This window comes from Oncorhynchus masou, chromosome 3 (assembly GCF_036934945.1).
Source record: "Oncorhynchus masou masou isolate Uvic2021 chromosome 3, UVic_Omas_1.1, whole genome shotgun sequence".
NCBI classification, from domain to species: domain Eukaryota; kingdom Metazoa; phylum Chordata; class Actinopteri; order Salmoniformes; family Salmonidae; genus Oncorhynchus; species Oncorhynchus masou.
Genome location: NC_088214.1, coordinates 48,719,318 through 48,791,406, shown reverse-complemented (window position 1 = coordinate 48,791,406; position 72,089 = coordinate 48,719,318). Strand labels below are relative to the sequence as shown.

Here is a 72,089-nt window from a genome sequence, read left to right as displayed (position 1 = left end):
CTAAAGAATTTCTGCACAACTGCCTCAGGGAAGCTCATCTGCGTGCTTGTCGTCCTCACCAGGGTTTTGACCTGACTGCAATTCGATGTCGTAATCGACTTCAGTGGGCAAATGCTCACCTTCGATGGCAACTGGCACGCTACCGGGCAGATCGCGCGTGCTGTGTGGATGAGCGGTTTGCTGATATCAACATTGTGAACAGTGCCCCATGTTGGTGGTGGGGTTATGGTATTGGCAGACAATGAACACAATTGCATTTTATCAATAGCAATTTGAATATACAGGGATACCTTGACGAGATCCTGAGGCCCATTATCGTGCCATTCATCTGCCGCCATCACCTCATGTTTCAGCATGATAATGCACCAGTGGAGGCTAGCCAGAGGAGGACCATCCTCAGTGAATTTCATTTAAAAAAAAATTATTAAACATTAAAAAAGCAAATTGGTATTCCTCACCAGACATCACCGGCAACAACGTCGCCTATGGGCACAAACGGTGGGTTTTGTGCCCATAGGCGACGTTGTTGCCCTTGATGCCTGGTGAGGACCTGCCTTACAACAGGCCTACAAGCCCTCAGTCCAGCCTCTCTCAGCCTATTGTGGACAGTTTGAGCACTAATGGAGGGATTGTGCGTTCCTGGTGTAAATCGGGGCAGTTGTTGTTGCCATCCTGTACCTGTCCCGCAGGTGTGATTTTCGGATGTACCGATACTGTGCAGGTGTTGTAACACGTGGTCTGCCACTGCGAGGACATTCACCTGTCCGTCCTGTCTCCCTGTAGCGCCGTCTTAGGCGTCTCTCAGTACAGACATTGCAATTTATTGCCCTGGCCACATCTGCAGTCCTCATGCCTCCTTGCAGCATGGCTAAAGCACGTTCACGCAGATGAGCAGGAACCCTGGGCATCTTTCTTTTGGTGTTTTTCAGAGTATGTAGAAAGGCCCCTTTAGTGTCCTAAGTTTTCATAACTTAATTGCCTACCGTCTGTAAGCTGTTAGTGTCTTAACGACTGTTCCACAGGTGCATGTTCATTAATTGTTTATCGTTCATTGAACAAGCATGGGAAACAGTGTATAAACCCTTTACAATGAAGATCTGAAGTTTTTTGGATTTTTATGAATTATATTTGATAGACAGGGTCCTGAAAAAGGGACATTTCTTGTTTTGCTGCATTTATACACAATACCCCATAATGAACTAATTTGCCAGAATTGTACATAATTATGGCATAACATTGAAGGTTGTGCAATGTAATAGCAATATTTAGACTTAGGGTTGCCACCCGTTCGATAAAGTACAGAACAGTTCTGTATTTCACTGAAAGAATAAACGTTTTGTTTTCGAAAATGATAGGTCATTAATGTGGTCAAATCCAGAAACTAAGGCATGTATTTCTGAGTTCATTATATTATAATTCTGATTTGATAGAGCAGTCTGAGCAGTGGTAGGCAGCAGCAGGCTTGTAAGCATTCATTCAAACTTTACTGCGTTTGCCAGCAGCTGTTAGCAATGCTTGAATCACAGCGCTGTTTATGACTTCAAGCCTATGGCACATATTGCACTTTTACGTTCTTCTCCAACACTGTGTTTTGCATTAGTTAAAACAAATTGAGCATGTTTCATTATTTATGTATTATATTAAGTTAAATTCAGTGTAATTGTAATATATTATATATATTTTTTTTTAAACGGCCGATTAATTGGTATCGGCTTTTTTTGGTGCTCCAATAATTAGTATCGGCGTTGAAAAAAACAACAAAAAAAACAATTCGGTCGACTTCTATTGGAGAGACCTGAAAATAGCTGTGCAGCGACGCTCCCCATCAAACCTGACAGAGCTTGAGGGGATATGGAGAGAAGAATGGGAGAAACTCCCAAATTACAGGTGTGTCACGCTTGTAGCATCATATCCAAGACTTGAGGCTGTAATCGCTGCCAAAGGTGCTTCAATGCTGTACTGAGTGAAGGGTCTGAATACTTATGCAAATGTGATATTTCAGTTGTATATTTTTTACATTTGCAAAAATAATCTAAAAACCTGTTTTTGTCCTTATGGAGAATTGATGGTAGATTGCTAAGGATTATTATTATTTTTTAATCTATTTTAGAATAAGGCTGTAACGTAACAAAATGTGGAAAAAGTCAAGGGGTCTGAATACTTTCCGAATGCACTGTATCCCCATGAAACTGATTTACACCAAATCGTCGGTATGCAGATGCCGCATGGACGTTTCACCTGTAAAATGTTAAGAATTATCATTCATGATTGACAGTGCGAAATGTGAAGGGGAGGTTATCAACGAGTTGAGCAGAAATTGTGGGCAAAGTACACTATCCCCCACATGCGCACAAGCCACGGGACCCCAGCCGCTGGAAAGCGGGGTCCAGAAAAGTCGGGAAAAAAACTAAGTCATCTTAGTTGAAACAAAGGGAAAACAATACAATTACTGATTTGGCATTTTACTCTTGAAGCTGACAGTTAAGTCCCATGTCACCTTCAAGTCTGTATGAAATTATTGTGTTGTATACACATAAATTGTACATGTCTTACACAGTTTTATTTATAGTCATTCACATGACTTGCCATTCTCCTAAGATGCCATTATTCAGGCTGGGATTCAATCAAAAGCGGATTGTCAACAAATTGCATTTTCCCCGACGTTCGTAAAGAGATCGCATTCATGATAAACGCTGCGGATGTTGTCTCAAGCGTAAATATAAAGGAGCAACAATTTAAAAGTAAATGTGCAATACGCTTGTCGAACAACATACCTTTGACTGAATTCCGGCTTTGTCTTACTTATTTTAGCTCAGAGTCTTTCCCCTTACATCTTGAGCCAATCTGACAACAAAAGAATACCTCATTGGAGAGAGATTTCACACAATACAGACAACACATTACAGCGTTTCACAGATGAGATTGTTGCATGCCCATAGAAAGATAAACTGTTGTCTTAAACAGTGTGATTGTGTTATTGCATTTCTCCTTCTCCTCCTCCTGAGCTACTGTATAAGCCATGTGCTCCGTATCTTGTGCATACATGACCCATCTAATTTCAGTCCCTTCAGATTTGCAAACAGAAATGTTCAGAGATGGCTTGGGGTTGTGTTAATATTTGTTTGGTTGATCCAACTGGTCAGTCGGTCTCAGTCTTGGGGGCTTCTGTTTCCGCCTTCTTTGCTTTCCTCCTGTTGCCCACCTCTTTCAGCCCCTCCCGGATCTGCTCTACTGCTTCTTCATCTCCTGCAGACTGGGCCAGAGCCAGGGCCTCCTTGTACAGCTTCACTGACTCCTCAAACAGACCTGGACCAGGAGGAGCACACAGATTGTGTTCATTTGACATGAAATTAATGAAAACGGACTGAATTAGGAATTGGGTTTCTCCAATAAGAAACTCAGTTTTATTTTCTATTACAAATAGTTAAACGTTTTCTGTTGCATGCCGTAATGAACACGACAGAGATATTCTCTGATATTAACAGCGATAAGACTTCGCAGTACCTCCTTGAACAAAATGTTATCCATTAATGTTAATGCCTGTACAGTTACTTATGGAGCAGCACCGAATTATAAAACTGACCTGTGCCAGAAGGATAACGTGCATAGAGAAATATAACATGCCATTTAGACACTTTTATCCAAAGTGACTTAGTCATACATGCCACATTTTTACGTACGGGTGGTCCTGGGAATCGAACCCGGGAATCGAACCCACGAACTGACGTTGCAGAAGTCATGCTCTACCAACTGAGCTACATTCATTTAGTAATTCTCAATAAAAGTTAATGTTTTGACATTGAAAACTGACTTGTGTTGAGGGAAGAGGAAACCAAGGCACTCCTAGAATTTCAGTCCTCATTTTTAGCCCTTCTTACCATTGTGCAGTAGGACGCCTGCCATGTTTCCCAACAACACGTGCTGGTCAGGGTGCCCGGCTTCTCTGCTCAGCTCCACGGCCTGCTTTACCAGGGGCAGGGCCTCATCGTGGCGGCCCTGCAGGTCCAGGATGGTGGCCAGGTCACTCAGCAGCACCAGCGACTGTAGAAGACCAAGAAAGACAATTGACAAGAAAGTAATATTGTTAACACCACAGTAGAGGTGACGGTAAGTCTTTAGGTCCCAACCCACTACGTTCCAATAGGTTGTATAATCATTGTTTCTTAATTTCCTCGACGTTGCAATAAACAAAGAAAACATTTGAACTCAGATATATACTTTAAAATAATCCATTAAACTTTGTGGAGAGAACAAAAACAGGCGTTCTATCTAAAATGCCTAAACATTTAACAACTGGTACCTGTGGGTGGGTCTCTCCCTGCTCTTCCTGGCAGATCAGTAGGGCTCGCTTGTAGTCCAGTGCCGCCCGGCTCAGGTGGTGTGTGGCGGCCATGTAGCGAGCGTGGGAGTCCAAGGTCAGGCCCAGCAGCAGCCGGGTCTCCATCCGCAACTCCTCTGAAAAGACAAACACGAGGAGGGGATGCAGTCAGCAAGCAAGCTCAATATCAAAAGGAAGGGTCACGAAAGTTGAATACAAAAGCAAGGTTTCACAACTTTTCAGAAGATCACGTCACATGAAGCAGACCAAATTCTTTGGTCCTTTAAAAATCTGCTGATACATTCAAGTATTGTATTGTAAAGTATTGTGTGCTATAGCTTGGAAAATAACCACGTGACTGTGGATGTTTTCCTAAAGGTGTTAAATGGGCATCGTGTTGTTTCCTTGCAACGACACTAACGAGTATCGCGATACTGGCCCTACAACCTACACCTGCCTGAGGCAGGTGGCTATTTGTAGAATCTCAAATATATTTTGATTTGTTTAACACTTTTTTGGTTACTATGTGATTCCATGTGTGTGATTTCATAGTTTTTGATGTCTTCACTATTATTCTACCATGTAGAAAAAAGTAAAAATAAAGAAATCCTGGAAAGAGTAGATGTGTCCAAACTTTTGAATGGTATTGTATATATGTATGTATGTACACAGTTGAAGTCGGAACTTTACATACACCTTAGCCAAATACATGTAAATTCAGTTTCACAATCTGACATTTAATCCTAGTAAAAATTCCCTGTCGTAGGTAGCACCATTTTATTTTAAGAATGTGAAATGCCAGAATAATAGTAGAAAGAATGATTTATTTCAGCTTTTATTTCTTTCATCACATTCCCAGTGGGTCAGAAGTTCACATAGACCTAATTAGTAGCATTGCCTTTAAATTGTTTAACTTGGGTCAAACGTTTCAGGTAGCCTTCCACAAGCTTCCCACAATAAGTGGCGTGAGATGTTGCTTCAATGTATTCACTTAATTGTCCTTCCTCATGATGCCCTTTATTTTGTGAAGTGCACCAGTCCCTCCTGCAGCAAAGCACCCCCATGATGCTGCCACCCCCGTGCTTCACGGTTGGGATGGTGTTCTTGGGCTTGCAAGCCTCCCCTTTTTTCCTCTAAATATAACAATGGTCATTATGGCAAAACAGTTCTATTATTGTTTCATCAGACCAGAGGACATTTCTCCAAAAAGTATGATTTGTACCAGTGTCCTCCAGCATCTTCAGCAGGTCCTTTTGTTATGGGATTGAGTTGCACTTTTCTCACCAAAGTACATTCAGCTCTTGGAGACAGAACGCGCTCCTTCCTGAGCGGATGACGGCTGCGTGGTCCCATGGTGTTTATACCGGATTACTATTGTTTGTACAGATGAACGTGGTACCTTTAGGCATTTGGAAATTGCTCCCAAGGATGAACCAGACTTGTGGAGGTTTAAAAAATGTTTTTCCTTGGCTGATTTCCCCATGATGTTAAGCAAAGAGGCACGGAGTTTGAAGTTGTACCTGTGGATGTATTTCAAGGCCTATCTCCAATTGACTCAAATGATGTCAATTAGCCTATCAAAAGCTTCTAAAGCCATGAAGTAATTTTCTGGAATTTTCCAAGCTGTTTAAAAGGCACAGTCAACTCAGTGTATGTAAACTGCTGACCCACTGGAATTTGGCGGCAGGGTTGCCTAATGGTTAGAGCGTTGGACTAGTAACCGAAAGGTTGCAAGATCGACTCCCCGAGCTGACAAGGTACAAATCTGTCCTTCTGCCCCTGAACAAGGCAGTTAACTCACTGTTCCTAGGCCGGCATTTAAAATAATAATTTGTTCTTAACTGACTTGCCTAGCTAAATAAAAAGGTAAAATGCATTTTTTTAAAATTGTGAAACAGTGAATTATTAGTGAAATAATCTGTCTGTGAAAAAGTACTCGTGCAGAAAGTAGATGTCCTAACAGACTTGCCAAAACTATAGTTTGGTTACAAGAAATTTGTGGAGTGGTTGAAAAATAAGTTAATGACTCCAACCTAAGTGTATGTAAATTTCAACTGTATGTATAGTTATTCAGACCTCTTAACTTTTTCCACATGTTGTTACAGCCTTATTGTAAAATGTATTAAATAATAATGTCCTCAATCTCCACACAATGTCCGGAATAACATAGCAAAAACAGGTTTAGACATTTGTGTATTCAGACCCTTTGCGATGAGCCTCGAAATTGAGCTCAGGTGCATCCTGTTTCATTAATTATCCTTGAGCTATGTCTACGACTTGGAGTCCACCTGTGGTAAATTCAATTGATTGGACATGATTTGGAAAGGCACAAACCTGTCTATACAAGGTCCCACAGTTGACAGTGCATGTCAGAGCAAAAACCAAGCTGTGAGGTCGAAGGAATTGGCTGTCGAGCCCCGAGATAGGATTGTGTCAAAGCACAGATCTGGGGATGGGTCCCAAAACATTTCTGCAGCATTGAAGTTCCCCAAGAACACAGTGGCCTTCAATCTTAAATGGAAGATGTTTGGTACCACCAAGACTCTTCCTATATGTTACGGATACAAGTATTCTGTGAGTATCCTGTGTGTGTATTTATTTTCTCCTTCTCCCCTCACAGGTGGCAATCATCATTCCCCAATCAGTCGCTAATCAGAAGACACACCTCCTCCTGTTTCCATTACCCAATCACATCCCCTTTCCCTTGGTTTAAAAACCCTGTCAGTTGTTTTCTCAAAAGCTCAACCTCTCTGTCATGCAATCTCTGTAGATCTGTCTTTTGTTTTAGCACCTGCATATCACTTTGTCCCCACCTGTGAGTATTGTTATTTTGTTGTGGTGTTTGTTTGATGGTGGGAAAAGGGGGAACGAAGTTGCCCATGGGCATACACTACCCGTAGGACTACTTTGTCTAAGAACACTAGGTAGAACTGGGTGGACCACCCACTGTATTTTTGGTTAGTTAGTTAGCTGTATAGTAGTAGGCTAGTCTAGCTTAGGGGTGTTTTTGGAAATGTTTCTTTCCTTGGGTCCAGCTCCTTTTCCTGCTCCCCTCCTTACCGTGTGTTTTCAAATAAACCCTGAGTGTTTGACGGTAATTAAGTTGTCTTTTTTTTGTTTGTACCGTTACTGTCACTAACTTTGCATGAGTTATGTTACGGGTCTCGTTACCATCCCCTCTTTGGCCGAGCCAAAGGGACACTAGAGCTGGCTGCCCAGCCAAACTAAGCAATTGGGGGAGAAGGGCATTGGTCAGGGAGGTGACCAAGAACCTGGTCACTCTGACAGAGCTCCTCTGTGGAGATGGGAGAACCTTCCAGAAGGACAACCATCTCTGCAGCTTGCCACCAATCAGGCCTTTATGGTAGAGTGGGCAGACAAATCACTCCTCAGTAAAATAGGCACATGACAGCCCGTGTGGAGTTTGCCAAAAGGCAACAAAAGGATACTCAGACCATGAAAAACAAGATTCTCTGGTCTGATGAAATTAAGATTGAACTCTTTGGCCTGAATGCCAAGTGTCACGTCTGGAGGGAGCCTGGCACCCTCCCTATAATGAAGCATGGTGGTGGCAGCATCCATGCTGTGGGGATGTTTTTCAATGGCAGGGACTGGGAGACTAGTCAGGGTCAAGGGAAAGATGAACGGAGCAGACTACAGAGAAATCCTTGATGAAAACCTGTTCCAAAGCACTAAGGACCTCAGATTAGGGCTAAGGTTCACCTTCCAACAGGACAACGACTCTAAGCACTTAGCCAAGACAAGGCAGAAGTGGCTTCAGGACAAGTCTCTGAATGTCCTTGAGTGACCCAGCCAGAGCCCGGACTTGAACCCGATCGAACATCTCTGGAGACCTGAAAATAGCTGTGCAACAACGCTCCCCATCCAACCTGACAGAGCTTGAGAGGATCTGCAGAGAAGAATGGGAGAAACTTCCTAAATACAGATGTGCCAAGCTTATAGCGTCATACCAAGTAGACTTGAGGCTGTAATCACTGCCAAAGGTGGTACAACAAAGTACTGAGTAAAGGGTCTGAGTACTTATGTAAATGTGAGTATACAGTATGGACAGTACGTGAATAGTAAAAGGTGTGTATAGCAGTAGTATATATAGGATGAGCCATGACTAGAATACAGCATATACACAAAGTGGGTAAAACAGCATGTAAACATTATTAAAGTGACCAGTGTTCAATGATTATGTAGATAAGACAGCAGTCTTGAAGGTGCAGGTTATTTTCCTGGCACCACTCAGCCAGGGCTCTCACCACCTCCCCGTAGGCTGTCTCGTCGTTGTTGGTAATCAGGCCTATCACTGTTGTGTTGTCAGCAAACTTGAGGATTGAGTTGGAGATGTGGGTGAACAGGGAGTACAGGAGGTGGCTGAGCACGCTACCCTGTGGGGCCCCCCTGTTGAGGATCAGTGTGGCGGACCATTAGGAAGTTGTGCCACACACACCCACAAAACATAGAATCTTATGCTATTACAGCAAAAAATAACAATTTGATGGTTAGGTCATTAGATACCTGACTGTTCCTCAGCGGGAAGTTCCTTGAATTTCTCTAACTTGGCTTCAAGGGATTCAGTGCAAAACTGGAAACCAGTCTCTGCCAGATCATTCCTGAGAAGAAAGAAAAAAACATACATTTAATATAAGGTTACACATCATATATGGTGAACTGTGATATGTAGAATTTGGGGGTGGATCGTGAAATGTAGTCATATAATAATATACTACTACAGGAGTATAACCAGGGATGGGCATAAAATGACAATACACCTACAAAAAACCCAAAATGACCAATTTATCAAAATACAATATTTTTAATAAATACAATACTTTTTCAAAAGTATTGTATTTAAAATGTATTTAGTATTTTAAAATACATTTGCAAGTTGCCGGCCGAACAGCAGCAACATTCTCAGTTACATAAACGTCTTTCTTGCTGCGACTGCGATATGTTGTTTATCTACCTTAGTTGAATACACTGTCACTCTGGATAAGAGTGTCTGCTAAATGACCCGAAAAATAAATCAACTGCAAAGCACACGGTAAACGCTGCCTATGTCGACTCAAATGGAAATGACCTTCATTTGTAGTGCGCAATGGATAGTCCTTCAATTTAGTTCATTTAGCAGATTCTCTTACCACACCATCATGCCATCAGACTTTTGATACCAATGTAGGGTGAAAGGGGGCCACAAAATTGAGAACCACTATTTAAAAAAAAAAAAAACTATTTTGAAAAAACAAATACAGCTTTTGAAAGTATCTTGTTACAAAATACATTTGAGTATAGTTAATTCCAGTGTAATACAACATACAAAATACTCAAAGTAATTCAAATAATTATTTCAAATACAAGTAATAGAAATACTGCCCATCTGACTATAGCCAACCACAGAAAATGATTTCTCAACTTAAAAGCTTGGCTTGAAAGCCTATTTAATGGTGTATACAGCACTCTTCAACTAAGCTGGCTAGCTCCTATCCTAAACGCATTTACATCTAATAAATGGAATTTGAAGCAAATGTACCTCCTAATGTTCAATTTGGGCACGACTCAAGGGGTTTTCCCTATCCAGCTATTTCATTCTCCGTGTCGCCTGCTGCTAGACGGAAAGGTATAACTCGAGTTGCCACAAAATGAAATATAACATTGTGGATAAAGTTCAGAATTACACAATTTCATATGTACAATATACCTGTATCAATGTATGAAGAAATGATGCTTTTCTAAAAGGATGTATTTGGGTGTTTTTGGAGCATTTGGTCAGGTTTTTTCAGAGCCCCCGTACTGCACAACGAGGACGAGGAAGTGAATCGCTCGTTGGCATAAGTTGGTCAAAAACAAGTGAAATCAACAACAACCACAACAAAAAGTGTCTGGACACTTCTAAAACCTTCCATTTACATAAAAAAATATATACACTACCGTTCAAAAGTTTGGGGTCACTGAGAAATGTCCTTGTTTTTGAAAGAAAAGCACATTTCTTTGTCCATTAAAATAACATCAAATGTATCAGAAACACAGTGTAGACATTGTTAATGTTGTAAATGACTATTGCAGCTGGAAACAGATTTTTTTTATGGAATATCTATATTAGCGTACAGGGGCCCATTATCAGCAACCATCACTCCTGTGTTCCAATGGTGCGTTGTTAGCTAATCCAAGTTTATCATTTTAAAAGGCTAATTGATCATTAGAAAACCCTTTTGCAATTATGTTAGCACAGCTGAAAACTGTTGTTCTGATTAAAGAAGCAATAAAACTGGGCTTCTTTAGACTAGTTGAGTATCTGGAGCATCAGCATTTGTGGGTTCGATTACAGGCTCAGAAACAAAGAATTCCTTCTGAAACTCATCAGTCCATTCTTGTTCTGAAGAAATGAAGACTATTCCATGCGAGATGAAAAATTGCCAAGAAACTGAAGATCTCGTACAACTCTGAACTACTCCCTTCACAGAACAGCGCAAACTGGCTCTAACCAGAGTATAAAGAGGAGTGGGAGGCCCCGGTGCACAACTGAGCAAGAGGACAAGTACATTAGTGTCTAGTTTGAGAAACAGGCGCATCACAAGTCCTCAACTGGCAGCTTCATTAAATAGTACCCGCAAAATACCAGTCTCAACGTCAACAGTGAAGAGGCGACTCCGGGATGCTGGCCTTCTAGGCAGAGTTGCAAAGAAAAAGTCATATCTCAGCCTGGCCAATAAAAATAAAAGATTAAGATGGACAAAAGAACAGACACTGGACAGAGGAAGATTTGGACAGACAAATCTAAGTTTGAGGTGTTCAGGTCACAAAGAAGAACATTCGTGAGACGCAGAAAAAATTAAAAGATACTGGGGAAGTGCTTGACGCCATCTGGTAGGGGCAATGTGATGGTCTGGGGGTGCTAAAGTAGGAGATTTGCACAGGGTAAAAGGGATCTTGAAGAAGGAAGGCTATCACTCCATTTTGCCACGCCATGCCATACCCTATGGATGGCGCTTAATTGGAGCCAATTTCCTCCTACAACAGGACAATGACCCAAAGCACAGCTCCAAACTATGCAAGAAGTATTTAGGGAAGAAGCAGTCAGCTGGTGTGTATAATGGAGTGGCCAGCACAGTCACCGCATCTCAACCCTATTGAGCAGTTGTGGGAGCAGCTCGACCATATGGTACGTAATTAGTGCCCATCAAGCCAATCCAACTTGTGGGAGGTGCTTCAGGAAGCATGGGGTGAAATCTCTTCAGATTAGATCAACAAATGGACAACTAGAATGCCAAAGATCTGCAAGGCTGTAACTGCTGCAAATGGAGGATTATTTGACAAAAGCAAAGTTTGAAGGAAGCAATTATTATTTCAATAAAAAAAATATTATTTATAAACTTGTCAACGTCATGACTATATTTTCCTATTAATTTTGCAACTAATTTCATGTATGTTTTCATGGAAAACAGGGACATTTCTAAGTGACCCCAAACTGTTGAACGTTTGGTTGTAAAAGAACAGAATTGATTCAATTGCTCCACTTTTGAAGTCCACTTACTTATTCTGGCCGGCATATATGGTAGCAAGCTTCAAGGACATCTCAATGACCCCATTGTCGTCCTTTGAAAAGAAGGAAAAGGAACAAAAACTGAAGTAGCATTGAGTGTCTAGACAACATACACCACAACAATTCAACACCAATGGTTCTGAAACAGAATGAGCCAAAGCCTGTTTATTCCAGACAGTCTTCCTTTGTTCAGATTGACAAAAGATGTAAAATGACAGATTATCCTCTTCATTTCAAAATCAGAAAGATGCCACAGTACCCAGTGACTCTACTGTCCAGTTGTCACAACATTCCTCTTCTATTATCCTATTACTTAAACACATGACCAACCCTCACCTCTGGTGTTCCTCCGGACAACATGAAACTCATGGCCGCTTTGAACAGTTTCTCTGCCTGGGGGAGAAGAGCACAGGGGTGACCACTGGAAGTAGGCAAAACACCAATTTTTTTTTTTTTTTTTAAATGGTACAATCTAGCATATTTACCTCTGCTCAATGGTCATTTCAATTAATGATATACTATTGATTCTTTAAGAATATACTTAATGCATCATTATGAGCTTAGTAAAACTGAATGGCTTCACATCACTGGCTTTTTGTTCCACCTGTTCCGGTTCCTGGAAGGATGTGGGGGACTGATGTGAGGCAATGGCAGAGGCTCGCCTGTTCCAGACTATTGTCGAAGTGTGGTGGTTTTTTCTGCCGCTTTTACAGTCGCCAAAACATTACCCAGGTGGTGCTACGCTTTGATAGTGGATGACCGAGCCTACTTCTGGAAAAGGAGACAAGGTGCCTGATGAAGAGCTCCGGGCCTGTCTACCATTATCTGACTGATGTTGTCTCCCTACCCGTCTGTATCGTCGATGCTCCCTCCACTCAAGCCACCAACTGACTTAATGCCTTTCCAAACTGCCTAGACATCTGAAGCTGTGGAAGACCAACTATGAACTGCCAAACCCCTACATATGTTTGTTTTTAAAGCGACTTTGAGATTATTGTTTGTAATGAAAAGAGCTACAGTTGAAGTCAACTTTTTTAAGAAGGTGAAATGTCAGAATAATAGTAGAGTGATTTCAGCTTTTATTTCTTTCATCACATTCCCAGTGGGTCAGAAGTTTACATACATTCAATTAGTATTTGGTAGCATTGCCTTTAAATTCTGAGTTCAATGTTCACAGTTCTGTCCTACTATCCAGGTCTGTACCCAAACAATTTGAACTTATACTTTTAAAAATCCACCTCTCTAAAAACAAGTCTCTCACCGTTGCCGCCTGCTACAGACCACCCTCTGCCCCCAGCTGTGCTCTGGACACCATATGTGAACTGATTGCCCCCATCTATCTTCAGAGCTTGTGTTGCTAGGCGACCTAAACTAGAACATGTTTAACACCCCGGCCATCCTACAATCTAAGCTTAATGCCCTCAATCTCGCACAAATTATCAATGAACCTACCAGGTACCACTCCAAAGTCGTAAACACGGGCACCCTCATAGATATCATTCTCACCAACCTGCCCTCTAAATACACCTCCGCTGTTTTCAACCAAGATCTCAGTGTTCACTGCCTCATTGCCTGCATTCGTAATGGGTCAGCGGTCAAACGACCTCCACTCATCACTGTCAAATGCTCCCTGAAACACTTCAGCGAGCAGGCCTTTCTAATCGACCTGGCCGGGGTATCCTGATCTCATCCAGTCAGTAGAGGATGCCTGGCTTAAAAAAAATACCTTCCTCACCATCTTAAATAAGCATGCCCCATTCAAGAAATTTAGAACCAGGAACAGATATAGCCCTTGGTTCTCTCTAGACCTGACTGCCCTTAACCAACACAAAAACAACCTAAGGTGTTCTGCATTAGCATCGAACAGCCCCCGTGATATGCAACTTTTCAGGGAAGCTAGAAACCAATATACACAGGCAGTTAGAAAAGCCAAGGCTAGCTTTTTCAAGCAGAAATGTGCTTCCTGCATCAAACTCAAAAAAGTTATGGGACACCGAAGTCCATGGAAAATAAGAACACCTCCTCCCAGCTGCCCACTGCACTGAGGATAGGAAACACTGTCACCCCTATAATTGAGAATTTCAAGAAGCATTTTTCTACGGCTGGCCATGCTTTCCACCTGGCTACCCCTACCCCGGTCAACAGCACTGCACCCCCCACAGCAACTCGCCCAAGCCTTCACCATTTCTCCTTCACCCAAATCCGTTCAGCTGATGTTCTGAAAGAGCTGCAAAATCTGGACCCCTACAAATCAGCCGGGCTAGACAATCTGGACCCTTTCTTTCTAAAAAAGTATCTGTAGAAATTGTTGCAACCCCTATTACTAGCCTGTTCAACCTCTCTTTCTTGTCTGAGATTCCCAAAGATTGGAAAGCAGCTGCGGCCATCCCCCTCTTCAAAGGGGGACACACTCTTGACCCAAACTGCTACAGACCTATATCTATCCTACCTTTCTAAGGTCTTCGAAAGCCAAGTCAACTAACAGATTACCGACCATACCTTCTCCGCTATGCAATCTGGTTTCAGAGCTGATTTCTCCAAAAAGTACAATCTTTGTCCCCATGTGCAGCTGCAAACCTTAGTCTGACTTTTTAATGCTGGTTTTGGAACAGTGGCTTCTTCATTGCTGAGCGGCTTTTCAGATTATGTTGATATTGGACTCGTTTCTGTGGATATAGATACGTTTGTACCAGTGTCCTCCAGCATCTTCACAAGGTCCTTTGCTGTTGTTCTGGGATTGATTTGCACTTTTCGCACCAAAGTACGTTCAGTTCACAGAACACCACTCCTTCCTGAGCAGTAGGATGGCTGCGTGGTCCCATGGTGTTTATACCTGCGTACTATTGTTTGTACAGATGAACGTGGTACCTTCAGGCATTTGGAAATTGCTCCCAAGGATGAACCAGACTTGTGGAGGTCTACAATTATTTTTCTGAGGTCTTGGCTGATATCTTTTGATTTTCCCATGATGTCAAGCAAAGAGGCACTGAGTTTGAAGGTAGGCCTTGAAATACAAACACAGGTACACCTCCAATTGACTCAAATGATGTCAATTAGCCTATTAAAGCCATGACATTTTCTGGAATTTTCCAAGCTGTTTAAAGGCACGGTCAACTTAGTGCATGTGAACTTCTGACCCTACTTCTGTGTCCTGCACAAAGTAGATGTCCTAACCGACTTGCCAAAACAATAGTTTGTTAACAAGAAATTTGTGGTTGAAAACCTAGTTTTAATGACTCCAAACTTAGTGTACATAAACTTCCGACCTCAACTGTACATGTTTATAAAATAAATGTATTTATTTTTATGGTAGACTTCGCAATATGACATCACCTTGACCTCTAGCTAACAGACATCGACAACCCAAATAAAAAATGCCAAGACTTCCTCTATTGGCTCTTAATTTCTGCCCTCCTTTGAAGCATACATACACAGGGAAGCGCAAATAGTGGCTCTTCTTGCCAGATTTAAACTTTGTTGTTTCGATCAGCAGGAAGTTACCACGCGGCGACTGACATTGTCATATTGCATTTAAAAGTAAATACCAAAAGTGGGAGAGCAAATAGTTCACTGAAACGAGAAAGATGGCAACCTCTGCTATTACTTACATTATCCAGCTCACCTTGGACATAGGCAAGGTTTGCCATCTGTAGAGACAGGGGAAAAGAAAATTATCTACTGCAGAGTTTTCATGCAAACCTTTTTGCTATGACAAATTAAAAACGCTTACAAAAATGCCTCCGTAAGCAAAATACACCTTATTCCATCTTGACAATATGAGTACAGAAGAGACTTTAAAAACATCAGTTTTTATCATCAAGGCTTTTACCAGGCTGTAGGTGTAGATGATTGCTTGTGTATTGCGAGACTGGTGGGCCAGCGCAATTGCCTGGTGAAGGAATCCATTGGCTCCATGCAGCTGCCCACGCATTATACTGAGCTGGGACAGAAGACACATCAATGTTACTCGGACAATGTAAAAGACATTATACAAATGCCATTGACAAATAAACAGTTCACTCTGAATTGATGCAATAAAAATGTCATTGACTTGACACTTTTGGTTCATGACATTGCATATCATCTTTTGGCAAAGAGTAGTGCTATACAAAATCAAACTATAGGTTATATTTGAGATTCTTCAAAAAGCCACCCTTTGCCTTGACAGCTTTGAACATTCTTGGCATTCTCTCAACCAGCTTCACCTGGAATGCTTTTCCAACAGTTTTGAAGGAGTTCCCACATACGCTGAGCCATTTATGGCTGCATTTCCTTCACTCTGTGGTCCGACTCATCCCAAACCATCTCAATTTGGTCGGGGTTGGGTGATTGTGGAAGCCAGGTCATCTGATGCAGCACTCCATCACTCTCCTTCTTGGTCAAATAGCCCTTCCACAGTCTGGAGGTGTGTTGGGTCATTGTCCTGTTGAAAAACAAATGATATTCCCACTAAGCATAAAAACCAGATGGGATGGCATATCGTTGCAGAACGCTGTGGTAGCCATGCTGGTTAAGTGTGCCTTGAATTCTAAATAAGTCAGACAGTGTCACCAGCAAAGCACACCAACACGATAACACCTCTTCTTCCATGCTTCACAGTGGGAAATACACATGCGGAGGTCATCCATTCACCCACACTGCATCTCACAAAGACACGGGCGGTTGGAACCAAACATCTCACATTTGACAAATTTCCACCAGTCTAATGTCCATTGCTCGTTTTTCTTGGCCCAAGCAAGTCTCTTCTTATTATTGGTGGCCTTGAGTAGTGGTTTCTTCGCAGCAATTAAACCATGAAGGCCTGATCCACAGTCTCCTCTGAACAGATGTTGACATGTGTCTGTTACTTGAACTCTGAAGCATTTATTTGGGCTGCAATTTCTGAGGCTGGTAACTCTAATGAACTTATCCTCTGCAGCGGAGGTAACTCTGGGTCTTCCATTCCTGTGGCGGTCCTCATGAGAGCCAGTTTCATCATAGCGCTTGATGGTTTTTGCGACTGCACTTGAAGAAACTTTCAAAGTTCTTGAAATTGACTGACCTTCATGTCTTAAAGTAATGATGATATGTCATTTCTCTTTGCTTATTTGAGCTGTTCTTGCCATAATATGGACTTGGTCTTTTACCAAATAGGGCTATTTTCTGTATACTCCCCCTACCTTGTCACAGCACAACTTATTGGCTCAAACGCATTAAGGAGGAATGAAATTCCACAAATTAACAAGGCACACATGTTAATTGAAATGTATTCCAGGTGACTACCTCAAAGCTGGTTGAGAGAATGCCAAGAATGTGCAAAGCTGTCATCAAGACAAAGGGTGGCTATTTGAAGAATCTCAAATATCTTGATTTGTTTAACACTTTTTTGGTTATTACATGATTCCATATGTGTTATTTCATAGTTGTGATGTCTTCACTATTATTTTACAAAGTAGAGAATAGTAAAACTAAAGAAAAACTCTTGAATGAGTAGGTGTTCTAAAACTTTTGACCGGTAGTGCAGCTCTCAAACTCTAGGTGGCATTCTGCCTTCTCCCTACAGTTTTCAGCCATTAGCGTCGCCCACAACTGGCTCATGTGAACTACAATTCTGAAACTGTATTTTAACATTTAGAGACATCAATGATAAATCACTTGCGATACAGCTTTCGAAACATATGGTCCTTTTCTTTCATCAGTGAGAAAGAATCCTTCAATTAAAATAAAAAAATACACTTACTATTGCAGTTTTGCACAGGTCCATATAGCTATGGTTGCCTCCATCCGAGGAAACTACACTGAACAAAAATATAAAAAACGCAACAACAATTTTATTGATTTTACTGAGTTACAGTTTATATGAGGAAATTACTCAATTGAAATTATTTCCCTAATCTATGGATTTCATAATGCTGGGATTACAGATATGCATCTGATACTCAAAAATACCGTGTTTAAATAAAACTAAAAATGGGCCTCAGGATCTCATCACTGTATTTTTAATGCTTTAAAATTGCCATCGATAACATGCAAGTGTGTTCGTTGTCCGTAGCTTATGCCTGCCAATACCATAAACCCACCGCCAACATGGGGCACTCTATTCACAAGGTTGACATCAGCAAACCACTCGCCCACGCGGCGCCATACACGTGGTCTACAGTTGTGAGGCCGGTTGGACATACTTCCAAATTCTCTAAAACAACGATGGAGGCGGCTTATGGTAGAGAAACGAAAATGTAATTCTCTGGCAACAGCTCTGGTGGACATTCCTGCAGCCACCATGACAATTGCACGCTCCCTAAAAACTTGAGACATCTATTGCACACCTGTCAGGTGAATGGGTTATCTTGACAAAGGAGAAATACTAACATGGATACAAACAAGTTTGTGCACAACATTTTAGAGAAATAAGCTTTTTGTGCACATGGAACATTTCAGGGATCTTTTATTTCAGCTCATGAAACATGGGTGCAACACTTTACATGTTGGGTTTATATTTTTGTTCAGTGTACATTTCCGCTACACTTCCCGAGTTGGCTTACAGATAAATGTTCGGAGCAAGCTAGATAGCTAATTAGTACAGGTGGTTACCTCGTCTTATGTCTGTTTTCATGAACAAGTAACATGGAGAACACTACCAAGGAGTGTATCAATTTATCCTTTAGGTATTTATTTTTTTATAAAGGTCCTTACGCTCCCAAAACCGTACCGCAAGCGGCGTGTGTTAATGTTCAGATTGAGCATCTGGGATCTTAACATACATAAGACACCTTCATCCAATGACTTATGTGTAATGTAATTTAACAGAGTCATGATCAAGGGCTATGTGCTACTGTAGCCCTCTTGTTTAGATGACTGCTAAAAAAAAACTAAATTGAGGAGTTGCCTACAGCGATGACAATTAACTACCTTGGCTCTCTTCAAAAGTAAAATGATCTCATCTTCTTTCTTCTGAGCCTCAGTTCTGGTGTCCTCCTCAGCTTTGCTGAAGAGAGAAAACGCTATCACGAAGGAGAGGGAGGGATGCATTATAAAACATTCATGTCACTTAATGACTTAAATGGCCGGTTATGAGTATTCTCGTGTAGAAATACAAATATATGTTTTTGAAATTGCATTTCATGAAGCACTCATAGCTACGCAAATCATATGCACATCAATGGAAAAGATGATTGATGATAGCCTTTTGACTGCAATTTAAAATACTGACAATGACACCCACTAAGGAAGAGTACTGTAACATATCTAACATGACAATAACTTACTTACCAATTGCACTCCACATTGCATAAGTCCAGTTACTCGTAGCACGACTATTTTCATCCCCATTGCTTTCGCATATCCGCCGGTATAGCTGTGACCTTCTGTGCACCGTAACAACATTAGATTGAGAAGTCACCGTTTTCAGACATTGCAATGATTGTGTCTTAAAATTGAATCGGCTACTTAATGACAGGTTGCGTAAGACCTCTGAAATAAATAGTTTTATTTGACTCCTATTAGCAAAGAGCGCACGATTGACAGCCGGTAGCGCCATATCATATATAACAAAATCAGTTGGTAATGGTTAGAAGGGATCCAAATGCACAACAATGCCAATAAAATTACGCTAACCTGCTATGTTAATTTTCATAAACTGCTTCGAAAAATCAACTCTGACGTTAATTTGACAAAAGCGGTAAACGTTCTCGTCGTAAACAATTCGTCGGAAGTTTGAGGCAGAAAAAAAAGTTACTTCCGGAAATCAAATTGAAAAGCGAACAACCACACAAAGTGCATTTGTACCTTATAGTTACAATAATATTATTCATCATACAAATATTTTAGCCTATTTATTGAATAAATACAAGTTTTCAATTATAGAGGGCATTTATTTTGAAGGCCATGAAAAAACATAACCCGGAAATGAATCTCCACGTTCAAGGTCAACAGGATTCTAAACATTGCAACAATAAAATAACGATTGCTCGCCTTGAAGACATGTAAATTGGTCCTCTACTACAAAACTAGTAAAGGCCCAATGCACTACTTTTGTCGATTGTTTTTAACGAAATTATTTGAGTGTTTACCAGCGTTTGTAACCGAGTCTGATAATTATCTGTACAAAACAGTTAAACGTTGACACTTAATACTCATTCAAGGGTTTTTATTTATTTTTACTATTTTCTACATTGTAAAATTATAGTGAAGACATCAAAAACGATAAAATAACACACATGGAATCATGTAGTAACCAAAAAGTGTCATTTTACATTTTAGATTCTTCAAAGTAGCCACCATTTGCCTTGATGAAAGCTTTGCACATTCTTGGCATTCTCTCAACCTACTTACATTTACATTTAAGTCATTTAGCAGACGCTCTTATCCAGAGCGACTTACTTCATGAGGTAGTCACCTGGAATGCTTTTCCAACAGTCTTGAAGGAGTTCCCACATAATGCGAGCACTTGTTGGCTGCTTTTCCTTTACTCTGCAGTCCAACTCATCCCAAACCATCTCAATTGTGTTGAGGTCAGGTGATTGTGGAGGCCAGGTCATATGATGCAGCTCCCCATCACTCTCCTTCTTGGTCAAATAGCCCTTACACAGCCTGTAGGTGTGTTTTGGGTCATTGTCCTGTTAAAATTCAAATGATTGTCCCACTAAGCCCAAACCAGATGGGATGGGGTATCGCTGCAGAATGCTGTGGTAGCCATGCTGATTAAGTGTGCCTTGCATTCTAAATAGACTACAGAGGGTGTCACCAGTAAAGAACCCCAACACCATCACCTCCTCCATGCTTCATGATGAGAAACACAAATGCAGAGATCATCCATTCACCTACTCCCGAGTGGCACATTGGTCTAAGGCACTGCATCTCAGTGTTAGAGGCGTCACTACAGACACCCTGGTTTGAATCCAGACTATCACAAACGGCTGTGATTGGGAGTCCCATAGGGCGGTGTACAATTGGTCCAGCATCATCCTGGTTTTGGCCGGTATAGGCCATCATTGTAAATAAGAACTTGTTCTTAGTTGACTTGCCTAGTTAAATCAAGTCCAAATTAAAAAATCAATAAATACTCTGCGTCTCACAAAGACACAGCGGATGGAACCAAAAATGTCTCATTTCATTTCCATCTAATGTCAATTGCTTGCGTTTCTTGGCCCAAGCAAGTCTTCTTATTGGTGTCCTTTAGTCATGGTTTCTTTGCAGAAATCCGACCATGAAGGCCTGATTCACTCAGTCTCCTCTGAACAGTTCAAATCAAATCAAACTTTGAGTCACATGCGACAAATACAACAGCTGTAGAACTTACAGTGAAATGCTTATCTACGAGCCCCTAAACAACAGTGCAGCTTAAAAAAATAAATACGGATAAGAATAAGAGAGGTCTGTGGGGCGATGCACATCCAGGTTCGGAAGGGATGGCCGGTAGGGATATCCTTGTCTCATCGCGCACCAGCGACTCCTGTGGTAACCATGTAACTATGCTAACCAAGGTTGCCAGGTGCACAGTATTTCCCCCCAACACATTGGTGCGGCTGGCCTCCAGGTTGGATGCACGCTGTGTTAAGAAGCAGTGCGGCTTGGTTGGGTTGTGTATCGGAGGACGCATGACTTTCAACCTTCGTCTCTTCCGAGCCCGTACGGGAGTTGTGGCGATGAGACAAGATAGTAGCTACTAACAATTGGATACCACGAAAAAGGGGTAAAAAAAAAGAAGAGATAAAAGTAACAAGTAATTAAAGAATAACAGTAAAAAAAAAAATATGTATATATATATATATACAGGTGCCGGTACAGAGTCAATGTGTGGGGGCACCGGTTAGTTGAGGTAGTATGTTCATGCAGGTAGAGTTATGCAATGCAAATAGTGTTGGGTAGCCATTTGACTAGATGTTCAAGAGTCTTATGGCTTGGGGGTAGAAGCTGTTAAGAAGCCTCTTGGAACTAGACATGGCACTCTGGTACTGCTTGCTGTGCGGTAGCAGAGAGAACAGTTTATGACTAGGGTGGCTGGAGTCTGACAATTTTTAGGGCCTTCCTCTGACACCGCCTGGACCTATAGGTCCTATAGGTCCTGGATGGCAGGAAGCTTGGCCCCAGTGATGTATTGGGCCGTTCGCATTACACTCTGTAGTGCCTTGCGATTGAAGGCCGAGCAGTTGCCATAGCAGGCAGCAATGCAACCAGTCTTGATGCTCTCGATGGTGCAGCTGTAGAACCTTTTGAGGATCTGAGGACCCATGCCAAATCTTTTCAGTCTCCTGATGGGGAATATGTTTTGTCGTGCCCGCTGAAATCAGTTCTTCCAAATTTCCATCAACATGTTAAATGTGCAACCAAAGGGATTGTTTTTTCTAGATCACTTGTACTCCACACACAGAGACGCGTACAAAGCACTCACTAGCCCTCCAGTTGGTAAATCCAAACCACAACTCTATCCTCCTGATTCCTGCTTACAAGCAAAAATTAAAGCAGGAAGCACCAGTGACTCGGTCAATAAAAAAGTGGTCAGAAGATGCAGATGCTAAACTACAGGATTGTTTTGAGATCACAGACTGGAACATATTCCATGTGGTGTACTCCTCATGGCATTGAGGAGTACACCACATCAGTCACTGGCTTCATCAATAAGTGCATTGAGGACGTTGTCCCCACAGTGACTGTACGTACATACCCCAACCAGAAGCCATACAGGCAACATTTGCACTGTAGAGCTGCCGCTTTCCAGGTGCGGGACTCTAACCTGGAAGCTTACAAGAAATCCTGCTATGCCCTGCGACGAACCATCAAACAGGCAAAGCGTCAAAACAGGGCTAAGATTGAATCATGCTACACCGGCTCCAACACTCGTCTTATGTGGCAGGGCTTGCAAATTATTAGACTACAAAGGGAAGCACAGCCGCGAGCTTCCCAGTGACACAAGCCTACCAGACGAGCTAAATCACTTCTATGCTTGCTTCGAAGCAAGCAACACTGACACATGCATGAGAGCATCAGCTGTTCCGGATGACTGTGTGATCACGCTCTCCGTAGCCGACGTGAGTAAGACCTTTAAACAGGTCAATATACACAAGGCTGCGGGGCCAGACGGATTACCAGGACGTGTGCTCCGGGCATGTGCTGACCAACTGGCAGATGTCTTCACTGACATTTTCAACATGTCCCTGATTGAGTCTGTAATACCAACATGTTTCAAGCGGACCATCATAGTCCCTGTGCCCAAGAACACAAAGGCAACCTAACTAAATGACTACAGACCCGTAGCACTCACGCCTGTAGCCATGAAGTGCTTTGAAAGGTTGGTAATGGCTCACATCAACACCATTATCCCAGACACCCTAGAATTTGCATACCGCCCAAACAGATCCACAGATGATGCAATCGCTATTGCACTCCACACTGCCCTTTCCCACATGGACAAAAGGAACACTTATGTGAGAATGCTATTCATTGACTACAGCTCTGCGTTCAACACCATAGTGCCCTCAAAGCTTATCACTAAGCTAAGGATCCTGGGACTAAACACCTCCCTCTGCAACTGGATCCTGGACTTCCTGACAGGCCGCCTCCAGGTGGTGAGGGTAGGTAGCAACACTCTGATCCTCAACACTGGAGCTCCCCAGGGGTGCTTGCTCAGTCCTCTCCTGTACTCCCTGTTCACCCATGACTGCATGGCCAGGCATGACTCCAACACCATCATTAAGTTTGCAGATGACACAACAGTGGTAGCCCTGATCACCGACAACGACGAGACAGCCAATAGGGATGAGGTCAGAGACCTGGCCCGGTGGTGCCAGAATAACAACCTATCCCTCAACGTAACCAAGACTAAAGAGATGATTGTGGACTACAGGAAAAGGAGGACCGAGCACGCCCCCATTCTCATCGATGGGGCTGTAGTGGAGCAGGTTGAGAGCTTCAAGTTCCTTGGTGTCCAAATCAATAACAAACTAGAATGGTCCAAACACACCAAGACAGTCGTGAAGAGGGCACGACAAAGCCTATTCCCCCTCAGCAAAACTAAAAATATTTGGCATGGGTCCTGAGATCCTCAAAAGGTTCTACAGCTGCAACATCGAGAGCATCATGGTTGCATCACTGTCTGGTACGGCAATTGCTCGGCCTCTGACCACAAGGCACTACAGAGGGTAGTGCCTACGGCCCAGTACATCACTGGGGCTAAGCTGCCTGCCATCCAAGACCTCTACACCAGGCAGTGTCAGAGGAAGGCCCTAAAAATTGTCAAAGACCCCAACCACCCCAGTCATAGACTGTTCTCTCTACTGCCGCATGGCAAGCGGTACCGGAGTGCCAAGTCTAGGACAAAAAGGCTTCTCAACCGTTTTTACCCCCAAGCCATGAGACTCCTGAACAGGTAATCAAACGGCTACCTGGACTATTTGCATTGCGTGCCCCCTCCAACTCCTGTTTTTACGCTGCTGCTACTCTCTGTTTATCATATATGCATAGTCACTTTAACTATACATTCATGTACATACTACCTCAATTGGGCCAACCAACCAGTGCACCCGCACATTGGCTAACCGGGCTATCTGCATTGTGTCTCACCCACCACCCGCCAACCCCTCTTTTACGCTACTGCTACTCTCTGTTCATCATATTTGCATAGTCACTTTAACCATATTTAACCATATCTACATGTACATACTACCTCAATCAGCCTGACTAACCGGTGGCTGTATGTAGCCTTGCTATTTCTATAGCCTCGCTACTGTAGGGCATTATGGTCACTATGGTGTTGAACGCTGAGCTGTAGTCAATGAATAGCATTCTCACCTAGGTGTTCCTTTTGTCCAGGTGGGAAAGGGCTGTGTGGATTGCAATAGAGATTGGAGTTGGTCGAGGGTTTCTGGGATGATGGTGTTGATGTGAGCCGTGACCAGCCTTTCAAGGCATTTCATGGCTATAGACGTGAGTGCTACGGGTCGGTAGTCATTTAGGCAGGTTACCTTAGTGTTCTTGGGCACAGGGAAAATGGTGGTCTGCTTAAAACATGTTGGTATTATAGACTCTGGCAGGGAGAGGTTGAAAATGTCAGTGAAGACACTTGCCAGTTGGTCAGCGCATGCTCCCAGTACACGTCCTGGTAATGCGTACGGCCATGCGGCATTGTGAATGTTGATCTGTCGGCTGCGGAGAGCATGAGTAAGACCTTTAGACAGGTCAACATTCACAGTTCACAACATTCACAGTTAATGTTGAGATGTGTCTATTACTTGAACAATGTGATGCATTTATTTGGTCTGCAATCGGAGGTGCAGTTAATTGCCGATATCTGAGGCTGGTAATTTTAATGAACTTATCCTCTGCAGCAGGGATAACTCTTGGTCTTCCTTTCGTGGTGAGAGCCAGTTTCATGATAGCACTTGATGGATTTTGCGACTGCACTTGAAGAAACTTTCAATGTTCTTGAGATTTTCCGGATTGACTGACCTTCATATGTTAAAGTAATGATGGACTGTCGTTTCTCTGCTTATTTGAGCTGTTCTTGCCATAATATGGACTTGGTTTTTTACGAAATAGGGCTATTATTTATATACCAACCATACCTATATACCAAACTGACTGGCTCAAACGCATTAAGGAAAGAAATTCTACAAATAAACTTTTAACAAGGCACACCTGTTATTTGAAATGCAGGCTCAATGTTGTTGGCATAGCATGCATAAAATGCATCGAGTTTGTCTGGCATCATTGGGCAGATCACGGTTTGGTCTTCCTTTGTAATCCGTAACGGACTGTAGCCACATGCGGCATATTCCACCTTATTCCTATATTGTCCCATAGCAGGACTTCTTGTACTTATTCCTGTCCTCGGCCGTAGCATCAGGGTTGTCTACAATAGCTCTGTGTGCGGTAGCCCTGTTCTTTAGTTTATCACCAACCTGTGTTAATCCAGGGCTTTTGATTGGGGAAGCAGCAAACCCTCACCATGGGTACAACGACGCCAATGTATTTTTTAATGAAGCCGGTGACGGAGGTGGTTAGCTAATCAATGTTTTTGGCGGAGTCTCTAAACATATTCTAATCAGCGCCAGCCAAGCAGTCCTATAGCATGCCCTCTGATTCTGGTGACCATTTCTCAATGGAGTCAATTGTGGGTACTTCCTGTTTCATATTTGAAAAAAGTAATCAACTGTTGTTTGGGGGTGAAATTTTGAGGGTGAAATTTCAACTACAGAATTAAGCCTATTTGATTCTGAGATCGGACATATAAAACTCTTTCTAAGATGCAAACTTTCAGTTTTTCAGAACTCACAACAAAGAGATGGAGGCTTGCTCAACCGGTGCTAGCAAATGCACAGATCAAATACAGCCCTGAAACGTCGATTAAGCTGTTTACATGTCCTAATAATTTGAAAGAATGCTCAGAAAAACAGCTGTTTTTATCAGCGTATGAAGTCTTCAACTATAGCTCTCCTAGCTGTGCCTTAAGTACACTTGTAGTTGTTGTGTTCGGAACAGAGCCCTGCATTTATTATAATCCTCAATGTCTCATCTTCCAGAATGCATCAAGTCACCTTCATTTACAGCATTTTCCTCAGTCTGACAACCAAAAATGTGCAAAAGTTGCCCAATTACCGGGAGGGATGGGGGCACCTTCTTGTTGCACACGGTGCTCAAGTTCAGAACGGCTCTCAGTCAAAACCCATACAGTGAAGTGCAGAGCCAGAGCTCTGACGTAATGTTACTGTACAGCCACTACGTTCCAATTTAGGTACTTATTAGTGCCCCCCCAAAAAATAGGACTAAATCAAACCTTTATTTAACTGTTATTTTTGGTTGAGATGAAGAAGTGAATCCAACATATACAGTATCAATTATTAATTTGCAGACAAACAGAATTAAAGACAGACTAAAAGCCAATTTATGCTTGATCCAGCAATGTGGCCCGGAGACTCAGTATGGAGAGTGTCACGCAATTGTTGTAACAATGCGGAGGGCTCCGTATAGCTCCGCATTGACATGATTGGTTGACGGTAGGCGGGGGCGGGCAGGAGGTCCTGTAAGAAGTATGAATGCCCTGACTTCTGCGGAGGCCACATCACAGTAAATGCTATACGGACACTGCAGATGTCAGATTGATAATGCCTTTAAGTCAGTGGCACAGACAGAACTAAGTAGAAGATAAATCTCCTTCAAATGTTGATGTTTGGTTGCATTGACAACCAAACACAATTCAATATCAAGATTTGAAGTACAATAAATAGCCTACTAACTTGTTGACAGGTTAACAAATATGTTGTGTTCACGTCTCCAACTCAACCAAAAATCAGTTAGAGATTAAGCCAATTGCTCAGATGGAACTATCCAAGCAGTAGATACCGTGCTTTCAGAAAGTATTCAAACCCCTTGACTTATTCCAGCATGTTTTAGTAAATGTATTGACCATTCTTAAAGTTGGTTGTTGATCATTGCTAGACAGCCATGTAAGTCTTTCCATAGATTTTCAAGCCGGTTTAAGTCTAAACTTGGCCACTCAGGAACATTCAACATCATCATGGTAAGCAACTCCAGTATATATTTGGCCTTTTGGGGTATTGTCCTGCTGAAAGGTGCATTTGTCTCCAAGTGTCTGTTGGAAAGCAGACTGAACCAGGTTTTACTCTAGGATTTTGCCTATGCTTAGCTCTATTCCATTTATGTTAATTTTAAAAACTCCCTAGTTTTTGCCAATGACAGCATTCCCTTAACATGATGCTCATCCATATCTTTATATATTCTTAATTCCATTCCTTTACTTAGATCAGTGTGTATTGTGAAATTGTTAGATATTACTTGTTACATACTACTGCACTGTTGGAGCTAGAAACGCAAGCATTTCTTTACACCCGCAATAACATCTAAGCATGTGCATGTGACCAATAAAATTTGATGCCACCAAGCTTGAAAATACCATATGAACTCAGTAATGTTGTATTTGCCCCAAACATAACACTTTGTATTCAGGACATTAAGTTAATTTCTGTCACATTTCATGTAGTTTTACTATAATGCCTTATTGCAAACAGGACGCGTTTTGGAATATTTTTTATGTACATGCTTCCTTCTTTTCACTCTGTCTTTATTCTAGTATTGTGTCGTAACTGCAATGTTGTTGATCCATCCTCAGTTCTATCACAGCCATTAAACTCTGTTTTAAAGTCCCCATTGGCCTCAAGGTGAAGTACCTGAGCCGTTTTCTTCCTCCCCGGCAGCTGAGTTAGGAAGGACACCTGTATCTTTGTAGTGACTGGATATATTTACACACCATCCAAAGTGTAATTCAATGTCAACCTTTATTTTACTCATCTACCAATAAGTGTCCTTTGCGTAGCATTAGAAAACCTCCTTGGTCTTTGTGGTTGAATCTGTGTTTGAAATTCACTGCTCGACTGAGGGACCTTACAGATAATTGTGTGGGTTAAACACTAATTATTGCACACAGAGTGAGGCCATGCAACTCATTGTGACTTGTAAAGACATTTTTTACTCCTTCACTTATTTAGGCTTGCCATACCAAAGGGGTTGAATACTTAAGACTCAAACATAATTCCTCTTTGACATTATGGGGTACTGTGTGTAAACCAGTGACAAAACATCTCAATTTAATCCATTTTAAATTCAGGCTGTAACACAACCGAATTTGGAAAAAGTCAAGGGGTGTGAATACTTTCTGAAGGTAATGTGGTCTCAATGTCTAAATAGGGAGGTCAGGGCTAGTTCAAACTGCAGGACTTGGTGAATAGGTCATGGGAGACAAGTGAGAGACAATGAATAAAGATGCTCAATCAAGCATGTGTTTCTGTAGTTGGTGCTCATCAACTCTAAAATGCACTAGACTGTAAGATCAAATCCAGAAAAAGAAAAACAAATGTGGTCCCAATGTCTAAAAAGAGACAAGATGGGCTAGTTCACACTGCAGTAGGATGGTTCTCATCACAGGTGAGTGAATCAGCCCTTATTGGTGAATAGCACTTAGTTGATCTCCGGGAGCAGGACACAGTAGAGCTGAATAGATCATGTGAGGCAAAAGTGAATAAAATAAATCACAGCAAAAGGAATGTGGTTTGCGAGCTAGAGGCAGCTTATGTGCTCAACAATCAGCCACTCCAACTATTGACAGGGATAATGTGGCATTTCTCATTTGTCAGTAGGAACTGAAATGTTTGGGTCCTGCATTGATGACTATCAGATTTGCACTACTTGTCCTATACATTTTTGTGGTCTTAAATTATTATTTGGAATAAACAAAGCTAAAATGCTACTTTTCCCGGAATGATATAGTAGCTAGTGATAAATCTCTTAACTTGATAGTATTTTGTTGGACGGAGATCCCTCTCGAGAGGTCACTAGCTGTAGGTAGTAGACAGCTGGTGACCTCTCGAGAGGGATCTCCGTCCAACAAAATACTATCAAGTTAAGAGATTATACGGATAACATGATTATCAGACGTGATCAGCAGAGAGATTTCATTGGTTTACAGTTGAGTACTCGGCGGCGTTTGTCATAAAAGTAAGTATTTTGAAAAGATTTGCAAGAATCAACATTGCCAACAAACAGAAGTTTGTTCAGAAGAAATAAATACACTATATGCAAAACAAGCTCCTCCCTTGACCGAGAAAATCTGAAAAACTATAGCAGATAGCTTGCTACAGCCCACCACCTACGGTGCATTCAGAAAGTATTCAGACCCCTTGACTTTATCCATATTTTGTTACTTTACAGCCTTATTCTAAAATAAATTACTTAGTTTTCCCCCTCATAAATCTACACACAATAAATACCTCATAATGGCAAACCAAAACACAGGTTTTAGATTTCTCTTTGCTAATTTATAAAAAAAATTCAAATGGAAATCACATTTACATAAGTATACAGTTATTTTTAGGTCTCTCCAGAGATGTTAGATCTGGTTCAAATCGGGCCCTAGCTGGGCCACTCAAGGACATTTAGATACTTGTCCCGAAGCCACTCCTACCTTGTCTTGGCTGTGTCCTTCGGGTCATTATCCTGTTGGAAGGTGAACCTTCGCCCCAGTCTGAGGTCCTGAGCGCTCTGGAGCAGGTTTTCATCAAGGATGTCTCTGCGCACTGAAAAACATCCCCACAGGATAATGCAGTCACTACCATGCTTCATCGTAGGGATGGTGCCAGGTTTCCTCCAAACGTGACACTTGGCATTCAGGCCAGAGTTCAATCTTGGTTTCACCAGACCAGAGAATCTTGTTTCTCATGGTCTGAGAGTCGTTTAGGTGCCTTTTGGCAAACTCCAAGCGGCCCATCATGTGCCTTTTACTGAGGATTGGCTTCCGTCTGGCCCCTCTACCATAATGGCCTGATTGGTAGAGTGCTGCAGGGATGGTTATTGTTGGGGAATAATCAGAATTAGTTGGGTAACATAGATAGGATGTTTTATTTTCATGATATGCTTGAGTTATTTCTCATAATGTATTTTGTTGTACTATAGCGGTGGCCATGGGCAGTTATCTGTTCTCTGTCAGGACTAAGTTGCTTGGGCTGCATAGAGGGGAGAGGTAAAGGTGTCATCATGTGTAAACATATCTTTTGCTCCACTGTGTCTGTGTGCCAGTCACTCCCTACTTTTCCCATTGGGGAGAGGAGGATGGCAGCGTCTGGAATCATTCTATGCTCCCTCTTTTGTTGCCACTATCTTAACCTAGAGCCTCACTCTCCTCTCCTTGAGCTTGTCCAGGATTGGTTGTATTTAGAATTGGTTGTATCTAAATGACAATTTGATATATATCATAGGGTGGGGGTAATGTCTTGGTACCATTTTGTACCAAGGACGAAATAAGAGCTTTGTTTAGGAGAACAAATTGAACGACAATTTATAGCCAACTCTGTCTGGCTAGGGGATACTCCTCTCTGAAGTAAAGTCTTTCTTTGTGTAAGTTTCTAAGACCTGTGGGTTGTCATGTCGTCTAGGGGGGGGTGGATCTTTGCTATAAAGGATACCAGTTGCCGTTATGTTGACCACTCAACTTTTCATTAGAGATACTGAACTGTTGAAAGTCAAAATGCTATTGCAAAAGCTTAATTATTATTAAAAGGTGAAGATTAAGCATAACTGACTGGTGTGTGATTTGCTCTCATCATTTGGTAATTAAGGAAATTTCCACGACATTATTCTTCTGGAAGATTCTCCCGTCACCACAGAGGAACTCTGGAGCTCTGTCGAGAGCCCTTATCCCCAGTTAACCACCCTGAAGGGAACTTGCTAATTCTCAGTTGAGGAATGAGAACAGAACACCATGGGTGTATTCAGTGAGGCAAAACGTTCAGGACTTTGCAGACAGAAATAACATATAGGGGCGGCAGGTAACCTAGTGTTTAGAGCGTTTGACTTGTAACCGAAAGGTTGTGAGATCGAATCCCCGAGCTGACAAGATAAAAATCTGTCATTCTGACCCTGCTCCGCTGTTACTAGGCTGTCATTGAAAATAAGAATTTGTTCTTAAATCGACTTGCCCAGTTAAATCAAATGTATATATATAAAATAAAAAAAAACAAGATTGTCTACTCTTCATGACAGAAAATCATGTTCTACAAAATTCATTTATATCTCAATGTCTTGCCTTGTGAAATACACACAATAGGATACATGTAGACCGCTTCCTTCCTGCCTTGTCTTTAATCTTGTGGGAAGGGAAAATTCAACGCCGCTACAATGTCTGCAGGCTTATTCTCAAGCAAAGTCATTGTGAGGGAACCAATCAATGAAACCCCTATTAAATATAGTAACCTGAATGCCAATGCAAAATTAAATACAACCTTTGACAAAGTAGCATTTGAAGTCCCTCGTTTCTTCAAAGCACTACAGGTCTCTCTTATTCAATGTGCTCTTTGTCAGAGTAACTCACTATACAGAGTACTAAGTACACTGTACAAAAAACTAAATCACAATGTGCAAAAATGTCAAATATTTTGCTCTTAAGTCAGTCAGCCAATTGAAATGTTTTTAACCTATGGAATTCACATGACGAGGAAGACCTCAGTTGGTCACAGATACCTTAAAAAAAAGGTAGGGGTATGGATCAGAACCAGTCAGGATCTGGTGTGAACACCATTTGCCTCATGCAGCGCGACATCTCCTTCGCATGGAGTTGATTAGGCTGTTAATTGCGGCCTGTGGAATGTTGTCCCACTCCTCTTCAACGTAGCTTATGTCTGCCCATAACCTAACCCCACAATGGGTCACTCTGTTCACCTCAGAAAACTGCTTGACCCCCACAACACACGGTACACGTGGCCTGAGGTGACGCCAAATTCTCTAAAATGAGATATTCTCTGGCAACAGCTCCCCAGCAAAAGGTGCACCTGTGTAAAGATCATGCTGTTTAATTAGCTTATTGATATACCACACGTGTCACCTCTAGGGATTATTTTAGCAAAGGAGAAATGCTCACTGACAGGGATGTAAACATTTGTACACAAAATTATAGAAATAAGCTGTGTGTGTGTAGAACATTTCTGGGATCTTTTATTTCAGCTCATAAAACCAACACACTACATATTTTTTTGTTCAGTATAGTATGCCTTACGGCAGTGTTTCCCAAACTCGGTCCTCGGGACCGCAAAGGGTGCACATTTTGGCCCTAGCACTACACAGCTGTATCAAACCTGCCCACAAGTAATCATCAATTCGTAGTGCCTGTGGTACATTTGGGTTAACTTTGGATATCACCAACGTGCTAAGTTAAATGTAAATTACACAATGTACATGCACCAATATTCAAAAATTCCAATGATTTAAAAATCAAACCAACTAAATTGTAGAAATATAATATACAAATATTGAAAGAACTTAATGAGAACTAAAAAAGGTGTGCAAGTCTCATTTACATTGTGTAATTTATTGATTATTCTTAACTAGCCATGGAGATAGGCTATCCAAAGTGAAATCAAAGTGAAACCAACTTTGCCATGGTCGCACACCAGCCAGATGAAGCTAATTGCCAAAATAATTTGGCTAACTCCTCCCACCTGCCGAACACATCAAACCACACCCCGAAAACAACTCACTTTTGTATTTTGTCATGGCTGCTGGTATTTAATGAACCCAATCTAAAAACAAAGCCAAATCAGGAAGTATCACCCTTTAAGGGTGTGAAAAGTACTACTAAAATATCACAGGATCAATAGTGACAATCAGATCTGAAATCAATTAAATAGTAGCCAGTGTAATAAAAGCAGCCTGTGTAAAGGACTTCACGCTGCAGCTTTCCCTTGATTCATACCGAGACGCCAACTCAGGACCTCTGTCTCCCAAACACTAGACCACCCTCCTGAAGTGTTCCAACCCATCACTCTATTGAAAACGGTCTTTTCAACAGCGCAGTGGGCGACACTTCAGGCTAAGGAGTGAGTTTCACAGATCCCCATCTTCTACAAGGGGGCATGCCCACTCAAATGTTTTGCTCTAGGAAAAAATAAAAATCACATTATGGCATCTGATAGGGTTGGGCAGTATCCAGAATTTAATACAGTCGTAGCATTTCTGTACAATACTGGGGTAAACGGTATTACTGGAAGTGCACACAATTTTAGGCAACAGGGATCTTGATCCAGGAGTGGATTGAATGTCTTGTCTGGGTACCAGTCTTTTTAGCTAACATTCCACTTCATGTCATTGCCAAAGAGAGACAAGCCTTTCTGCCATCTTCAGATATTAACATTCTACTACTAACGAGCTCAAGGAAGACAGTGTTATCGAACCAGGATCAACTCCTCTAACAGCTTAAACGATATTGAAATTTACACCATCAGTATTTCAAAATACCTGATATATCGCCCAAGCCTAGCATCTGCTACACTGAAATGTGTTAAAGCAGCCAGTATAAGGGTTATGGAACACACTGCTGTAAATGTTGCATGGTATCATGACAGGACAGTGTGATATTACTGTGTTAAAGCAGCCAGTATAAGGGTTATGGAACACACTGCTGTAAATGTTGCATGGTATCATGACAGCACAGGACAGTGTGATATTACTGTGTTAAAGCAGCCAGTATAAGGGTTATGGAACACACTGCTGTAAATGTTGCATGGTATCATGACAGCACAGTGTGATATTACTGTGTTAAAGCAGCCAGTATAAGGGTTATGGAACACACTGCTGTAAATGTTGCATGGTATCATGACAGCACAGGACAGTGTGATATTACTGTGTTAAAGCAGCCAGTATAAGGGTCATGGAACACACTGCTGTAAATGTTGCATGGTATCATGACAGGACAGTGTGATATTACTGTGTTAAAGCAGCCAGTATAAGGGTTATGGAACACACTGCTGTAAATGTTGCATGGTATCATGACAGGACAGTGTGATATTACTGTGTTAAAGCAGCCAGTATAAGGGTTATGGAACACACTGCTGTAAATGTTGCATGGTATCATGACAGCACAGGACAGTGTGATATTACTGTGTTAAAGCAGCCAGTATAAGGGTTATGGAACACACTGCTGTAAATGTTGCATGGTATCATGACAGCACAGGACAGTGTGATATTACTGTGTTAAAGCAGCCAGTATAAGGGTTATGGAACACACTGCTGTAAATGTTGCATGGTATCATGACAGCACAGGACAGTGTGATATTACTGTGTTAAAGCAGCCAGTATAAGGGTTATGGAACACACTGCTGTAAATGTTGCATGGTATCATGACAGCACAGTGTGATATTACTGTGTTAAAGCAGCCAGTATAAGGGTCATGGAACACACTGCTGTAAATGTTGCATGGTATCATGACAGCACAGTGTGATATTACTGTGTTAAAGCAGCCAGTATAAGGGTCATGGAACACACTGCTGTAAATGTTGCATGGTATCATGACAGCACAGGACAGTGTGATATTACTGTGTTAAAGCAGCCAGTATAAGGGTTATGGAACACACTGCTGTAAATGTTGCATGGTATCATGACAGCACAGTGTGATATTACTGTGTTAAAGCAGCCAGTATAAGGGTTATGGAACACACTGCTGTAAATGTTGCATGGTATCATGACAGCACAGGACAGTGTGATATTACTGTGTTAAAGCAGCCAGTATAAGGGTTATGGAACACACTGCTGTAAATGTTGCATGGTATCATGACAGCACAGTGTGATATTACTGTGTTAAAGCAGCCAGTATAAGGGTCATGGAACACACTGCTGTAAATGTTGCATGGTATCATGACAGCACAGGACAGTGTGATATTACTGTGTTAAAGCAGCCAGTATAAGGGTTATGGAACACACTGCTGTAAATGTTGCATGGTATCATGACAGCACAGGACAGTGTGATATTACTGTGTTAAAGCAGCCAGTATAAGGGTTATGGAACACACTGCTGTAAATGTTGCATGGTATCATGACAGGACAGTGTGATATTACTGTGTTAAAGCAGCCAGTATAAGGGTTATGGAACACACTGCTGTAAATGTTGCATGGTATCATGACAGCACAGTGTGATATTACTGTGCATATGGGATTAAACAGTTTTGTATCAAGTCTGACGTTAGAGATCACGTAGACGCTGTTGTGATCCAAAAACATGTATTTATTCAAACCCAATGTGAGTGCTTCGGCCTCTAGTTAGGATTACGAACCACAGTAATGAAGACCTTTTCCCCCGAGCAAAGATGAACAAATAGTTTGAAATGCAGTGAAGAAAAAACATGTAAATGAGAAGGGGGGTGGAACATGAACCAAAGAAAATAAATATTTGCATTACAAGTAGATGTATTACACTGGTGTAACATTGTTTCGTGACACAGGACATTAAGATTCATTGGTATTCATTCACGACACTTCGTGAAGATCCGGCATGACACTTTCAACAGGTATATCCAGGACAAAAACTGCTTATGTTGAGTGTTACAGAACACAAATATGGTAAAAGTACGGAGGAGCCCGTCTCCTAGCAATGTCAGAGTAGGACTCTGGATGGTTCTCCGATGCATGATGTTGTCACATCTAAATTTAACTAAATAATATAAAGGCAGGGTGGTGATGACACTTGGAGTGTAAGAAACCACTGGGTTGCACCTGCTGTGTAGTTAGTTGATTTCGTGCCACTATGGAGTTGTTAACTCAAACCAGGGCCCACATCCAAAAAGCATATTGGAGAAGAGGACCTGATCTTAGATCAGCGCTCTCTTTCTATATAATCTAAAAATATAATCTAAAACTAATGCTACTGTATATCAGCACACCAACTCTGAGGCTCTGTGAATACAGGCCAAGAGCTAGGCACTGTGACAAGGAGATACACTTTGTAAAAACAAATAAGTGCTCCTTTGTGCTGGTCTGAGTACCCCGGCACAATCCGGTTTCTATTCATCCGTACATCATTACATTTAAATACGAGGTAAAGCCAGGCAACTGTAACATGATAACATATGTGGAAAGCCATTTCAAAGATAAATTGAACATAATTCAAGTGAATGACAGAAAAACCTGTACGCATAGGGGTCTTCCAGGACCCGTGTTGAAAACCACTGTGTGGCGAAGAGGTATAGTGTGTAGAGATGGCTCAAATTGAAGATACGGAATGCATACTCTTCAGGGACGCTTCCCTTTACCTCGGCAACGATAAACTGAAAAAAATGGAAAAGCATATCAATAAAAAGAGGAAACCTACATTTTAAGACAAGGCCGTTCACAAGCAGACAGTTTGATGATATTCTTTGTATATATTATAGTTGATCAACTAATTATTATTTCCCATGCATTTTACCAGTACTCGCTCTTCACCATTGGGTAAGAAATTGTCTTAGCCCCTCCCCATCCACGCACCCTACGTTCAAGCCTCGCCATTTTGAGCCACGTCCCCAGGACCCGCCGCCGCAATATGGGGGACCAGGTATTCTCCCGCCTCACTCTCTGGAACAACGACCATCTCATGGAACTTCAATTCATGTTCCTCCTCAATCTTTGGAACAGCCATGCTGACAATATCAGGGCTCTTCGAGAAGTGCTGTTCCTCAATCCCTGGAAGCATCGCAGGAACACTGGCTGTCTCAGGGGTCTTCAATTCTCGCTCAATCTCTGGAAGCGTCTCTTGAACAGCCTTGCTGATAATCTCAGGGCTCGTCCAGCCTATTTCTCCCAACCTGCTCAAACTGTTGGGGCATTTAAAGTAGGTCCAATGCAGCCGTTTCCATCTCAAAAATCAAATCATTTATGGGTAACAATTAAGTACCTTGCCAATGATTGCTTTCAATTTAAATTATTTAAATTTAAAAAAGAATTGCTTCTTAGCAAAGAGACATTTCTCAAGCAAGAATTTTGCGAGGACTGTCTGGGAGTGGTCTGAGTAGGGAAAGAGAAAACCGAAAACTAGCTGTTATTAGCAGAGAGACTTGACTGTCTTTCTTATTGGTTTATTAACTACTTTACCACCTGGTTATGTCACCAGGCAGGTCAAAACACCATCCCACCAAAACAGGCTGACATTTCAGTGTCTTTTCAAAAAGCTCTTATACTAACAGAGCATCATCATAACTTATTCCAACCAGAATTATTCCAACCTCAGTGTGCAAAATATAAAAACAGGGAAATCACATTTGACTTTAAGGCTTATTTCCACCCCTGGCCCACCTTTCCCCTTTTGTTAACTGTGTACATCAGTCTTATATTGTCATATTTCTTGTTTTGTTATATTTTCATTTCATTTTTAATATGAAATATAATTTAATGCACTTTGAGATTAAAACTAAACCAAAGTGCTATTATACAAATAAAATAAATAAATAAAGGCACACAATGGAAAATGTTTTACAACACGAAAAACAAGGAGCGTTTCTTATTGGACAAGTCTAAGTAATTCCACCCGGTTGTATTCCATTTGGTGCCTAATGAACACGACCCAGGTAAATAGGAACAGTATTAGGGGAACAGAAGGGAACCTACTTGCTGAAGCTGTTGCTTGTGTTGTCCTGGAGGTTCAACACTAGGTTATCTGCACTCAGGTACACCTTGTTCTGCGATGTCGCCACCTGGAGATAAGACACAGTCAGTAGGATTGGCCAATGTCTGGAATGACATTGTCCCAACGTCCTGTATAAACAGTGTGGATCTACGATTGTATCGTAAAAAAACAATTTGTTGCACACAGAGGGGATAATTTGCGGGAAGAATGCAATTTAAAAGGACTCATTGGTTATATCAGAACTGTTATTTGGTGCATACAGTGGGGCAAAAAAGTATTTAGTCAGCCACCAATTGTGCAAGTTCTCCCATTTAAAAAGATGAGGCCTGTAATTTTCATCATAGGTACACTTCAACTATGACAGACTAAATGAGAAAAAAAAAAATCAGAAAATCACATTGTAGGATTTTTTATGAATTTATTTGCAAATTATGGTGGAAAATAAGTATTTGGTCAATAACAAAAAAGTTTCTCAATACTTTGTTATATACCCTTTGTTGGCAATGACAGAGGTCAAAAGTTCTGTAAGTCTTCACAAGGTTCACACACACACACACACACACTGTTGCTGGTATTTTGGTCCATTCCTCCATGCAGATCTTCTCTAGAGCAGTGATGTTTTGGGGTTGTTGCTGGGCAACACGGACTTTCAACTCCCTCCAAAGATTGGCTAGGCCACTCCAGGACCTTGAAATGCTTCTTACGAAGCCACTCCTTCGTTGCCCAGGCGGTGTGTTTGGGATCATTGTCATGCTGAAAGACCCAGCCACGTTTCATCTTCAATGCCCTTGCTGATGGAAGGAGGTTTTCACTCAAAATCTCACGATACATGGCCCCATTCATTCTTTCCTTTACACGGATCAGTCGTCCTGGTCCCTTTGCAGAAAAACAGCCCCAAAGCATGATGTTTCCACCCCCATGCTTCACAGTAGGTATGGTGTTCTTTGGCTGCAACTCAGCACTCTGTCCTCCAAACACGACGAGTTGAGTTTTTACCAAAAAGTTCTATTTTGGTTGCATCTGACCCAATTACATTCTCCCAATCTTCTTCTGGATCATCCAAATGCTCTCTAGCAAACTTCAGATTGGCCTGGACATGTACTGGCTTAAAACTAGACCTAATGGTTTCTCATTAAACTCAAATGTAGCCTACAGGACTATAAAAATCCAGATGCACCCTGCTTTAGAAAGTGGTCATTTTGCACCATCTAGTGGGCTAAGGAAAAATCACAATGACCCTTTTGACCACCCTTCCTTCCTACCTTGTTCACTGATCTCACACAAATTGATAGATGTAACACTGGTTTCATCACATAGCTTTCACCAATCCCACCATGTCAGATTAGGTAAGGGAGGAACGAAGAATGCAATCTTAAAGTATTTAAAAACAGGGCCTACGAACGATTAACAAAAAGCTAGATTTCCGTACCGTCTTGGCAATGTTCTGAGCTGCTCGGATCTTCCGGAGTTTCAGGTAGCCAGGGTTCTTTGTCACCGCCTCACCCAACTATAGTTACACAAATAAGAAAATGCAAATGGGTTAATGTATGCCATCTTGGCACCTCAATATACCCTGGAGGGCATAGCCAGGTCCACATCCAGCAGGTTTTACTGGTCTGACTCTGGCTTTACCTATGATCCAGCCATGATCCCAAATCACACTAGTCAACTCATTAAGTTGGGTCAGTTAAATGTGGCACGCACGTCCTAAAAGCACCAGAAAGGTATTTCAAATGGTGAATGAAATTAGGATAAACCCAGTTCACATGTTCTCTTTAGTCAATGATGTATAGACCCAAAATGGTTCATGTTTTTAAAAAAATAATTAAAAGGTGAACGGAAGGTACCTTTAGTGTATTCCATTTTATGACAAAAAAATAAAGCCTGACAGACATCAGCTGTATTTGAAAACGTCTAAAAACGTAAATAAGCGTCAGTGAGCAAAATGTCGTATCAACTTGATATGGCAGGGTAGCCTAGTGGTTAGAGTTGGACTAGTAACCGAAAGGAGCTGACAAGGTACAAATCTGTCGTTCTGCCCCTGAACAGGCAGTTAACCCACTGTTCCTAGGCCGTCATTGTAAATAAGAATATGTTCTTAACTGACTTGCCTAGTAAAATAAAGGTAAAAAAAATAAAAATAAATCTCGTCAAACACTTCAGAGCGGTCAGAGAGCTTAAAGCGACAATAATGTAGAGTTCCCAAGGTAGACAGGAGCTGTTTGAGATGGAACTACAACTGAACATCCATTTGGAGAAGTCAAATGAAGCATTGCTTTTACAAAATATGGAGATGCATTACTCCCTGCCTGTATTGATTTTTAAAAAGACAACAAAATCAATGAACAGTCTCATACCTGCAATGCCTTTTTATCCAGCATTACCATCTTATCTAGGGTTGCAAAATTCTGGCAACTTTTCCAGAATTCCCTGGTTTTCCAGAAATCCTGCTTTTCCCATTCTGATTCCGGGAATCTTTCAAATGGGATTTCTGGAAAACGACCAGAATTTCGTAACAAATCTTATCTATACACCACTGGAGACTGGACACATCTGTGAGATTAAAATTAAGAGCAAAAGCACACTAGTGTTTAACCTAAAAACCACAAGAGTATGATGTGCTGCCATAGAAATAGATAAAATACATCCATGTCTATGGATACAGCAGTGTGTGTACTCAGCTGTATAGTCGACCAACATGAGTGCAAGGGAAGGGAATGTGTAACAGCTGGTCCAAATCACTCCCTAAAACCTCCATTTGGCCTAAATCCTTCAATATTTGCAGATCTGTAAAAGGTGGAAGCAATAATGTAGAGGTTCTTCCACTAAACCTAACCAGACCCTTCATATAACATTGAAGGGTTAGGAGGAGATTTGGGACCGGCTTTAGCTGTGTGTGTTCAGAGGAGTCTCCTCTTCAGAGTTCACCATTTTAGCAGCCTCTGCCTCTCCTTCAGCCTGGATGATCTTCTGCCTCTGGTCCTGCAAGGCTTTCTCCACATAGAAGAAGGCCCTCTGTGCCTCCTGTTGGGCTGAAAATACAGAGCGGTCACATTACCATGACAAGAGAATTGATTGCATGACTTTCTTTACTACATCAGATAAGCTCAATGAAGCATAGCATAAAGCAGGGCTGCACAACCCTCTTGGAGCTCTGTCCTGTAGTTTGTCCAACCCTAATTTAGCATATTTATTAGGGATCCCGATTAGCTGCTGCCGAAGCTGGGGTCCAGCAAAATTAAGGCAGTTTATACAATTAAAAAAAACATTACAGTCACAGATTTCACAACACACTCTGTGCCTCAGGCCCCTACTCCACCACATATCTACAGTACTAAATTCATGTATAGTGCGTATGTATGCGCCAATATGGGTGTTGCTTCACAGTCCATGCTGTTCCATAAAGTGTTCTTTAAATCTAAGTTTATTGCTCCTGTCAGTTACTTGATGTGGAACAGAGTTCCATATAGTCATGGCTCTATGTAGTGCTGTGTGCCTCCCAGTCTGTTCTGGACTTGGGTGCTGTGAAGAGACCTCGTGGCATGTCTTGAGGTATGCATGGATGTCCGAGCTGTGTGCCAGTAGTTTAGACAGACAGCTCGGTGCATTCAACATGTCATTACCCCTCATAAATCAAAGCAGTGAAGAAGTCAAATCTCTCCTCCACTTTCAGCCAGGAGAGATTGACATGCATATTATTAATATTAGCTCTCTGTGTACATCCAAGGGCCAGCCGTGCTGCCCTGTGCCATTTGCAATTTTCCTAAGTCCTTTGTGGCACCTGCCCACATGACTGAACAGTAGTCCAGGTGCGACAAAACTAAGGCCTGCCTTGTTGATAGTGTTGTTAAGGCAGAGCATTGCTTTATTATAGACAGACTTCTCCCCATCTTAGCTACTACTGCATCAATATGTTTTGACAATGACAGTTTTCAATCTAGTGTTACTCCAAGCAGTTTAGGCATCTTAACTTGCTCAATTACCACATTTATTACAAGATTTAGTTGAGGTTTAGTGAGTGTTTTGTTCCAAATACAATGCTTTAGTTTTAGAAATATTTAGGGCGAACTTTCCTTGCCACCCAACTAACTGCAGCTCTGAGTGCTGCTGTCATTTCAGTTGCTGTAGTAGCTGACATGTATAGTGTTGAGTCATCCGCATATATACACACTGGCTTTACTCAGTGGCATGTTGCTAATAAAATGTTTGTTTTTTTAAAGCAAGGGGCCTAAACAGCTACCCTGGGGAATTCCTGATTATAACTGGATTATATTTGAGGCCTCCATTAAAGAACACCCTCTGTTCTGTTAGACAAGTAACTCTTTATCCACATTATAGCAGGGGTGTAAAGCCATAACACATACGTTTTTCCAGCAGCAGACTACGGTCAATAAAATGTCAAAAGCTGCACTGAAGTCTAACAAGACAGCCCCCACAAATCATTAATCAATTTCTCTCAGCCAGTCATTTGTGTAAGTGCTGTGCTTGTTGAGTGTCCTTCCCTATAAGCATGCTGAAATTCTGTTGTCAATTTCTTTACTGTGAAATATATTTTTCCCTTCCCCTCGAATACAAAGCTAACTTTACTAAGGGTTGGTAACGGGCAGATTGGTCAGCAATTTGAGCCGGTAAAGGGGGCTTTACTGTTCTTGGGTAGAGGAATGACTTTAGCTTCCATCTAGGTCTGAGGGCACACACTCTAGTAGGCTTAAATTGAAGAGGCAATATCTTGTGCAATGATCCTCTAATTTTCCATCCAGATTGTCAGACCCATGTGGCTTGTCATTGTTGATCGACAATTCTCACCTCTTCCACACTAACTTTACGGAATTCAAAAGTACAATTCTTGTCTTTCATAAATTGGTCTGATATACTTGGATGTTTAGCATCAGCGTTTGTTGCTAGCATGTCATTCCTATGTTTGCTTATTTTGCCAATGAAAGTCATTAAAGTAGTTTGCAATATCAGTGGGCTTTGTGACGAATGAGCCATCTGATTCAATGAAAGGAGCAGAGTTCGCTTTTCCCCCAAAAAAATTAAGGTGCCCCAAAGCTTTTTACTAACATTCTTTATTTCATTGTGTAGTTTATTTTTAGTCACATGATTTCTAGTCTCGTCACATGATTTCTTAATTTGCAGTATGTTTGCCAATCAGTTGGGCTGCCAGAGTTAATTGCCAACCTCTTGCCTCATCCTTCTCAATTCCTCATCAATCCAAGGATATTTAACCGTTTTCACAGTCATTTTCTTAATGGGTGCGTGCTTATTAGCAACTGGAATAAGTAGTGGTTTCATAAATGCGTCGAGTGCAGTGTCTGGTTGTTCCCCATTACACACCAGCAAATATTCTTTACATCAACATATGAATCACTCCAAAAACTATTGAATGACCTCCTATACACTTTATTAGGCCCAGCGCTTGGAACTTTCCTAGATATGACTACTACATCCTATGGATTTGGATACCGATTTAAAGCAAATATCTGCAGCATAAGTAAAGATGTGATCAATACATGTTGAAGATTTAATTCCTGTGATGTTTGTAATTACCCTGGTAGGTTGACTGACAACCTGATCCAGGTTGCAGGGACTGGTTACAGTTTGAAGTTTTTTTTCCCTGAGTGGGCAGCTTGATGATAGCCAGTCAAGATTTAAAAACCACCCAGAAAATATACTTGTTGACATACATTATCAAGCATTTCACACATATTATCCAGATACTGACTGTTAGCACTTGGTCTACAGCAGCTTCCCACAATAATGGGCTTTAGGTGAGGCAGATGAACCTGTAGCCATATTACATCAGCAGTATTTAACATGAGATAGTCTCCAAGCTTTACAGGAATGTGTTTCTGAATATAGACCGCAACTCTGTCTCCGTTGGCATTTGTCCTTTCGGTAGACGTTATAACAATGTACTGCTACCACTGTATCAAAGGTATTATCTAAGTGAGTGTCAGAAAGAAGTTATTTACTTCATGGACCTTGTTCCTAAGGCTACAGTTGAAGTCGGATGTTTACATACACTTAGGTTGGAAACATTAAAACTCATTTTCCAAACACTACAAAATAGTTTTGGCAAGTCAGTTAAGACAAATTTTTCCAACACTTGTTTACAGACAGATTATTTAACTTAAATCACAATTCCAGTGGGTCAGCAGTTTACATACACTAAGTTGACTGTGCCTTTAACAGCTTGGTAACTTGCAGAAAACAATGTCATGGCTTCAGAAGCTTCCGATGGGATAATTGACAACATTTGAGTCAATTGTAGGTGTACCTGTGGATGTACACTGCTCCAAAAAATAAAGGGAACACTAAAATAACATCCTAGATCTGAATGAAATATTAAACACTTCGTTACATATTTTGTTGTCAACACATTCAACTCACAAAAATGATCAATGGAAATTAAATGTATCAACACATGGAGGTCTGGATTTGGAGTCACACTCAAAGTTAGTGGAAAACCACTACAGGCTGATCCAACTTTGATGTAATGTCCTTAAAACAAGTCAAAATGAGGCTCAGTAGTGTGTGTGGCCTCCACGTGCCTGTATGACCTCCCTACAACGCCTGGGCATGCTTCTGATGAGGTGGCGGATGGTCTCCTGAGGGATCTCCTCCCAGACCTGGACTAAAGCATCCGCCAACTCCTGGACAGCCTGTGGTGCAACGTGGCGTTGGTGGATGGAGCGAGACATGATGTCCCAGATGTGCTCAATTGGATTCAGGTCTGGGGAACGGGCGGGCCAGTCCATAGCTTCAATGCCTTCCTCTTGCAGGAAATGCTGACACACTCCAGCCACATGAGGTCTAGCATTGTCTTGCATTAGGAGGAACCCAGGGCCAACCGCACCAGCATATGGTCTCACAAGGGGTCTGAGGATCTCATCTAGGTACCTAATGGCAGCCAGGCTACCTCTGGCGAGCACATGGAGGGCTGTGCAGCACCCCAAAGAAATGCCACCCGACACAATGACTGACCCACTGCCAAAACCGGTCATGCTGGAGGATGTTACAGGCAGCAGAACGTTCTCCACAGTGTCTCCAGACTGTCACATGTGCTGAGTGTGAACCTGCTTTCATCTGTGAAGAGCACAGGGCGCCAGTGGCTAATTTGTCAATCTTGGTGTTCTCTGGCAAATGCCAAACGTCCTGCACGGTGTTGGGCTGTAAGCACAACCCCCACCTGTGGACGTCGGGCCCTCATACCACCCTCATGGAGTCTATTTCTGACCGTTTGAGCAGACATGCACATTTGTGGCCTGCTGGAGGTCATTTTGTAGGGCTCTAGCAGTGCTCCTCCTTGCACATAGGCGGAGGTAGCGGTCCTGCTGCTGGGTTGTTGCCCTCCTACACGACTCCTGATGTACTGGCCTGTCTCCTGGTGGCGCCTCCATGCTCTGGACAATACGCTGACAGACACAGCAAACATTGCAGCTCATCCAGGATGGCACATCACTACCTGAGCCACTTGTGTGGGTTGTAGACTCCGTCTCATGCTACCACTAGAGTGGAAGCACCGCCAGCATTCAAAAGTGACCAAAACAGCCAGGAAGCATAGGAACTGAGAAGTGGTCTGTGGTCACCACCTGTAGAAGCACTCCTTTATTGGGGTTATCTTGCTAATTGCCTATAATTTTTTACCTGTTGTCTATTCCATTTGCACAACAGCATGTGAAATGTATTGTCAATCAGTGTTGCTTCCTTAGTGGACAGTTTGATTTCACAGTGAGATTGACTTGGAGTTACATTGTGTCGTTTCAGTGTTCCCTTTATTTTTTTGAGCAGTGTATTTCAAGGCCTACCTTCAAACGCAGTGCTTCTTTGCTTGACATCATGGGAAGATGAAATCAGCCAAGACCGCAGAAAAGTAATTGTAGACCTCCACAAGTCTGTTAATCCTTGGGAGCAATTTCCAAATGCCTGAAGGTAACACGTTCATCTGTACAAACAATAGTACGCAAGTATAATCACCATGGGACCACGCAGCTGTCATATCGTCTCCTTGAGATGAACGTACTTTGATGCAAAAAGTGCATATCAATCCCAGAACAGCAAAGAACCTTGTTTCCTCCAGCATTTTCACGGGTACAAAATTATCTATATCCACAGTAAAACAAGTCCTATATTGACATAACCTGAAAGGCCGCTCACCAAGGAAGTCGCCACTGCTCCAAAACTGCCATAAAAAGCCAGACTACGGGTTTGCAACTACACATGGGGACAAAGTTAGTATTTCTCGTAGAAATGTCCTCTGGTCTGATGAAACAAAAATAGAACTGTTTGGCCATAATGACCATTGTCATGTTTGGAGGAAAAAGGGGGTGGCTTGCAAGCTGAAGAAAACCATCCCAACCGAGAAGCAGGGGGGTGGCAGCGTCATGTTGTGGGGGTGCTTTGCTGCAGGAGGGAGTGGTGCGCTTCACAAAATAGACGGCATCATGAGGGAGGGAAATTATGTGGATATATTGGAGCAACATCAAGACATCAGTCAGGAAGTTAGAGCTTGTTCGCAAATGGGTCTTCAAAATGGACAATGACCCCAAGCATACTTCCAAAGTTGTGGCAAAATGGTTTAAAGACAAAAGTCAAGGTATTGGAGTTGCCATCACAAAGCCCTGACCTCATTCCTATAGAAAATTTGTGGGCAGAACTGAAAAATCGTGCGAGCAAGGAAGCCTACAAACCCGACTGTTACACCAGCTCTGTCAGGAGGAATGGGCCGGAATTCACCCAACTTATTGTGGGAAGCTTGTGGAAAGGCTGACCCAAGTTAAACAATTTAAAGGAAATGCATTCATTTCACATTCTTAAAATAAGGTGTTGAACCTAACTGACCTAAGACAGGGATTTTGACTAGGATTAAATGTCAGGAATTGTGAAAAACCACATTTAAAACGCTTTTGGCTAAGGTTCCAACATCAACTGTACATATGTTAATATGGGCTATTTTTAGAACTTTTCTGGGCTGCTTGACTGTTTAATGCTTTTTGGAAAGTTCAGGAGGTAGGGATAAAGTAGTCTTCCTACTATTGCACACAGTGTAACTTTGGTATATAGGCTCAGGATTACAATAGCTGTAGTCGGTGCAATTTGGGGATACATAAATTATATTACATTGCGTTTGCCAATGCCCCTAAGATCATGTACATTTGATGCAGCATTTACGACTCATTGTCACAATGGTAGTGATTAACTGAGCTGGTCTTGGATCGTTTACCAGTCATTGTTTCAATGCAGCCTTGAAATGTGTTGACAGAGTCCAGGAGACAAGATGATTTGGATGGACTCCGTCATCCCTGTAGAGTATCTTCCGTTTCCAGGTGTCAAAGTTATCAATAAAAGTGACCCTAACAGAGCTACAGCAGTCTTTTAGCCAGATGTGTAATGCCAGTAGTCTGCTGAATCTTTCACACCCGCGGCCCAACGATGGTACTGGACCTGAAATGTTTGGCCGTTTATTGGCGTCTTAATGCTAAAATCAGTTCTTTAAAAATACATTTTCAAATGTTCCGAGCTAGCCCTCCTGATGTTGTTTGACCCCACATGGACTACGGCAGTGTGAGCTCCCAGCATCTGCGGTAGAACAGTCGGAAGCAGCCTTGTTATGTCCTGTACTCGTGCTCCTCGGTAGCACAGGGTTTTTGCCTTGGGGACCAAGAGGTTTCTCACCATAGAGCTGCCTATGATGACAGCTGGTGATGTTGAATGGGCCGGTCTTGCAGGCAGCCTCACGGTCTGGTGAGGCTGGGAGCTCCAAGGATCTGAACCCGAGGTAGAAGCCACCTGAGAAAGAACCGAGGACCAAGACGCAGGTAGCTGCGGTTCCGATCTTGATTGGGAAGCCACCAAGGAAGGCGGCACCGGAACCTCTGGACCCAGGGCAACAAAGCAGTTTCTGGCCGGTGTCAGTTCATGGAGACCCTTGACAGAGGACGCCTTCTTTGACTTCCACAGCGAGTGACATACCTCCATGGCTGGTTGGGTCGAGATCAGCTTCCTGAGATAGAACCCTGCCTAGCACTGGCCAGTCGGCTGTGGACACGGAGGCGTAACTTCCACCAGAGTGGTGTCCGGCTACTGGGGTGGAAGATGGGAGTGGGGACCCCAGTAGCTTATGCAAGCTTGCTACTTGCTGGCTAAGAATAGCAACTTCACTCCTGTAGTCCTCCGCAAGCAAGCACTTGCCACACTGAAAGTCAGCGCGGTCCATATTGTCCCAGAAAAAAGCCAAGTAAACGCAGCTCCTGCAACACTGGAAACGTTCAATAGCAACCTCCATTTGAGACCGCCGAGCCAGCTAGGCTAGCTGGGCTTTCCAGTCTCTCCCCCTATATGGAATCTGGCAGGATCCCGGGACAGATAGCAGCGCTCACAGTAATTTAGCCCAACAGTCGCAGGATTCAAAATAAAAAGTATATAAAAACACTTAACCTCTGGGATATGTGGGACAGTAGCGCCACCAACAGCCAGTGAACAGGGCTCCGGGCAGCCGAGCGGAAATGGAGGAAAACTCGCCTCCCTGCGGACCTGGCATCCTTTCACTCCCTCCTCTCTACATTTTCCTCCTCTGTCTCTGCTGCTAAAGCCACTTTCTACCACTCTAAATTCCAAGCATCTGCCTCTAACCCTAGGAAGCTCTTTGCCACCTTCTCCTCCCTCCTGAATCCTCCCCCCCCCCCTCCCTCTCTGCAGATGACTTCGTCAACCATTTTGAAAAGAACGTCGACGACATCCGATCCTCGTTTGCTAAGTCAAACGACACCGCTGGTTCTGCTCACACTGCCCTACCCTGTGCTCTGACCTCTTTCTCCCCTCTCTCTCCAGATGAAATCTCGCTTCTTGTGACGGCCGGCCGCCCAACAACCTGCCCGCTTGACCCTATCCCCTCCTCTCTTCTCCAGACCATTTCCGGAGACCTTCTCCCTTACCTCACCTCGCTCATCAACTCATCCCTGACCGCTGGCTACGTCCCTTCCGTCTTCAAGAGAGCGAGAGTTGCACCCCTTCTGAAAAAACCTACACTCGATCCCTCCGATGTCAACAACTACAGACCAGTATCCCTTCTTTCTTTTCTCTCCAAAACTCTTGAACGTGCCGTCCTTGGCCAGCTCTCCCGCTATCTCTCTCAGAATGACCTTCTTGATCCAAATCAGTCAGGTTTCAAGACTAGTCATTCAACTGAGACTGCTCTTCTCTGTATCACGGAGGCGCTCCGCACTGCTAAAGCTAACTCTCTCTCCTCTGCTCTCATCCTTCTAGACCTATCGGCTGCCTTCGACACTGTGAACCATCAGATCCTCCTCTCCACCCTCTCCGAGTTGGGCATCTCCGGCGCGGCCCACGCTTGGATTGCGTCCTACCTGACAGGTCGCTCCTACCAGGTGGCGTGGCGAGAATCTGTCTCCTCGCCACGCGCTCTCACCACTGGGGTCCCCCAGGGCTCTGTTCTAGGCCCTCTCCTATTCTCGCTATACACCAAGTCACTTGGCTCTGTCATAACCTCACATGGTCTCTCCTATCATTGCTATGCAGAGGACACACAATTAATCTTCTCCTTTCCCCCTTCTGATGACCAGGTGGCGAATCGCATCTCTGCATGTCTGGCAGACATATCAGTGTGGATGACGGATCACCACCTCAAGCTGAACCTCGGCAAGTCGGAGCTGCTCTTCCTCCCGGGGAAGGACTGCCCGTTCCATGATCTCGCCATCACGGTTGACAACTCCACTGTGTCCTCCTCCCAGAGCGCTAAGAACCTTGGCGTGATCCTGGACAACACCCTGTCGTTCTCAACTAACATCAAGGCGGTGGCCCGTTCCTGTAGGTTCATGCTCTACAACATCCGCAGAGTACGACCCTGCCTCACAGGAAGCGGCGCAGGTCCTAATCCAGGCACTTGTCATCTCCCGTCTGGATTACTGCAACTCGCTGTTGGCTGGGCTCCCTGCCTGTGCCATTAAACCCCTACAACTCATCCAGAACGCCGCAGCCCGTCTGGTGTTCAACCTTCCCAAGTTCTCTCACGTCACCCCGCTCCTCCGCTCTCTCCACTGGCTTCCAGTTGAAGCTCGCATCCGCTACAAGACCATGGTGCTTGCCTACGGAGCTGTGAGGGGAACGGCACCGCAGTACCTCCAGGCTCTGATCAGGCCCTACACCCAAACAAGGACACTGCGTTCATCCACCTCTGGCCTGCTCGCCTCCCTACCACTGAGGAAGTACAGTTCCCGCTCAGCCCAGTCAAAACTGTTCGCTGCTCTGGCCCCCCAATGGTGGAACAAACACCCTCACGACGCCAGGACAGCGGAGACACCTGAAACCCCACCTCTTTAAGGAATACCTAGGATAGGATAAAGTAATCCTTCTCACCCCCCCCTTAAATGATTTAGATGCACTATTGTAAAGTGGCTGTTCCACTGGATGTCATAAGCTGAATTCACCAATTTGTAAGTCGCTCTGGATAAGAGCGTCTGCCAAATGACTTAAATGTAAATGTAAATTGCATGGCGCCAAATTCAAAACAGAAATCCCATAATTAAAATTCCTCAAACATGGTGTAAAATACTTGTTTAAGATAAACTTCTTGTAAATCCAGCCAGTGTTTAATGTCAAATAGGCTTTACAGCGAAAGCACACCAAACGATTGTTAATTCAGCACCTAGTCAAAAAAAAACATACAGCCATTTTTCAGCCAAGGAGAGGGCTCACAAAAATCAGAAATAGCGATAAAATTAATCACCAACCTTTGATGATCTTCATCGGATGGCATTCACAGGACTTCATGTTACACAATAAATGTGTGTTTTGTTTGATAAAGTTAATCTTTATGTCCAAAAACCTCATTTGAATTGGTGTGTTTTGATCAGAAATGCATCGTCTCAAACAAACATCCGGTGAAAGTGCAGAGAGCCACATCAAATTACAGAAATACTCATAATAACCATTGATAAAAGATAGAAGTGTTATGCATGGTAATATAAACTTCTCCTTTATGCAACCTCTGTCAGATTTCAAAAACACTTTACAGCAAAAGCACACCTTGCGATTATGTTAGGTCAGCGCTAGTCACGGAAAAACATCCAGCCATTTTCCAAAGGTGTCAGAAATAGCGTAATAAATATTCACTTACCTTTGATGATCTTGATCAGAATGCACTCCCAGGAATCCCAGTTCCACAATAAATATTTGTTTTGTTTGATAAAGTCCATCATTTATGTCAAAATACCCCCTTGTTTGCACGTTTAGCCCAGTAATCCAAATGCATAATGCGCGATCACTTGCTCAGACGAAATGTCAAAAAACTTCTATTAAAGTTTGTAGAAACATGTCAAACTATGTTTAGAATCAATCTTTAAGATGTCTTCATCATAAATCTTCAATAATTTTACAACCGGAGAATTCCTTTGTCTTTAGAAATGCAATGGAACGCAGCTAACTCACAGGGGCGCTCGTGATCAGCTGGTTGAAACAGCTCTCATTCTCTCCTCCTTCACAGTAGAAGCCTGAAACAAGGTTCTAAAGACTGTTTACATCTAGTGGAAGCCTAAGGAAGTGCAATATGACCCCATAGACACTATTTGATAGGCATATAGTAAAAAAACTACAAACCTCAGATTACCCACTTCCTGGCTGGATTGTATCTCAGGTTTTTGTTTTGCCTGCCATATGAGTTCTGTTACACTCAGACATAATTCAAACAGTTTTAGAAACTTCAGAGTGTTTTCTATCCAAATCTATTAATTATATGCATATTCTAGCTTTTGGGCCTGAGTAGCAGGCAGTTTACTCTGGGCACCTTATTCATCCAAGCTACTCAATACTGCTGCCCCCCCAGTCCCAAAGAAGTTAAGGTCTTGTTGAGCAGCTAATTAGTAGAATGTGTTAATTTAAATTTTATTTTAGGGTTGGACTGAAAACACACAGGACAGTAGATCTCCAAGAAGAGGGTTGGGCAGCCCCGGTCGAAAGCTACGGTCTAAGGTTTGGGAAACAGTTCAATGGTCATTATACATTTTTTTTCTTTTAATATTTACTTTGATTCTTTAAGAACATAGGTCTATCTATAAAATGCCTCATGAGCTTAACACAAGTCTTTATCATAACCAAAAATACAAGGTTTTATTACTCAATTGTTTATAAAAAAACAACAAGTAAAGAACCAGTGCATTGCGCCAAATGGTTAACTTTCTTGTGGATATCAGAGGTGAAAAAAAGTACCCAATTGTCATTTAACAGTAAAGACACCGTAGACAATTACTCAAGTAAAAGTGAACGTATTTTAGCAATTTCTTGATCAATTAAGTATGAAAAGTAAAAAATAAATTTCTTATATTAATCTAACATGAAGGCACAATGCTCTTTTTTTGTTTAATTTACAGATAGCCAGGGGCACACTCCAACACTAAGACATCATTTACAAACAAAGCATGCGTTTAGTGAGTCCACCAGATCAGAGGCAATAGGGATGACCTCTTGATAAGTGCGTGAATTGGACCATTTTCATGTCTCACTAAGCATTCAAAATGTAGCAAGTACTTTTGGGTGTCAGGGAACATGTATGGAGTAAAAAGTACTTTCTTTAGAAATTTAGTGGAGTAAAAGTTGTATTTTTTTTAACTTAAGTACTTTACACCACTGAATATCATTGACTGTCAGCCGATGCATCTAGAGCAGTGGTTCCCAAACGGTTGGTCGGGACGTCGTGGAATGACATTGGGGGGGGATACATTTTCTGATGGAGAGATATGTAAAAAAAAGGCTTTCAGTGTAAACTTAACTACTTCAACCAAATAGAAATTATGGAGAACCTCGTACCCGGTTCAACGAGGGGGCAAAATGGGGCTTAGCCCCCTCAGTTGAAACGTGTACCTGGTCAATTTTAGTTATGTCCCCATATAAAAATAGCTAAAAAGATGCTTCTTCACTGCTCGATGTCAGCACAATGGACGGAGCATGTAGGGGGGCTATACAAAGGCACTGGGGTAAAGGATTTCCATTAGCCGGCAATTGCTGGCTTTTGGTCAATAAAATAAATTAAAAAGCCAATAAATTGGTCTAGGCTACTACTGTTTGTGAATATGGAATATTGTGAATATTTTTCATTGAAGTAAAACAAAAAAAAGTTAGTGTATGCCTATAGTGAAAAGCCTACAAGGTATTTTTGCAACCCTTTGACACATGGCTGTGGGAGTAGATCTTTTTTTATTGGTTGCATTGGTGCAGGATGGAAATTCATTCACCTCACTAAAAAATAAAATCATATTTTATAAGAGGCTAAAACCATTGTTAACTTTAGTGACAAGGGGCAGTATTTTCACATCCGGATGAAATGCATGCCCAAATTCGCCTGCCTGCTACTCATCCCCAGAAGACAAGATATGCATATTATTAGTAGATTTGGATGGAAAACACTGAAGTTTCTAAAAGGGTTTGAATCATGTCTGAGTATAACAGAACTTGTTTTGCAGGCGAAACCCCGAGGACAAACCATTCAGAGTTTCTTTTGGAGGTCACTCTTTTCAATGGGAATCCAGATTTCTAAGTGACCTTCCTGCAGTTCCTATCGCTTCCACTGGATGTCAGTCTTTAGAAATTGGTTGAGGTTCTTTGTGTAGTGAAGTACGGCCCATCTTGAACGAGGGTCACTTGAAGTGTACTGTTAGAGGCGCGTGACCAGAAAGCATGCTTCAGTTTGTTTTCTTCCTGTATTGAACACAGATCATCCCATCTTCAATTTTATCGATTATTTACGTTAACAAATACCTAAAGTTGTATTACAAAAGTAGTTTGAAATGTTTTGGCAAAGTTTATAGGTAACTTTTGAGATATTGTGGTCACGTTGAGCAAGTTGGAACAGGTGCTTTTCTGGATCAAACGCGCCAAATAGATTGACATTTTGGATATATATTTTGACGGAATTAAACAAAAAGGACCATTTGTGATGTTTATGGGACATATTGGAGTGCCAACAAAAGAAGCTTGTCAAAAGTAAGGCATGAAGTATATTTTTATTTTGCTGTTTTGTGTCGCGCCTGCAGGTTTGAAATATGGTTTCTCTTTGTTTACAGAGGTGCTATCCTCAGATAATAGCATTGTTGGCTTTCACCGAAAAGCCCTTTTGAAATCGGACATGTTGGCTGGATTCACAACAAGTGTAGCTTTAATTTGCATGTGTGATTTAATGAAAGTAAGTAATTTATTTGAATTTGGCGCTCTGCATTTTCCCTGGCTTTTGGCCAGGTGGGACTCAAGGGTCCCACATATCCCAGAGAGGTTTTAAACAGTAAAGTACATTATCCTTATGATTCCTGTAATGAATTGTTTTAAGTAAAAACCATTAAAATAGGCTGAAGTTTTGCATACGCTACAGATCCAAACAAGGAAGTGTTTCAGTAATTAGTTCTAGGCTATTTATAAAGAACACGTAAAAGTTGCTCTTCTGAAAAGGTAAGAAACAATCTAGCTGGTTGGTCAAAATCTTGCTTTTGTATATTGGGCGCTGATAGAGCGCAGGGGAGAATTCGTACCAACCAGTAACTTCTTGGTCATTTCCTACAATTGTAGGAAATTAGCTTTCCTGAAAAATACATTCTCAAGCTAAACGGCAAAAATGTATAGAATTGCAGGAAACTGGCTTGAAACTGCAACATTTTCTTTCAGCTCCATGGCAGAATTGCATTAGATAACTTGCAGTTTCAAAGCTTAATATTTTTTACTTATTCTTTGTTCCGTGTATGTTTTTTCACCACTCTAGAGTGCAGTCTATGAATGAGTGGTTACATTTCCCCAGTCCCATCCTGTATACAAAAACAGTGGGGGCCCAATTCAGTTTTTCAAATACCAGAATGTAGTTTTTAGTATTTGAAAAATCCCATAGAGTTGTGGTAAAAAGGTAGTGTACTATATATGCAATAGCAAGGGTATGAGCGTGAGCCTCCTCACCGACTTGCTTTGCTTCTACCGCGGCAGTGTACTCCCTGCTGAAGCTCAGCTCGGTGATGGCCACATCGTCCAGGATGATGTTGAAGTCCTTGGCCCGTTCAAAGAGCTCCCGCCGAATCATCAGGGACACCTAAGGACAGAAGAAACCTTTTATTGCGGGCCATCATTCTAAAACGCATTTAGATTGGAAAACCATAAAAACCTGTTCCAATTGAGAAGGCCATTACTGAGCTCAATTCAGTAAAGTACATGCAGTAAGCTGCAGGTGCATGGAGCCAGGACAAATGTAAATGTTTGTATAACGCAGAAAAGTTCTTCAGACTCAAATCTAACAAAAAACATGATTTAAAATGAAAGGTGATAAAGTACATACCAATAGCGCAAAAGTCTAATGTAGCAACTACAACTTTACCATAGCACTTTAAGAGAAACAGTATTCCCAAAATCACCCCTTCCTGTATACCTGAGCTCTCTGTGTGATGAGCTGCGAGGCGTTGAACTTGGCCACCACACTCTTCAGCACCTCATTGACGATGGATGGCAGCACCTTCTCATCGTAATCCTTGCCGAGCTGCTGGTACATGGCAGGCAGGTTGGAGGCCACAGGACGGGACAGCACACGCAGGGCGATGTTCACCATCTGCAGGTCTGTACCGGGACAGAGACAATAAGGAAGAGAGAGTCAGAGCCATTTTAGGTGATATTCAAGACTCAATAGGAGAAAGGATTAAACCGAAATGTGTCGTCTGCATTTAACTCAACCCCTCTGAATCAGAGAGGCAAGGCCTTAATCAACGTCCATGTCATCCGCACCAGGGGTGCAGTTGTTTTTGGGGGTTAACTGCATTGCTCTAAGGCAGAACAGCAGACTGAAGCCCTGAGCCGGCACGATGGACAAACCATCAACCTTTTGGTAATTGGTTAAACGCTCTTAACCACTAGGCTGAAATGGCTGTAAATATCAGAGTGGTCCTTTAACATAGCCTCCATTCACTGTTTGCCAGTCTCTTTCCCTCTATGAAAATAATGAATGTTCTTTATCCAATATTTTCCACTCGTCTCACTGCAGCAAGATAATGTTATGAATACATTCTGTACGAACAGCAATAATGAAGAATAAATCCATTAAATCCATCCTGCCATGGAATCAATGTGTTGCAATAGCAGGTATAATGGACCTTGTTACAATTCAGTAAATGTGGATCTAGTTTTGGTGAATGTCATTCTCCACAAATATACAACAGTTTAGAATGGCCCAGGCCACTGACTGAAGTGCTGTTGTGGAGTCAATCAAATCACAAAAAAGTATTTTTGTAAAAAAGGTACAGTTTGTTCCTAGATGTGTTGCATAAACTAAACAGCATCTCATATGCAACAAGAGGTTTTATTTGATCCCAAGACAGGATAATTTTGATCATGTTCAGAAACAAGTGTCCAATCAATCACCTTTGCTTCCGGTTAGGGACGATATCTTTCTTGGTCTCGCCCTTATGTCATAGATGACAGGGTACTGGAACCATGGTATCCTGTCAACAAGAATGTAGGGTGAGGACAATGAATATAGCCTTGTTTAAACAGTCCACCAAAAGACATGGATCACCCGCATCCCCCGCTGTGAAAACAGTTCAGGGTCGTTCGTGTTCATTAGGGCACACAACCGAAAACAAAACATTTCGCAAAAGGAAAACAAACATGGAGTTTATTGGACATGTGCATGTCCCTCCCTATTGCAGTTTTCCTCCATTATGAGCCTAATGAACACGCACTGCCCTGCCAGTCAAGGTCAAAAAGGTGAGTGATAACGAAGGACATCTACCTAATGTGGAGCCCCTCAGCGAGTACCGTGTCCATCTGCATCCCACCAATCCTGTTGAAGATGATGGCCCTCTGACCACCTTCCACTGAGGAGAAAAGGAACTCATTTAAAACCAGTTGCAGTACAGTTTAGCAATGACGCTTCAAAACATGATCCAGGGGTAATTTGCATCCCATGGTAATGAGGACCCCGATACAATAGCGTTAATAGAAAATGTCTGACAACTCCCCAGGATAGCCGTGTGAATTAAGGTTGATTAGGGGGAGGGGTACGTACTGTTTGACAAACAGACAACACTGCGCTTTGCTCTACTCTCATCCAATCTCTTCTAAGTCGCACGTGAGAACATCCAATAACTACTTTTGAACCTGTCCCCCAATGTATGAGGTGGGTGAGTAAAGGAGATAGGATTCGAGTTAAGACGAATTGAGAAAGAGCCCTTGGGTCCTTGTAGCACAGTGCTGTCTCTAGTCTGTCAAGCAGTAAGGTCAACCTCCTCCCCCCAATTCTCCTTTAATTTACAAAGCTATCCCAGCTAAAAGGTAGTCCATTAACCATTAAAAAAAAAATTAGTCAGCACGGGCTCCCAAGTGGCACAGCGGTCTAAGGCACTGCAACGCAGTGCTTGTGGCATCACTACAGACACCGTGGTTCGATTCCTGGCTGTTTCACAACCGACTGTGATCGCGAGTCCCATAGGGTAGCACACAATTGGCCCAGCTTCATCCAGGTTTGGCCGGTGTAGGCAGTCATTGTAAATAAGAATTTGTTTAACTGACATGCCTAGTTAAATAAAAAAGCAATATACGGTTGATTTACGCAACAACTTCAAGCATTGAAGAGTGAGGCTAAACTTGGTCTTGCAGCTATCACGTTTTAACTATAGGCACATAACTTTGATTTGGGGAGAGTATGGTAAGTTGAGCCAACCCTTTTTTCTAGGAAACCATACACAAAATTAATCATGTGACCAAATATTTGAGTTTAGAGAACTCGTTTCACAATTTAACAATCTGCAGCTAAGGAGAAGTCTCAAGACAATTGAGGGTTGATAAAGTGGCAGCATGGTAGGCACAGATTGTCCCATGAATTAATCATAAAAATTGAAGATTTGATGATAACTGAAACAAACATTCTGGATAATATAGAGAACCTTTATTTATTGATATGCTCGAAAAGAATCAGATGCGTCGAAGAGAACAAGACCTCGAGCTCTGCGAGTGAAACTGACAGGAAGCCGCTGTCTTTATACCTGCGTCCCAGAAGATAAAGCATTGCTTACAAGCATAAGTGAGCAGTTAAAAAAAAATGGATCTATTGCTACTGAGGGAGGTTGAGGCCTTAAACAGGAATGGATTACAGTAATAAATTGGAAGAAATACGAGCGGAAAATAAGATTGAAAACTACCGTGGACTCCCTTAAAAGACACTACGGTATGATAAAACGATGTATGGAATCAATCTTTAGGATGTTTATAACACAACTTCAATAATATTCCAACCGGAGAATTTTTTTGTCTTCAGAAAAGCAAAGGAACGCAGCTAGCCCTCATGTGAAATGCGCGTGACTGCTGGCAGACCTGTGACTCAATCTTCTCTCATTCTCTCCCCCTTCACAGTAGAATTCTCAAACAAGTTTCTAAAGACAGTTGATATCTAGTGGAAGCCTTAGGAAGTGCAACATAGCCCCTATTGAATACACAGTGGGATATTGGTTGAGTTGAAAATCAACCATCCTCAGATTTCCCACATCCTGTTGGATTTCTTCAGGTTTTTGCCTGCCATGAGTTGTTATACTCAGACATAATTCAAATAGTTTTAGAAACTTCAGTGTTTTCTATCCAATACTAATATGCATATATTCGCAACAGGGACTGAGGAGCAGGCAGTTCACTCTGGGCACCTTTTCATCCAAGCTACTCAATACTGCCCCCTTAATAAGCTTATGGAGTGGCCTCAGTCAGAGACATATTTATCTGTACATGGAATTGGCATTTTCCTATAAAAAAAAGTACACGGGTACTGTGGCATGTAGAAGGAAAAGCTATGTACATTTGCAAAAATACTGTGCTAAATCATATGTGAAGAATGCAACAAAGATGCAGAATGAGCTTGATGCCTTGATAAGCTCCTTTCCTGAGGACGGCTCACCTCTCACAGTCCTGGGCGACTTTAACCTCCCCACGTCTACCTTTGACTCATTCCTCTCTGCCTCCTTCTTTCCACTCCTCTCCTCTTTTGACCTCACCCTCTCACCTTCCCCCCCTACTCACAAGGCAGGCAATACGCTCGACCTCATCTTTACTAGATGCTGTTCTTCCACTAACCTCATTGCAACTCCCCTCCAAGTCTCCGACCACTACCTTGTATCCTTTTCCCTCTCGCTCTCATCCAACACTTCCCACACTGCCCCTACTCGGATGGTATCGCGCCGTCCCAACCTACGCTCTCTCTCCCCCGCTACTCTCTCCTCTTCCATCCTATCATCTCTTCCCTCTGCTCAAACCTTCTCCAACCTATCTCCTGATTATGCCTCCTCAACCCTCCTCTCTTCCCTTTCTGCATCCTTTGACTCTCTATGTCCCCTATCCTCCAGGCCGGCTCGGTCCTCCCCTCCCGCTCCGTGGCTCGACGACTCATTGCGAGCTCACAGAACAGTGCTCCGGGCAGCCGAGCGGAAATGGAGGAAAACTCGCCTCCCTGCGGACCTGGCATCCTTTCACTCCCTCCTCTCTACATTTTCCTCCTCTGTCTCTGCTGCTAAAGCCACTTTCTACCACTCTAAATTCCAAGCATCTGCCTCTAACCCTAGGAAGCTCTTTGCCACCTTCTCCTCCCTCCTGAATCCTCCTCCCCTCCCTCCTCCCTCTCTGCAGATGACTTCGTCAACCATTTTGAAAAGGTCGACGACATCCGATCCTCGTTTGCTAAGTCGAACGACACCGCTGGTTCTGCTCACACTGCCCTACCCTGTGCTCTGACCTCTTTCTCCCCTCTCTCCCAGATGAAATCTCGCTTCTTGTGACGGCCGGCCGCCCAACAACCTGCCCGCTTGACCCTATCCCCTCCTCACTTCTCCAGACCATTTCCGGAGACCTTCTCCCTTACCTCACCTCGCTCATCAACTCATCCCTGACCGCTGGCTACGTCCCTTCCGTCTTCAAGAGAGCGAGAGTTGCACCCCTTCTGAAAAAACCTACACTCGATCCCTCCGGTGTCAACAACTACAGACCAGTATCCCTTCTTTCTTTTCTCTCCAAAACTCTTGAACGTGCCGTCCTTGGCCAGCTCTCCCGCTATCTCTCTCAGAATGACCTTCCTGATCCAAATCAGTCAGGTTTCAAGACTAGTCATTCAACTGAGACTGCTCTTCTCTGTATCACGGAGGCGCTCCACACTGCTAAAGCTAACTCTCTCTCCTCTGCTCTCATCCTTCTAGACCTATCGGCTGCCTTCGATACTGTGAACCATCATATCCTCCTCTCCACCCTCTCCGAGTTGGGCATCTCCAGCGCGGCTCACGCTTGGATTGCGTCCTACCTGACAGGTCGCTCCTACCAGGTGGCGTGGCGAGAATCTGTCTCCTCGCCACGCGCTCTCACCACTGGGGTCCCCCAGGGCTCTGTTCTAGGCCCTCTCCTATTCTCGCTATACACCAAGTCACTTGGCTCTGTCATAACTTCACATGGTCTCTCCTATCATTGCTATGCAGACGACACAATTAATCTTCTTTCCCCCTTCTGATGACCAGGTGGCGAATCGCATCTCTGCATGTCTGGCAGACATATCAGTGTGGATGACGGATCACCACCTCAAGCTGAACCTCGGCAAGACGGAGCTGCTCCTCCTCCCGGGGAAGGACTGCCCGTTCCATGATCTCGCCATCACGGTTGACAACTCCATTGTGTCCTCCTCCCAGAGCGCTAAGAACCTTGGCGTGATCCTGGACAACACCCTGTCGTTCTCAACTAACATCAAGGCGGTGGCCCGTTCCTGTAGGTTCATGCTCTACAACATCCGCAGAGTACGACCCTGCCTCACACAGGAAGCGGCGCAGGTCCTAATCCAGGCACTTGTCATCTCCCGTCTGGATTACTGCAACTCGCTGTTGGCTGGGCTCCCTGCCTGTGCCATTAAACCCCTACAACTCATCCAGAACGCCGCAGCCCATCTGGTGTTCAACCTTCCCAAGTTCTCTCACGTCACCCCGCTCCTCCGCTCTCTCCACTGGCTTCCAGTTGAAGCTCGCATCCGCTACAAGACCATGGTGCTTGCCTACGGAGCTGTGAGGGGCACGGCACCCCAGTACCTCCAGGCTCCGATCAGGCCCTACGCCCAAACAAGGGCACTGCGTTCATCCACCTCTGGCCTGCTCGCCTCCCTACCACTGAGGAAGTACAGTTCCCGCTCAGCCCAGTCAAAACTGTTCGCTGCTCTGGCCCCCCAATGGTGGAACAAACTCCCTCACGACGCCAGGACAGCGGAGTCAATCACCACCTTCCGGAGACACCTGAAACCCCACCTCTTCAAGGAATACCTAGGATAGGATAAAGTAATCCTTCTCACCCCCCCCCCTTAAATGATTTAGATGCACTTTTGTAAAGTGGCTGTTCCACTGGATGTCAGAAGGTGAATTCACCAATTTGTAAGTCGCTCTGGATAAGAGTGTCTGCTAAATGACTTAAATGTAATGAATCTGGCCAAGTGCATAAAGTTCCCTTAACCTCTCTGCGCACCCCTCCGCTAGCGGGCTAAAATTCCACAACATACGGTGATCGCTACATAAATAGGCATATTAAACATGCATGAAAATACAAGTGTCTCATGTATCGAAAGCATAGAATCTTGCTAATCCAACTGAGTTGTCAGATTTAAAAAAGGATTTAATGCGAAAGAATACGATGCGATTATCTGAGCATAGGGCCCCATAAAAAAAAAAAAATTTAACCAGCATAGGCGTAACATAATCAAACTGCATTAAAATATATTGTTTACCTTTGCCGATCTTCGTCTGTTTGCAATTCCAATGCTCATTGTTACACAATGAATGATCTTGTTTGATAAAATCCGTTTTTATAGCCTAACACAAAACATTTTGTGAACCGCTTGTGTAGTGAATTCCGTCTCATTCCATTTGATGACACATTCCAGGTAAATCGCCCACACAGAACGTGCCTTTTCCAGTCATGTTGGGTTTCACTGCAATCAACTGGTTTGTTTTTAACACAATCAAACATGATGGGCCATTTCGCAGGACGTATTGACTGAAAGAAACCGATTTGAAGACAAGTCATGACATCATTGTGCACCAATGATTTGCCCGCTGTTTCGTTGATTGACTGTCTTTTAACGCTCACAACAAGCAGCCTCTGACAAAAGTCCCTCTACTTCTACTTGAGGTGAAAGTTATGAAGACATCTTATCGATAGCAACAGCTCATGGACCTCCTGGAATCAGACGTTTGACTCAATGGAGGAACGTAGTCAGAGAAATGCTGATGAATGTCTTGCTCGTGCTGTGTATGCAACTGGTTCGCCTGATGCTCACAGGCAATGTGTATTGGAAGAGATGTTCTTCGCCCAGCATACACACCTCAAACCAGATATGCTTTATCTATTAATTCGCTGGATGCAGAGTTGCTTGACCTTCAAGTGAAGGTCAGACTATTGTAGTCATCTCTGATGGGTGGTCAAATGTTTGTTTGTGGGCAAGGAATAATTACACTACCTCTCCACCCCTCAACCAGTATTCTACAAGAGCACAGACACAAGGAAGAAGACCCACCGGTCTCTACTTTGCAGATGAGCTGAATGCCGCCATCAATGACCTTGACCATAGAAGGTATTTGCACTGGTGACAGAAAATGCTGAGAACATGAAGGCTGATTGGTCTAAATTAGAGGACAACCCTCACATCACACCCATTGGCTGTGGTGCTCATGCATGAGTAAAACAATGGATACACTCTACAAGAGAGCCAAGGGTCATCAAGTTATAGCAGCAATCTACCTCACCAAGCAAAGTGAGAAGAATAAGAGAACTACATTGAAGCTTCCCAGCAACACCTGTTGGGGTGGTGTTGTCATGTTTGACAGTCTCCTGGAGGGGAAGGAGTCTCTCCAAGAAATGGCCATATCAGTCTGCCGATATGGACAGCCCCATCAAGAGGATCTTCCTGGATGATGTATTTAAGGAGTGTGGTAAGCAGCCTGAAACCTACAGCAGTAGCCATTGCAGAGATTGAGGGAGCCAATGCCATCCTATCTGATGTTCAGACTCTGCTTGCAGATGTAAGAGAAGAAATCCGTACTGCCCTGCCCACTTCACTGTTGCCCCAAGCAGAGGAAACTGCAGTTCTGAAATGCATCAAAAGCATGAAGACTTCTGCCTGAAGCCCATACACGCCGCACCATACATGTTGGACCCCAAGTACGCTGGCAAGAGCATCTTGTCTGGTGCAGAGATCAACAAGGCCTATGGTGTCATCACTACCGTGTCTCGCCACCTTGGCCTGGGTGAGGGCAAGGTTCTTGCAATATGGAATATGCAATATGGCAGTTGTGCCAACATATCTCAGCCACCTGGTGGAAGGGACTTTGTGGATCTGAGGCTCTTTCCCCTGTGGCCTCCATCCTCCAAATCCCACCAACATCAGCCGCCTCGGAGCGCAACTGGTCCTCATTTGGGCACACACACCAAAGCACGCAACCAGCTGACCAACAAGGGTTGAAAAATTGGTGGCCATCTGGGCAAATTTGAGGCTTTGAGCCTGACAACAAGCCATCAACCAGTTTGGAAAGTGACAGTGAAGATGAGGCCTCAGAGTCTGATGTTCAAGAGGTGGACATTGATGAGGTCCAGGGAGAAGACAACCAAAGCTTTAGATTCTAGAGTATAATTTTACAGATGTTGAAAACATTTTTAGGAGATGGAATGGATCATTCAATATTTCCTTTTGTTCAGTGAAATCATCCGATATGAAGTCAACTCATTTAACGTTCAATTTGTAACAATTTTATTCCTATTGGAAGGATTTAAATACATTTGTAACTCCAATTGAAGTCAAGTTTACATACACCTTAGCCAAATACATTTAAACTCAGTTTCACAATTCCTGACAGTTAATCCTAGTAAAAATGCCCCGTCTTAGGTCAGTTAGGATCAACACTTTATTTGAAGAATGTGAAATGTCAGAATAACAATAGAGCGAATGATTAATTTCAGCTTTTATTTCTTTCAGACATTCTCAGTGGGTCAGAAGTTTACATACACTCAATTAGCATTTGGTAGCATTGCCTTTAAATTGTTTAGGTGTCATGTAGCCTTTCACACGCATCCCACAATAAGTTGGGTGAATTGTGGCCCATTCCTCCGAACAGAGCTGGTGTAACTGAGTCAGGTTTGAAGGCCTCCTTGCTCGCACATGCTTTTTCAGTTCTGCCCACAAATGTTCTATTTTGTGAAGTGCACCAGTCCCTCCTGCAGCAAAGCACTGCCACAACATGACAACTGCCACCCCCGTGCTTCATGGTTGAGATGGTGTTCCTTGTCTTGCAAGCCTCACCCTTTTTCCTCCAAACATGACGATGGGCATTATGGCCAAACATTTATTTTTGTTTCATCAGATAATTCTCCAAGAAGAACGATCTTTCTCCCCATGTGCATTTGCAAACCGTAGTCTGGCTTTATGGCGGTTTTGGAGCAGTGGCTTCTTCCTTACTGAGCGGCCTTTCAGGTTGTTGATATCGGACTCGTTTTACTGTGGATATAGATACTTTTGTACCCGTTTCCTCCAGCATTCTCACAAGGTTCTTTGCTGTTCTGGGATTGATATGCACTTTTTGCATCAAAGTACGTTCATCTCAAGGAGACGATATGACAGCTGCGTGGTCCCATGGTGATTATACTTGCGTACTATTGTTTGTACAGATGAACGTGTTACTTTCAGGCATTTGGAAAGTGCTCCCAAGGATGAACCAGACTTGGAGGTCTACAATTATTTGAGGTCTTCGCTGATTTCTTTTGATTTACCCACGATGTCAAGCAAAGAGGCACTGCGTTTGAAGGTAGGCCTTGTCATACACAGGTACACCTACAATTGACTCAAATTATGTAAATTAGGCTATCAGAAACTTTTAAAGCCGTGACATGATTTTTTGGAATTTTCCAAGCTGTTTAAAGGCAGTCAACTTAAGTGTATGCAAACTTCTGATCCACTGGAATTGTGATACAGTGAATTAAGTGAATTAAGTGAAAAATTACTTGTCATGCACAATGTAGATGTCCTAACCGATTTGCCAAAACTATAGTTTGTTCACAAGAAATTTGGGTAGTGGTTGAAAAACTTGTTTTAATGACTCCAACCTAAGTGTATGTAAACTTCCGATTTCAACTATATGTCTAAATAAAGAAAAAGGTTTATGTTTCTGTCTCCATATGATATAGTTAATATCCCATGCAAAAACTATTAAAATGGTATTAATATTAATTTGCAAATACTCCCGTTAATTCCCATGGAAAGTTTCCACCTCTGAATATCCCCAAAATGTGCGACCGTAAAACGGAACCCAAACCGGCTGCGCGAGTGCATAAATGTATTTTGTTCCCCCCACACCAAATGCGATCACGACACGCAGGTTAAAATATCAAAACAATCTGAACCAGTTATATTAATTTGGGGACAGGTTTAAAAGCATTAAGCATGTATGGCAATTTAGCTTGCTAGCTTACTTGTCCCATTCAGCTAGCTTGCTGTTGCTAGCAAATTTGTCCTGGGATAAACATTGAGTTGTTATTTTACCTGAAATGCACAAGGTCCTCTAATCCGACAATTAATCCACACATAAAACGGTCAACCAAGTTGTTTCTAGTCATCTCTCCTCCTTCCTGACTTTAGAATGCGATTGGCAACTTTCATAAATTAGTTGCATTACCGCCACTAACCTCGGTCGTCTTTGTCACCCACGTGGGTATAACCAATGAGGAGATGGCACGTGGGTACCTACTTCTATAAACCAATGAGGAGATGGGAGAAGCAGGACTTACAGCGCGATCTGCTTCAGAAATAGAACTGACTTGTATTTTAGCCCTTGGCAACACGCTTGTTTGCGTGCGCGAGCATGAATTGAATAACAGATTTCTACATTTATTTTGGAACGCTCGGACACGCGAGCGGTGTCGTCAGCCGGCTGACCTTCATTCTTTGGCTGTTTATTAAATTTGAAGAGGATTGCACACGTATTACATTAGCAATACCAAGGTCGTTTTTTGTTTGACATGTCTAAATGTAGAGATCAGGTATATTAATGACTTAAAAGCTGTTATGTAGTGCGGCACTTGTTCACGGATGTGAATGAGACGATTAGCTTTAAGAAAATAGGTAGAGATCTATTGTAGGGCTAGGATAAAGAATTATAGAGCCAAATAAAATGTGCCTAGATTCTCTATTGGAGTAGGCCTAAGATCCTAAAATAATTGGTCATCCTTTTACATTAAATTAAATCCCAAAATTAAATGAATAAGGAATGGGTATTGTCAACAGGATTGTTGTCTCTACTCATGTGTGGCGTGCAAAGCTGTCAAAGGGTGGCTACTTTGACAAATCTAAAATATATTTTGATTTGTTTAACACTTTTTTTGGTTACTACATGATTACATTTGTGTTATTTCATAGTTTTGATGTCTTCACCATTAATCTACCATGTAGAAAATGGTAAAAATATAGAAAACCTCTTGAATGAGTAGGTTCAGCCAAACTTTTGAATGGTACTCTATACACACATGAAAAAATACAATGCTAGAAAGATATTGCTCAGCAGACGAAGGACCTCGGGTAGCTGTCTGGGAAGAACATAAAATTGTCTAATGTCACATTTACCTAAGTATTCAGACCCTTTGCTCAATACCTTGAAGCACATTTGGCAGTGATTACAGCTTCAAATCTTCTTGGGCATGACGCTATAAGCTTCACACACCTGTATATGAGGAGTTTCTCCCATTCGTCTCTGCAGATCCTCTCATGCTCTGTCGGTTTGGATGTTTGATCAGGTACAAGCCCGGGCTCTGGCTGGGCCGCTCAAGGACTTTCAGAGACTTGTCCCGAAGTCACTCCTGCGTTGTCTTGGCTGTGTGCTTTGGATCGTAGTCCTGCTAGAAGGTGAACCTTCGCCCCAGTCTGAGGTCCTGAGCACTTTGGAGCAGGTCTTTTTTTTTTTTTTTTTTAAACGAAGGATCTTGCTGTACTTTGCTCTGTTCATCTTTCCTTTCACTGAGGAGTGACTTCTGCCTAGCCACTACCATAAAGGCCTAATTGGTGACATGCTGCAGATGGGAGAACATTCCAGAAGGACAACCATCTCTAAAGAGGAACTCTGGAGCTCTTTCAGAGTGACCATTGGGTTCTTGGTCACCTCCCTGACCAAGGACCTTCTCCCCCGATTGCTCAGTTTGACCGGGCGGCCAGCTCTAGGAAAGGTCTTGGTGGTTCCAAACTTCTTCCATTTAAGAATGATCGAAGCCACTGTGTTCTTGGGGACCTTCAAAGCTGCAGACATTTTGTGTCCTTCCCCAGATCTGTGCCTCGACAACATTCCTGTCTCGGAGCTCTACGAACAATTCCTGCGACTTCATGGCTTGGTTCTTGCTCTGACATGCACTGTCAACTGTGGGACCTTACATAGACAGTTGTGTGCATTTTGAAATCAGGTCAACTTAAGCCAACTTTACAATAGACAATTTGGACTTTGTTTCCACTTGATGGCACAGCCACAAGAGCTCTCATAAGTTAGCGGTTCATTACTTATCCAAACCCTATGAATATTACTTAATGTTACTCAATACAAAAAGTATTGGCTATATATATATATATTAATAAAAAAAGAATGTATGTTGGCAAACACTTGCACTGGTTTTAATAACACGCATATTAATTTAGCAAGCTAAAAAAAAGCTGACACTTTTGTACATCACATTGTAACGTACAATTGACCTTATATTAGCGCCCAAAAAACATAATACTTCCAGGTCAACTGTAGTACAGTTGAGTACCACAATCTCTACCTTTTCCAGCAAAATCAATGACTAGACCTTCATGCTGCCCGTCTCTGCATGATTGAAGAAAATGAGCTCCATCTGGTCTTTTTAAAAATGGTGGGTGGGTAAGCGAAACCTACAGCGTGTTAGGGGGAGATAAGCTGTGTGGCAAACTGCTTCTTATACCCGATCTTATCACCTCTAAAATGTAAATAAAACACTAAAGAGTTTGTATGTGTCATTACATACCCATTTAAAGGTTTGTGTCAAATCTGAATAAGGTTTTCAGCGCTAAAGTGATCTTCAGAAGTAAACAGCGGCTGGTGCGGCTTTTGAGAGTCATGTCTCGATGCAAATAACAAATGCATTCAGTTGTACAATTGACTAGGTATCCCCCATTACCCGATCACTATCCCCTTCTTGTTTTTAATCTGCGAGAGAAGCGCTACACCTGGTGGAGAGAGGCTGTACGACAGAATGAGTTGCATCATGCACGCTGTACGTTACGCCATGACACGGCACAATTTAACAGCGACAGAGTGGTCAGTATTCTACTTTCCCCCAATACTCATCGGGCTATTACCATGTCAACCAACGCTAGAATAGAAACCTAGTTCACACCCCAGATTGTAGCAACTGTTGGCATCAGTCCCATTTGTTTTCATTGAAGCCGTACGGAATGGGGTTCGTCAACAGTAGCTGGCTAGTTACAACAACCTTATCATGAAGGCAAGCACATGGACTAAAGGAACTGCACCAACTGTCTTGCTTTTTGTAGATTGCATATTTCGGAAAGCTAACTAAACCGACAAGCCCAGACAGTAAGTGTTATTTTTGTATTAAGTCAAAAGACAAGTTCATTTATGCGCCAGCCCAGCACTAGCTAACAGCTGTTAGCACATCAGCAAAGGATTGCTAGCTAGACTAGCTAAGTGAGGACGCGATAAGGACAGGCCTGCTTGCTCGGTGAAATGTACTTTTGATTATTTCAAATGTTCTGGCAGTGCAGGCCACTCAACATCGAACCACCATACTTTCTCCCATTATAACACAGGACTGAAGGATATTCAATGAGCAGCTCACGTAGCGCACCCTCTTCAGGCAACCATTGAACATTTCAGAACATTAACGCATTTAAGTTGCAGGCGTATTTGTTCGTTCTATCGGCACGATCGGTGGAATAAGCGATACAAATAGACATCTGAAAGGCTAAATAAATAAATTGGACAGGCTCTAGTAGTATGTCTTGTCCTTCACCTGTGTATGTGGCTTCCTTGACTCCATAGGCAAGTGCTCCTGCTCCTATAAGCAGCTTGAACCCAAGACCTGCACCCCTTGGACCAGAGCCCATTCTGCTAGCCATCTGCCTCAGCTGCCCTAGCAAACCCTGGAAAATGAGGGAGAAAAGAGAAAGCTCAAACAATGGCAGATACAGGACAGTCAGACAGAGATTACATCAGTCACAGTGGTAGCTAGCTGGACTTTAAGAGCATGTGGTTATCACATAATGGAGCAGACTTCAAAATAAATTGTGTAACATCTACTACTAGCAAAATCTGTAGATATTGTTATGATGGTCTGATTAATCATTTGTGCGCAAACTTTTCCTTACAAGCCACAATGCTGAATGACATTTAAACTCACGATACCGGTAACGTTAGCGCGGTTTTTCCTTTTGCTACTCGAAATTTGACAACATATCCACAAGAGGTTATTCTTTACCCGAGTTAGGCAGAGGTAAAGTTATCTTTGATATTCAATTAATGACAATGAAAGTGGTATATCTGGAATCAAGGCAGAATATAAAACTAATTTTACCTTGGTAAAACCATATAGAATACCACAGTTTGAGTCATAATACCCATAAAAGCTTGATGGCAAACAGGGAAATGGTTCAAATTCACCATACGGGAATTTTAGAAATGGCTGTGTTTCATGTAAGCATACCCTGGGGTGACGTTTTGACAACCGTGTAATATATTTGCCTGTATTTACCCCCCCTAAAAATGAAATGCTAATTGACTGCTAATATGGCTAACAAAGATGTACATATGCCATGATCTGGATGAGACTGCTGAATCAAGGCAAAGGGAAGAATCTCTATATTAACTATTTAATGTCAGCTAAATGTAGTTGTGAATATATTGGCCAAATCTCTTTAAAATGGACAATTCTGTAACCTGTCTTGGGCTCTATTGTATCAGTTCAAATCATGCACCACATTGGATGAGTCATAATACCCATAAAACCTAGAGGTCAAACAGGGAAATGGTTCCAATCGTTTTTCCACCATAAGGGATTTTAGAAACACTTAATATAAGGGCTGTGATTCGTGTAGCCTTACCCTGGCGTGACATTTTGATAACCATGTAAATCTCTCTCGGACAAGCTGACTTTCATCCTTATATTTGACTCCATTTACTTTCAGATAAAAAAAAAAACTGCTAAATTGGCATCAACATAGAATTCATGCAAGACTACAAATCCCTGCAGGTCATCTCTAGCTGACACCTTTGCTAAATTGTGTCAATTTAAAACTGGCACAAGACAGTGCACAAAATGGTCCATTTAAAGAAACATAACCAATTGATACATTACATTTAACTAACATTAGATAAAGATTCTTACATTTGGCTCGTTTCGGCAGTCTCAGCCATATCATGGCATTTGTAATTCTTAAATGATAGCCACATTAGCGTTTCATTTTGGGGGAGTAAATACATCTTGGCCGAGAGATTTACACATTTTCAAAGGGTCATGCTAAGGAAGGCCTACACGAAACCGAGACCTAATTTGAAGTGTTTCTAAAATCACATATGGGAAAAATGGTGCCAAAAACCAATTGGAACCTAGTTTACTGTGGATATTGTCTCAAATTTCGAGCAGCAGGACAAACCAGTAGAGTATACTGTACTTTTATGCAACACTCTGGCTTGTAAGGAACATTTACGATTTTGCACACGTCTCAGGCTTTTAACGATTTTTTTACAGCCTGATTAATCAGACTAGTGTCATGATATCTTCGTGGCAACCTTCAATAAGGGACAATTACAAAACAAGTGGGTGTGGACTAACGTTGGTAACGTTAACTAGCAATGATTATCAAACTGATAAGCTCGAGCGTGCGGTATACTCGCACCATCGGTCTCGGGCAGGATAATATAGTTACTATCTATATGAATAGTCTACCTCGCAAACCGCTGTCTATCTTGCTAGTTAATTAAGTCAGCTATCATTCTCATTCAAAAGCTAATGCTAGGTTGCATAGCTGGCTAACATGGTTGCTTCTACGGCGTTCCGTTTATGTTCATTATTGCACAAGACCAAGTTAATTACACAAATAATGTAGCTACTGTATTCGCTAGCTGCTTAAAAATTACGGTTTCAACTTACACCGGGCTCTTTATTCGCCATGTTTTGTTCTTGTTGGAAAGCGTAACTTGAAGTGACTCGAAGGTCGCGTGTGTTGAAAGTAGCACTTCCTGTGGGTGGAGCATCATTGAAAAATGTAGGCTTTATTTATTTCAGCGAGCTAAACACACCTGCTGCTGCAAACAGAAGCTCAAAATGCACAGATTCCAGTATGATGCAATTCAGTATGGTGAAATTGTACAATTATTAGGTAAAGCAATGGTCTCATTCTGAAATGTACAGAAGTTGAATTCACTGTAGACAATTACATTTGACACATTGCACATAAATGTGACTCAAATGTATCCAATCCCTACATGGTCTATTGGCCCCTATGAGTCTCTAAAGCCTTGTTCACACTGGCAGTTTGAAGTAACTCCAGTGTTCCGTATATAGCCGAATTGAATCTGATCTTTTTCCTGCAGTCTGAACAGCCAAAAAGCACATACAATCAGATATTTCTAAACACATTTCAATCCACCTTCATAGGTCAAATCAAATTTTATTGCTCACAAACAGGTGTTTAGCAGATGTTATTCAGGTGTAGCGAAATTGTGTTTCTTTCTCTGACAGTGCAGTAATATCTAACAATTAATATCTAACAATTTCATATGGACGAGCAATGTCAGAGCGGCATAGACTAAGATACAGTAGAATAGTCTAGAATACAGTATATACATATGAGATTAGTAATGCAAGATATGAAAACATTATTAAAGTGACTAGTGTTCCATTTATTAAAGTGGCCAGTGATTCTATGTACACTACCGGTCAAAGGTTTTAGAACACCTACTCATTCAAGGTTTTTTCTTTATTTTTACTATTTTCTACATTGTAGAATAATAGTGATGACATCAAAACTATGAAATGGCACATATGGAATCGTGTAGTATTCAAAAAAGTGTAAAACCGATTCTTTAAAGTAGCCACCCTTTGCCTTTGACAGCTTTGACAACACTTGGAATTCTCTCAAACAGCTTCATGAGGTCGTCACCTGGAATGCATTTCAATTAACAGGTGTGCCTGTGGAATTTCTTTCCTTCTTATTGCTTTTGAGCCAATCAGTTGTCATGGACTCAAACGGTGGTATACAGAAGATGGCCCTATTT

General features: G+C 42.4%; 2 protein-coding genes across 7 annotated transcripts; both read right to left on the bottom strand.

The window, feature by feature from the left end:
• Positions 1–2,446: 2,446 nt before the first annotated feature.
• On the bottom strand, positions 2,447–25,927 carry LOC135518184 (tetratricopeptide repeat protein 19, mitochondrial-like). 6 transcript variants are annotated; one of them, XM_064943152.1, is made up of 11 exons: positions 19,461–19,661; positions 19,116–19,210; positions 18,756–18,847; positions 15,697–15,807; positions 15,476–15,514; positions 12,204–12,260; positions 11,859–11,920; positions 8,846–8,940; positions 4,301–4,455; positions 3,879–4,041; positions 2,447–3,306 (listed from the first exon to the last, which is right to left on the bottom strand). In XM_064943152.1, the coding sequence occupies exons 2-11, from the start codon at positions 19,129–19,131 to the stop codon at positions 3,140–3,142; spliced, it is 957 nt and encodes a 318-aa protein (XP_064799224.1). In that variant the 5' UTR covers positions 19,132–19,210; positions 19,461–19,661; the 3' UTR covers positions 2,447–3,139. The 6 variants fall into 6 exon arrangements, with proteins under 6 accessions (XP_064799224.1, XP_064799215.1, XP_064799242.1 ...); XM_064943143.1 differs by having other exon boundaries at positions 19,116–19,676; XM_064943170.1 differs by lacking the exons at positions 19,116–19,210; positions 19,461–19,661 and adding an exon at positions 17,587–17,639.
• Positions 25,928–35,379: 9,452 nt separating this feature from the next.
• On the bottom strand, positions 35,380–71,060 carry phb2a (prohibitin 2a). Its single transcript, XM_064943130.1, has 10 exons — positions 70,963–71,060; positions 68,827–68,956; positions 56,540–56,624; positions 56,170–56,249; positions 55,187–55,371; positions 54,724–54,853; positions 40,702–40,805; positions 39,203–39,280; positions 37,755–37,840; positions 35,380–36,439 (listed from the first exon to the last, which is right to left on the bottom strand). Exons 1-10 carry the CDS (start codon positions 70,981–70,983, stop codon positions 36,421–36,423), a joined length of 918 nt encoding a protein of 305 aa, XP_064799202.1. The 5' UTR covers positions 70,984–71,060; the 3' UTR covers positions 35,380–36,420.
• Positions 71,061–72,089: the final 1,029 nt, after the last annotated feature.

Coding starts and splice junctions, on each gene's coding strand:
- LOC135518184 (XM_064943143.1), bottom strand. CDS start 19,383: ATGGCGCTACCGGCTGTCAATCGTGCGCTCTTTGCTAATAGGAGTCAA. Junction 8,941..11,858: donor ATATATGCCGGCCAGAATAA/GTAAGTGGACTT, acceptor CTTTCTTCTCAG/GAATGATCTGGCAGAGACTG. Junction 4,042..4,300: donor AGGGAGAGACCCACCCACAG/GTACCAGTTGTT, acceptor GGTCTTCTACAG/TCGCTGGTGCTGCTGAGTGA.
- phb2a (XM_064943130.1), bottom strand. CDS start 70,983: ATGGCGAATAAAGAGCCCGGT. Junction 55,372..56,169: donor GTCCCTAACCGGAAGCAAAG/GTGATTGATTGG, acceptor GTCCCGGTACAG/ACCTGCAGATGGTGAACATC. Junction 40,806..54,723: donor GGTAGAAGCAAAGCAAGTCG/GTGAGGAGGCTC, acceptor CTGTATTTTCAG/CCCAACAGGAGGCACAGAGG.